The following is a 72089-nucleotide window of genomic DNA, read 5'->3' on the forward strand; positions in this document are numbered from 1 at the left end:
GGAAATGGGAGCTGTGAGTCTGCCATCTCTCAGGAAGTCTCAGGCCTCAGAGGCCCCTCAGAGCCAAACTACCTCACCTTTTGCACTTTTCAAGCAACCTTATTCCTAAGCGCGAGTCACCCTCTTCATCAGGTTCTCCAAGAAACAGCAATCTCTCCCAATGAGAGAGGAAAAATGGGCTACTTTGGCTTGCTGAGGCACAATAGGTAGTTCTCCAAAATGGTACCTGCCTGGGGCATTTTTCAAGAAAATTAAGCATCAGTGGTGATTTGTTTGTCTTCACATAACGTATGACCCAGATGTGCTGAGAAATAAGAAAAGGACGAACGAATCAAGGGCAGCTGATCCAAGGAGGCAAGGGGCAACTTCCACAGCCTACGTGGAAAGCTAGAGGGAGGGACCATCCAGCTGGTGGGAGCTGAAGACAGGGGCCAGTCCTCCTTGGGCTCGGGATGCCACCCCCTCTTCCTACGTCTTCACGCTCTCCTTCTCTTTTGGCCCCTCCCAGCCATATTAAAGAGCCACAAGGAAATGCTCTCCTCCATTCCATTCTCCTGTCCTCCTATCCACCCCTCCCTTCTTTCCCTTTGCCATCAATTTCTTGACTTGCCCCCCATTTCTCCCCTCCCATCTACACTGCGATCTGGTTTCTGCCCCACTACTCTCGTGAAACTGATCTCCTTGAAGCCCCCAATGATTTCTCCGTTGACAAGTCCAGGGGACTACTTCTCAATCCTTATCTTTGTGACCGCCAAGCCGAGTTAGATCTTAAACAACGTCTCTGTCTTGAAAATCTCTTCCCTTGGCTTCCGCGCCACCTTTCCTTTTCTTTTCATGAGACTGATCACAACCAGTGCTGCAGATTCCATCGAATTAAGGAATGCTGTTGCCTACACGTGTGAATGCGCTGTGAGTAAAGTACTGAAGTAGAGGACACCTAAAGTGAAACGTCTTCATGAATGTCCACGTGGCTGAGCAGCAAGTTAACCTTTCATACATGTGCTAAAGAAGAAGAGTTGGGTTTTACTTTATTTACTTTTCCCTGGACTGTGTTGAATGACTATCATCTACAAGTTCAGCCTACTTTTTGCTGAGGATTAATGCACTGGGAGAGCTGAGAGAAAACTGAACAATAGAGCTGTCTTTTTCTTGACCAGTTCACCTTAGTTTCCCAAACTCTAAGTCTTTCCCGAATTCTTTCTCCTTTTTATTTCAGTAAAATGAACATAACACAAAATTCACCATTTGGATCATTTTACAAGTCACTGTACCATTCAGTGGAATTTACTACTGTCACAGTGTTGTGCAACTATCACCACTGCCGAGCTGCAAAACATCTTCATCAACCAAGAGGAAACCTACACCCATTTTAAGGAGTCATTCCCTATTTCCCTCTCTTCCAAACCCCTGGCAACCACTGATGTAGAATCTTTTCTGTGTGTATGGATTTGCCACTGCTGGACATTTCATATAAATGGAACCATACAGTATGTAGCCTTTCATGCCTGACTCCTTTCACATAGTTGCATCCATCATGTAGCATGTATCAGAAATCCACTCACTGTTATGGCTGAATCCTTCATACCCTTTGAATACAAAATTAAAAATACGTTGAGAGTGAAGCTCTGTTTTAATGGCACATCTATTAGGCCAATTCATTGAAAGAGGCTGAAGATGGAGATATTGTTGTGAAATGATAATCGTTGAGAAGCCTCAGCCAATTCGATAATGAAAAGTTTGGGAAATGTTGCAAAAAATTATCTGCTTTATATTAAAAGCCTATTAAACAAGGATGCAGGAGATTGTCTTCTTCTTGCAGGTAACTTAAATGAGGCAGAAAGAAATAACTGCCCTTTAAAACACATTTTGAAAGGATTCTCTTTATTCTTAATAGACGAATGGGAGTACAGGAAGTTCACATCCAATATGGACTCCCTGTCCAAACACTGTTTATCGTTCTAGCCACCACTATCGAATTATATTTCTTGAGGGTAAGGCAGCTCAATTCCTGCATATTACTTTCTAAAATTCATCCATCAAATCCATTAATACCGTATAAACAAGAGTTGTTCATGTTTAAGTGCACTTCAAATATCAGGTATAAAGAACCCCCAGTAAGAAAAAGAATCCTATATCTCTTGCCAGAATGTGGTCAGCTCTGGGGTGCTCTGCTAGCTGAAAGACACATTCATTATTAAGAGGATAGAGGCTGTTTAAGAGGGATGAGAGCCAAAAAGTTTTAACTACATATATGTGTTAAGAACAGTGCTAGGTTATCTCATATTCTGTATCAGTCAAGGCTCACCATTTTACATACGTGAAAAGCAAAGTTAAAAGTGTATTAGTAGGGCTTCCCTGTTGGCGCAGTGGTTAAGGATCCACCTGCCAGTGCACGGGACACACGTTTGAGCCCTGGTCCGGGAAGATCCCACATGCCGCGGAGCAACTAAGACCATGTGCCACAACTACTGAGCCTGCGTGCTAGAGCCCGTGAACCACAACGACTGAAGCCCACGCACCTAGACCCCGTGCTCAGCAACAACGAGAAGCCACCACAATGAGAAGCCCGCGTACTGCAACAAAGAGTAGCCCCCGCTCACCGCAACTAGGGAAAGCCCGTGCACAGCAATGAAGAGCCTAGGCAGCCAAAGATAAATAATTAAATACGTCTATTTTAAAAAAAAGTGTTTCAGTAACTTACTAAAAGACACGCAATCAGTAAACGTGAGCAGGAATTCAATCCCAAATCTGTCACACTGAAGTTTAAGCTAATACTTGAGATTAATAAAAACAGCACTAAATTAAAAGTTCAGAGATATTTTTTATTTCATACTTTCACTAATGCTCTTTGGAGATAAATCATTTCATTTATATGGGCCTTAGTTTTCACAACTATAATAGTTGGAAGCTTGACTAGATGATCTGTATGTCATCTTCCAATTCTAAAATGTTCCACTAATTTGGATTGCTACAGTAATTGCCCTTGCAATACGTGCGTGCTGCCACCAAGTAGCAGTAGAGACTACTAGTTCCTTTTTTATCCCTAGTGGGGGTGCATTTTCACAGCACACTTATCCGTCAATAGTACAACCTGTTAGTAGAACTATAAGATAACAAAATAATCTGGTATTCTTTCCTGTAAAAGAGAAGCTTTACATTGTGTCTGTGAATCGTACCAGAATCATCTGTAGGTTTTTAAATAAGGAGGAAATCCTGAACCCATTGAATGAGAATCTTCAGAGACAGGACTTGGGCATCTGGAATTTTGGGCTCCCATCACTTGTATATTTTATTTCATTTTATTTTTGCCTATGTACAATATTTGTCACCTCCTTTTGAATCTTTAAAAGTTTCTTTTTGTTTTAAATTTTAGAATATTCCATAATCTTCACCTACTTTGCATAAGGTGTTACCTGTTATGTTTATTCGATCTTGTGCTTCTCCTGGTTAAGACTTCTTTCTTTCCTTTTTTTTTTTTCGGGGCCCTGCCTCATGTCTTGCAGGATCTTAGTTCCCTGACCTGGGATTGGACCCCAGGGCCCCAGCAGTGAAAGCGCCATGTTCTAAACACTGGACCACCAGGGAAGTCCCAAGATTTCAGTTTTAAATGACTTTTCTCCCACTCTAATTCATTCCTGGGATCAGTTTCACATTTGGACATTAAAGCAACCTTGCATTGCCAGAATAAAGCTACTTTGATTCTGATATATGATGGTTTTACATACCATGGATGTAGTTTGTGCTTCTCTTTACACATTTTACATGCATGATCAAAGGAGAAACTGGCCTGTGATTCTATTCTTGTAATATTCTTTATAGATTTTTTTTAAGATTCTATACTTTATGTTTTATTTATTTATTTTTGGCTGCATTGGGTCTTCATTGCTGCATGCGAGCTTTCTCTAGTTTCGGCGAGCGGGGGTCTATCCTCTGTTGTGGTGAGTGGGCTTCTCATTGCAGCCTTCTGACCCCATGGGCTTCTGACCCCATTCGTCGGTGCTACTTCAGTTCCTTACCCCTTCCCTTCTGACCCTGGGCGGTGAAATCCTCTTTCTGCGGCTGGCCTGCGGCAGAAAGTCAATGAGGCAAGAGTAGGCTTCGAGTATCCAAGGAGCAGAAAGGATGTCAGCGTGTGGAAAACAGAGCGAGCAAATTGGAGAGGAGAAGGAAACAGCCAGAGAGGAAACAGACACCCAGATTTCTAGGTCTGTGGAGGCACTCTGAGGACTTTGCATTTTCTGTGAAGAAGCCATGGAAGAAATTTGCGTGACATGATCTGACTTATGTTTTAACAAGATCTCTCTGGATGCCACGCTGATTAGAGACTGTAGGAGAGCAAGGACAAGCCCCAGAAGACCAACAGTTGATTCAAAGAACTGATTACTCGAACATGGTCCCCCTCCTCAGTGAAGACGCAGAGCAGGAATTGGCAAATAATGGCCACGAATCAAATCAGGCTCTCAGCCTGGATCTGGGGGACTGTGAGCTAATAATGGTTCTCACGTTTAGAAAGCTTGTTGAAGAGGAAAGAGGAGGAGAAGCTACAGAAACTGTATATGGCCCACAAAGCCTAAGATATTTAAAATCCAGAAAATGCTTTCCAACACCTGACGTAAAGCATGTGGCTGGTAGGAGGTCCTCAACCAAATTTGGAAGAGGAATACATGAGTCAGTTAGTTCCTGAAAACACTGTAAAGTGATAGGTGTCAAGAAACATTTACCCCTTCACCCTTAACCTTCACAAATGATGCCAGTTCCATTGAGCTGTTGAAAAATACATTCTGGCTTTCAAAAAAATAACCCAGAGGGCATTTTCTCACATAGGCAAGGTCATAAACAACTGTCAAGTGAAGTTGAAATAGCAACAAATCAAATAATAACAAAAAACATTTTTACAGATTTTTAAATCTTACAAAGCATTTTCATGTTCATTATCTAATTTAATCCTCAAATCAACGTCATGAGATAGTTATAATTTCCCCATTAGAAGTGACCACATAGGAAATCCTTAGTGATTGCTCAAGAAAAGCTGAAATCTTGAGTGTTACATCTATTAATGCCATGGTTGGGTGTTTTCCCATGGGAACATTGGATGCTAAAATCCACAGGGATTTTCAGCTCAAGATGGCAGACTAGGAAATATATTTACTTTCTGTTCCTCCTGAAACCATATCTAAATAAAACTGTAGAAATACCAAAATTAATCAACCAATAAAAGCCAAGATATTTTGGAAGTCATCGACCACAGAAAGATTTCAACACATTTCGAGAAGGCAAACAATGAAATGGAGGAGCCATGAATAAAATAATGAAGAAAAAAAGGCTGAGCCTAAGTAAGGTCTGCACAAAGTCACTCAGCTTTTGCTGAGCTCTGGTTATAGTCAAGGGCAGAGGAAAGAAGAGGGGCTGAAAACAAGGAGACAAACGTCATTTTAGGAAAAACACTTCATTTAATGAGCTCCAGGGAACACTCAGCCTGCTGCCATACTAACTCATGAATTACAATGGATTGTTGGTAAGCAAGACAAGAAAACAGGGAAGAAACAAAAGAAACAAAAATCAAGACACTGTTTCTAACTGAACTCTTCTCAAATGAGATCGAGCAATTATGGTTCAATGCCACAGCTGTAAATCATTTCTGCTCTTGGAGAGGTTACAAAGGGCTTATAATATTTCCCTTTTTTTCACACACAATTTAGGTCTGAGCAAAAGCTTTTGTGTCCTCCAACCCCAAAATTTATTGGGGATGGAAGCCCAGATTTGCTGGGACATACCATAAAAAGAATCTCATGAGCAGAGGGTCAAACTGATTTTGGAATATATGAATTATGCCCAGTGTGAGTTTCAACAGGTTTTTATATATATATATACATTTTTACTGATCTATATGATTTTGGGTTCTGAAACTTCTACATGTCTCATGCGTGATACATAACAGACAATGTCAGCCCCAGGAGGGAGAAAACACTCCAATGAAGCAAGCCAAAGAAACAAGTTTTAAGCAAGGTCAAGTGATGTGTGGACCAGGATTGTTCAATTCCTACCTGTCATGCTGAAGCTTCCAGCTCCTGAATAACAACACATGCTTCCCTTGTCCTAGACAGCCAAGAGTACGTCTCCTCCCTTGGGCATAAGAATCCCTAGAGTTACATATGTGTAGTAAAGAGTGGACCCAGCTGTCATACTCACAATGACCAAATTGTGTTGATCGTACTTTATACCAATACATCGCTCCACGCTGAAGTTGCAATAAATGATATATTTGCTTTCTAGACATGAATGAGACGCCTTACTGGATATACTCCAGGAAGGCTAGAGAAGCTGGCTTCTAATCCATACGGAACAATTCACTGGTGAATTTCTTTCAGGATAGCCCATGATTTATCTAGAATATCATCTTTACATATCTGGATCCTTCAAACTAGACAAAGGGAACATATGGGCTTCAAGCCTCAATTAGAAATATGGAATGGTGCCATGCTGACAACTGGTGGGCCCTGACCTGTATCTTCTGAGATTAGAACACAGTGTGGTGGATGACCAATTCAGGCGTTGAACAAAAGAAGACCTCCTACAGGGCAGTGTAGCTGTTTGTTACAGGTATGGCACTTAGGGCTAAGTACCATAAGGACTACAAGGAAAAAAAAAAACAAGTAACACATGAAGCATATACGATAAGGAGGCACCACAGTCCAGAGCACAAGCTCTGGAACCACACAGGCTTGGATCGAATCCCGGCTAAGCCACTACCATCTATATACCCTGAAGGACAGGCCAAGGTTTAAATGTTCTTTTACCAAATTGCAAAAAAGAAGGGAAGAAAGAACCTATCTGCCAGGAAGGGACATCGTGGGGTGCAGCATCCAGTCGGATCAGGGCTCTGCATCTCCTGCTCAGAAACCTTGGCCACCTGGCTCATGGTGATGCTGGCAGCTGAGCAGCCCTGGAGAAGGCGATCCTGTCTCCAGGTCTCGCAGAGGAGCTGGGGAGGTCTCCGGACGAGGTGGCCCCCACCCTGGTAAGCTCTGGCTGCCTCCTGCCCTCAGGTCTGAGCAGGCTCTGGCCTCTGGGCCCCGTGGTGGGGAAGGCCTGGCCGATACATACGCAGGGCTGAGGGGCCTGCAGAGCCAGTCCCCAGGCAGGGTGAGCTCTGGAGGAGGCTTCCACAGTCTCCAACAGTCTCCGCATGGTGGCCCAGCTGGTGCCAAACACCTGCCACCCACAGCCAGACGTCCCAGCCACTAGAAAGTCCAGAAGGGGCCCCGCCCTTTGCCTTTGGGCTGGGGTTAAGCCACCAGCTGGGCTTGCATGTGACCCCTGCCTCACCCCCTGCCCCGCCCGCTCCTTCTCTGTGACACTTACAATGGATATGTCATAAAGCCAGGCAGAGCCAGTGCTATAAATTCAGAGGAGTTAGAATCTAGGAAGAGCCTCTCCCACTTTCACTCTCTGCTCTCAGATCAGGCAGGCAGTACCTCTAATATGGAAGCTATGGACACCACACCTCCTTCACACGCTGTCCTCTTCCATTCTGCTCCTGTTTTCCCCAGCACCCCATTCACTGCTTTGGCGGGCATCGGTGCTTCAGCAGGAAGCACGTCAGACCCCGAACCTATGGACACCACACCTCCTTCACACGCTGTCATCTTCCATTCTGCTCCTGTTTTCCCCAGCACCCCATTCACTGCTTTGGCGGGCATCGGTGCTTCAGCAGGAAGCACGTCAGACCCCGAACCTATGGACACCACACCTCCTTCACACGCTGTCATCTTCCATTCTGCTCCTGTTTTCCCCAGCACCCCATTCACTGCTTTGGCGGGCATCGGTGCTTCAGCAGGAAGCACGTCAGACCCCGAACCTATGGACACCACACCTCCTTCACACGCTGTCATCTTCCATTCTGCTCCTGTTTTCCCCAACTCCAGCCTGAGAATGTGCCAAGGCCTGTAGCCTAGTTACGCCAGCTCAGAACAATGATGAGCACACCTTTTTCCAATCACCTTTCCTCACGCTCCCCATGCCTCATACTGCCCTGCTTCTTTACTCTTTATCCCACAGATACCCAAAGCCCCTTGCCTTTGGGGAGGCGCATTTGAGACCTATTGTCACGTCACGTCCTCGCTTGGCTGCCCTGTGAATAAACCTCCTCTTTGCTGCAAACCTCAGCATTTCAGTGTTTTGGCTTGCTGCGCCTCAGACAGAATGGTTGGAAGCAGTGGTACAGGTCCCTTGCATGTGAGGGAAGCTGGTTCCTAGGAGTCACGTTGCGGATGTTTTCTCCTCTCGGGCGTGGGTGCGGCAGACATCCTGCTCTTCCGGAAAGGGAGAAAAGCAGGTGCCAAACCCTTGCCCTCAGCGTCACCGTCACCTAGGAGCTTGTTAGAAGCACAGAATCCAGGCCCCACCCAGAACTACTGAATACCAGCCTGCATTTAACAAGATCCACAAGAGAAGCATACCCATATTAAAGTTGGAGAGGCACCAAGCTGTCATCGTCTTCTCCGCAGCTAATGAAAACGAAGCAAAGATTCATCCCGAGCCGACTCTGCCTCAGTCACCTGGATATCACATGAGCTCATTTAATCCTCCCCAGAACCTGCAAATGAGACTGAGGGTCAGAGTGGTCTAGCACCCAAGGTTCCATAAAAGAGCATGACCAAGGCTCACTGGAGCCCAGACTTCCAAAAAAGAAGGCCCCTGAGCACAGCATGGCACCACCGCAGCCCAAACCGTGGGCCTCGAGGGTAGGCCAGGCTCCCCACGCAGAGTTCACACCATTCGACAGATGCCCACAGCAGACCACATGGCAATATGAGAAGGAAGTTCTGATTGTGGAATCTCTGAATTTTGAGATTTAAAGAAAAAAATCTGTTTTCGCGGGATGGTTAAAACAGTTCTACCAAGGAGTAAAGAGAGGGCATCTCAAGGCCCCTTCTGGACTAAGAATTTAATGCCTACTTATTGAGAAATGCTCGTGCATTTGCTCAGCCCTACGTCAAGATGAAGTTCTCTGTGCCCTAGAAGCTTAGGTTCTAAAAAGGCCACAGAAATGGGTGAGACCTAAAAAATGCCAGAACAATGCAACGGCCTTAATCAGACTGTCTTTGCTTTGCCTTGCTTACAAGTCACTGACTTGAAACTGAATATGGTGTCATGTCTTTATGTTTCTTGAAGCTTTTTTTTTTTTTACAAAAGATCATATAAAGATTTTCTAACATGGTAAGACTTTTATATTGTATTTTTCTTAAACTGGAGTGTGGTACATTTACCCTCCATCAGATGATTGCTTATAACTCACCTTGCTTTATTAAGAATACCGCTAGAGGCTTCTATGTCCCTACTAAAAAAAAATACATTTTCAGGCCCATTCAAACCAACGAAAATCCAAGATTTCAGAGCACAAGATAATGAAAATTCTCTCTATCCGTGACTTTTACTACTTTTAATCTGTTAACAGTCCCTAAGTGTCTCAGATGAAAGGTACTGTCACGGGAATTGACATCCTTAACAGCATTCCATACAGGTAAGTCTTGATTGTTCCAATTTCTCAAAAAGTTGGACACATTTACCGCCTCTATGACATCTCTAGGGTGTGTGGAAGAAATAAAAAAGAGGCCTGTACAATGTATTTCTCAAAATATACACACAAATAGTTTGCACATACAAACAGGGAAACCTTATAAATAATGTATGGGGAGCAAAGTATCGTCGGTAACGGAACTACTCATTTCGAAAGACAACACTGTCACCAAGTGTCCCCTCACCAAAACTGACTGGGAAATTTTAGGGGCCACCAAACCAGAGGTGGAGATTTTTAGGCACATTCTTGCCAGAAAGGAGAGCCTAGGGCTTAAACCACTCAACTTGTTGGCACGAATGCCAGGGCAACCCAAGCAAGTGGATATACAAGCCTACGTAACGCTTGGAAGTAGGACGCTTTGGGGGACTACACCTGGACTGGTACTGGCCTCCCTCCCCAAAGGGACAAGGAGAGCAGAAACCTGGATGGAGTCAAGAGAGAGAAAAAAGAAAGGCAAGGCTGGGTATGGAGCAACGTGTGGATCCAGGAACATGTGTCTCAGAACTGCCGGGGCTCTGCAGACCAGCTGCATCCCCATTCTCCTTGACCCTCATTAGTATAATGAACTCAGGGTGGGCGCATCCCGGCTGCCAAGTCACTTCCACCTGTCCATGGAGTTGACAGTTACTTGCTCACAGTGAACCAACCTCTCTGGACCTAACAGCTACTGCAGGAGGCGGTAGTGGAGAACAAGGTGACGACAACGACCAGATGCGAAAGAGGAAGAGACGTCCAGTGGACCGACTGGGTGGACTGATGGTGTGGGGTTAAGTCTGCAGAGCTAAAGGGCCCAGAGGTAGAAAAGGGAAGGGGAACCATGAGGATATGGTCAAGCCCCATCGTATGGATAGTTCATCCATATGTTGTATGCAAATTCCATTCAATTTGCTCTGAGTGAACAAGAGAGAACAAAATTATCCTTTAAACCATGTCAGTGACTTTATTTACCATCTCATTTGATGAGCTCATAGCCCAGGGTCAGAGGGAAATGGGAGCTGTGAGTCTGCCATCTCTCAGGAAGTCTCAGGCCTCAGAGGCCCCTCAGAGCCAAACTACCTCACCTTTTGCACTTTTCAAGCAACCTTATTCCTAAGCGCGAGTCACCCTCTTCATCAGGTTCTCCAAGAAACAGCAATCTCTCCCAATGAGAGAGGAAAAATGGGCTACTTTGGCTTGCTGAGGCACAATAGGTAGTTCTCCAAAATGGTACCTGCCTGGGGCATTTTTCAAGAAAATTAAGCATCAGTGGTGATTTGTTTGTCTTCACATAACGTATGACCCAGATGTGCTGAGAAATAAGAAAAGGACGAACGAATCAAGGGCAGCTGATCCAAGGAGGCAAGGGGCAACTTCCACAGCCTACGTGGAAAGCTAGAGGGAGGGACCATCCAGCTGGTGGGAGCTGAAGACAGGGGCCAGTCCTCCTTGGGCTCGGGATGCCACCCCCTCTTCCTACATCTTCACGCTCTCCTTCTCTTTTGGCCCCTCCCAGCCATATTAAAGAGCCACAAGGAAATGCTCTCCTCCATTCCATTCTCCTGTCCTCCTATCCACCCCTCCCTTCTTTCCCTTTGCCATCAATTTCTTGACTTGCCCCCCATTTCTCCCCTCCCATCTACACTGCGATCTGGTTTCTGCCCCACTACTCTCGTGAAACTGATCTCCTTGAAGCCCCCAATGATTTCTCCGTTGACAAGTCCAGGGGACTACTTCTCAATCCTTATCTTTGTGACCGCCAAGCCGAGTTAGATCTTAAACAACGTCTCTGTCTTGAAAATCTCTTCCCTTGGCTTCCGCGCCACCTTTCCTTTTCTTTTCATGAGACTGATCACAACCAGTGCTGCAGATTCCATCGAATTAAGGAATGCTGTTGCCTACACGTGTGAATGCGCTGTGAGTAAAGTACTGAAGTAGAGGACACCTAAAGTGAAACGTCTTCATGAATGTCCACGTGGCTGAGCAGCAAGTTAACCTTTCATACATGTGCTAAAGAAGAAGAGTTGGGTTTTACTTTATTTACTTTTCCCTGGACTGTGTTGAATGACTATCATCTACAAGTTCAGCCTACTTTTTGCTGAGGATTAATGCACTGGGAGAGCTGAGAGAAAACTGAACAATAGAGCTGTCTTTTTCTTGACCAGTTCACCTTAGTTTCCCAAACTCTAAGTCTTTCCCGAATTCTTTCTCCTTTTTATTGTAGTAAAATGAACATAACACAAAATTCACCATTTGGATCATTTTACAAGTCACTGTACCATTCAGTGGAATTTACTACTGTCACAATGTTGTGCAACTATCACCACTGCCGAGCTGCAAAACATCTTCATCAACCAAGAGGAAACCTACACCCATTTTAAGGAGTCATTCCCTATTTCCCTCTCTTCCAAACCCCTGGCAACCACTGATGTAGAATCTTTTCTGTGTGTATGGATTTGCCACTGCTGGACATTTCATATAAATGGAACCATACAGTATGTAGCCTTTCATGCCTGACTCCTTTCACTTAGTTGCAACCATCATGTAGCATGTATCAGAAATCCACTCACTGTTATGGCTGAATCCTTCATACCCTTTGAATACAAAATTAAAAATACGTTGAGAGTGAAGCTCTGTTTTAATGGCACATCTATTAGGCCAATTCATTGAAAGAGGCTGAAGATGGAGATATTGTTGTGAAATGATAATCGTTGAGAAGCCTCAGCCAATTCGATAATGAAAAGTTTGGGAAATGTTGCAAAAAATTATCTGCTTTATATTAAAAGCCTATTAAACAAGGATGCAGGAGATTGTCTTCTTCTTGCAGGTAACTTAAATGAGGCAGAAAGAAATAACTGCCCTTTAAAACACATTTTGAAAGGATTCTCTTTATTCTTAATAGACGAATGGGAGTACAGGAAGTTCACATCCAATATGGACTCCCTGTCCAAACACTGTTTATCGTTCTAGCCACCACTATCGAATTATATTTCTTGAGGGTAAGGCAGCTCAATTCCTGCATATTACTTTCTAAAATTCATCCATCAAATCCATTAATACAGTATAAACAAGAGTTGTTCATGTTTAAGTGCACTTCAAATATCAGGTATAAAGAACCCCCAGTAAGAAAAAGAATCCTATATCTCTTGCCAGAATGTGGTCAGCTCTGGGGTGCTCTGCTAGCTGAAAGACACATTCATTATTAAGAGGATAGAGGCTGTTTAAGAGGGATGAGAGCCAAAAAGTTTTAACTACATATATGTGTTAAGAACAGTGCTAGGTTATCTCATATTCTGTATCAGTCAAGGCTCACCATTTTACATACGTGAAAAGCAAAGTTAAAAGTGTATTAGTAGGGCTTCCCTGTTGGCACAGTGGTTAAGGATCCACCTGCCAGTGCACGGGACACACGTTTGAGCCCTGGTCCGGGAAGATCCCACATGCCGCGGAGCAACTAAGACCATGTGCCACAACTACTGAGCCTGCGTGCTAGAGCCCATGAACCACAACGACTGAAGCCCACGCACCTAGACCCCGTGCTCAGCAACAACGAGAAGCCACCACAATGAGAAGCCCGCGTACTGCAACAAAGAGTAGCCCCCGCTCACCGCAACTAGGGAAAGCCCGTGCACAGCAACGAAGAGCCTAGGCAGCCAAAGATAAATAATTAAATACGTCTATTTTTAAAAAAAGTGTTTCAGTAACTTACTAAAAGACACGCAATCAGTAAACGTGAGCAGGAATTCAATCCCAAATCTGTCACACTGAAGTTTAAGCTAATACTTGAGATTAATAAAAACAGCACTAAATTAAAAGTTCAGAGATATTTTTTATTTCATACTTTCACTAATGCTCTTTGGAGATAAATCATTTCATTTATATGGGCCTTAGTTTTCACAACTATAATAGTTGGAAGCTTGACTAGATGATCTGTATGTCGTCTTCCAATTCTAAAATGTTCCACTAATTTGGATTGCTACAATAATTGCCCTTGCAATACGTGCGTGCTGCCACCAAGTAGCAGTAGAGACTACTAGTTCCTTTTTTATCCCTAGTGGGGGTGCATTTTCACAGCACACTTATCCGTCAATAGTACAACCTGTTAGTAGAACTATAAGATAACAAAATAATCTGGTATTCTTTCCTGTAAAAGAGAAGCTTTACATTGTGTCTGTGAATCGTACCAGGGTCACCTGTAGGTTTTTAAATAAGGAGGAAATCCTGAACCCATTGAATGAGAATCTTCAGAGACAGGACTTGGGCATCTGGAATTTTGGGCTCCCATCACTTGTATATTTTATTTCATTTTATTTTTGCCTATGTACAATATTTGTCACCTCCTTTTGAATCTTTAAAAGTTTCTTTTTGTTTTAAATTTTAGAATATTCCATAATCTTCACCTACTTTTCATAAGGTGTTACCTGTTATGTTTATTCGATCTTGTGCTTCTCCTGGTTAAGACTTCTTTCTTTCCTTTTTTTTTTCGGGGCCCTGCCTCATGTCTTGCAGGATCTTAGTTCCCTGACCTGGGATTGGACCCCAGGGCCCCAGCAGTGAAAGCACCATGTTCTAAACACTGGACCACCAGGGAAGTCCCAAGATTTCAGTTTTAAATGACTTTTCTCCCACTCTAATTCATTCCTGGGATCAGTTTCACATTTGGACATTAAAGCAACCTTGCATTGCCAGAATAAAGCTACTTTGATTCTGATATATGATGGTTTTACATACCATGGATGTAGTTTGTGCTTCTCTTTACACATTTTACATGCATGATCAAAGGAGAAACTGGCCTGTGATTCTATTCTTGTAATATTCTTTATAGATTTTTTTTAAGATTCTATACTTTATGTTTTATTTATTTATTTTTGGCTGCATTGGGTCTTCATTGCTGCATGCGAGCTTTCTCTAGTTTCGGCGAGCGGGGGTCTATCCTCTGTTGTGGTGAGTGGGCTTCTCATTGCAGCCTTCTGACCCCATGGGCTTCTGACCCCATTCGTCGGTGCTACTTCAGTTCCTTACCCCTTCCCTTCTGACCCTGGGCGGTGAAATCCTCTTTCTGCGGCTGGCCTGCGGCAGAAAGTCAATGAGGCAAGAGTAGGCTTGGAGTATCCAAGGAGCAGAAAGGATGTCAGCGTGTGGAAAACAGAGCGAGCAAATTGGAGAGGAGAAGGAAACAGCCAGAGAGGAAACAGACACCCAGATTTCTAGGTCTGTGGAGGCACTCTGAGGACTTTGTATTTTCTGTGAAGAAGCCATGGAAGAAATTTGCGTGACATGATCTGACTTATGTTTTAACAAGATCTCTCTGGATGCCACGCTGATTAGAGACTGTAGGAGAGCAAGGACAAGCCCCAGAAGACCAACAGTTGATTCAAAGAACTGATTACTCGAACATGGTCCCCCTCCTCAGTGAAGACGCAGAGCAGGAATTGGCAAATAATGGCCACGAATCAAATCAGGCTCTCAGCCTGGATCTGGGGGACTGTGAGCTAATAATGGTTCTCACGTTTAGAAAGCTTGTTGAAGAGGAAAGAGGAGGAGAAGCTACAGAAACTGTATATGGCCCACAAAGCCTAAGATATTTAAAATCCAGAAAATGCTTTCCAACACCTGACGTAAAGCATGTGGCTGGTAGGAGGTCCTCAACCAAATTTGGAAGAGGAATACATGAGTCAGTTAGTTCCTGAAAACACCGTAAAGTGATAGGTGTCAAGAAACATTTACCCCTTCACCCTTAACCTTCACAAATGATGCCAGTTCCATTGAGCTGTTGAAAAATACATTCTGGCTTTCAAAAAAATAACCCAGAGGGCATTTTCTCACATAGGCAAGGTCATAAACAACTGTCAAGTGAAGTTGAAATAGCAACAAATCAAATAATAACAAAAAACATTTTTACAGATTTTTAAATCTTACAAAGCATTTTCATGTTCATTATCTAATTTAATCCTCAAATCAACGTCATGAGATAGTTATAATTTCCCCATTAGAAGTGACCACATAGGAAATCCTTAGTGATTGCTCAAGAAAAGCTGAAATCTTGAGTGTTACATCTATTAATGCCATGGTTGGGTGTTTTCCCATGGGAACATTGGATGCTAAAATCCACAGGGATTTTCAGCTCAAGATGGCAGACTAGGAAATATATTTACTTTCTGTTCCTCCTGAAACCATATCTAAATAAAACTGTAGAAATACCAAAATTAATCAACCAATAAAAGCCAAGATATTTTGGAAGTCATCAACCACAGAAAGATTTCAACACATTTCGAGAAGGCAAACAATGAAATGGAGGAGCCATGAATAAAATAATGAAGAAAAAAAGGCTGAGCCTAAGTAAGGTCTGCACAAAGTCACTCAGCTTTTGCTGAGCTCTGGTTATAGTCAAGGGCAGAGGAAAGAAGAGGGGCTGAAAACAAGGAGACAAACGTCATTTTAGGAAAAACACTTCATTTAATGAGCTCCAGGGAACACTCAGCCTGCTGCCATACTAACTCATGAATTACAATGGATTGTTGGTAAGCAAGACAAGAAAACAGGGAAGAAACAAAAGAAACAAAAATCAAGACACTGTTTCTAACTGAACTCTTCTCAAATGAGATCGAGGAATTATGGTTCAATGCCACAGCTGTAAATCATTTCTGCTCTTGGAGAGGTTACAAAGGGCTTATGATATTTCCCTTTTCTTCACACAGAATTTAGGTCTGAGCAAAAGCTTTTGTGTCCTCCAACCCCAAAATTTATTGGGGATGGAAGCCCAGATTTGCTGGGACATACCATAAAAAGAATCTCATGAGCAGAGGGTCAAACTGATTTTGGAATATATGAATTATGCCCAGTGTGAGTTTCAACAGGTTTTTATATATATATATATATACATTTTTACTGATCTATATGATTTTGGGTTCTGAAACTTCTACATGTCTCATGCGTGATACATAACAGACAATGTCAGCCCCAGGAGGGAGAAAACACTCCAATGAAGCAAGCCAAAGAAACAAGTTTTAAGCAAGGTCAAGTGATGTGTGGACCAGGATTGTTCAATTCCTACCTGTCATGCTGAAGCTTCCAGCTCCTGAATAACAACACATGCTTCCCTTGTCCTAGACAGCCAAGAGTACGTCTCCTCCCTTGGGCATAAGAATCCCTAGAGTTACATATGTGTAGTAAAGAGTGGACCCAGCTGTCATACTCACAATGACCAAATTGTGTTGATCGTACTTTATACCAATACATCGCTCCACGCTGAAGTTGCAATAAATGATATATTTGCTTTCTAGACATGAATGAGACGCCTTACTGGATATACTCCAGGAAGGCCAGAGAAGCTGGCTTCTAATCCATACGGAACAATTCACTGGTGAATTTCTTTCAGGATAGCCCATGATTTATCTAGAATATCATCTTTACACATCTGGATCCTTCAAACTAGACAAAGGGAAAATATGGGCTTCAAGCCTCAATTAGAAATATGGAATGGTGCCATGCTGACAACTGGTGGGCCCTGACCTGTATCTTCTGAGATTAGAACACAGTGTGGTGGATGACCAATTCAGGCGTTGAACAAAAGAAGACCTCCTACAGGGCAGTGTAGCTGTTTGTTACAGGTATGGCACTTAGGGCTAAGTACCATAAGGACTACAAGGAAAAAAAAAAAACAAGTAACACATGAAGCATATACGATAAGGAGGCACCACAGTCCAGAGCACAAGCTCTGGAACCACACAGGCTTGGATCGAATCCCGGCTAAGCCACTACCATCTATATACCCTGAAGGACAGGCCAAGGTTTAAATGTTCTTTTACCAAATTGCAAAAAAGAAGGGAAGAAAGAACCTATCTGCCAGGAAGGGACATCGTGGGGTGCAGCATCCAGTCGGATCAGGGCTCTGCATCTCCTGCTCAGAAACCTTGGCCACCTGGCTCATGGTGATGCTGGCAGCTGAGCAGCCCTGGAGAAGGCGATCCTGTCTCCAGGTCTCGCAGAGGAGCTGGGGAGGTCTCCGGACGAGGTGGCCCACAGCCTGGTAAGCTCTGGCTGCCTCCTGCCCTCAGGTCTGAGCAGGCTCTGGCCTCTGGGCCCCGTGGTGGAGAAGGCCTGGCCGATACATACGCAGGGCTGAGGGGCCTGCAGAGCCAGTCCCCAGGCAGGGTGAGCTCTGGAGGAGGCTTCCACAGTCTCCAACAGTCTCCGCATGGTGGCCCAGCTGGTGCCAAACACCTGCCACCCACAGTCAGACGTCCCAGCCACTAGAAAGTCCAGAAGGGGCCCCGCCCTTTGCCTCTGGGCTGGGGTTAAGCCACCAGCTGGGCTTGCATGTGACCCCTGCCTCACCCCCTGCCCCGCCCGCTCCTTCTCTGTGACACTTACAATGGATATGTCATAAAGCCAGGCAGAGCCAGTGCTATAAATTCAGAGGAGTTAGAATCTAGGAAGAGCCTCTCCCACTTTCACTCTCTGCTCTCAGACCAGGCAGGCAGTACCTCTAATATGGAAGCTATGGACACCACACCTCCTTCACACGCTGTCCTCTTCCATTCTGCTCCTGTTTTCCCCAGCACCCCATTCACTGCTTTGGCGGGCATCGGTGCTTCAGCAGGAAGCACGTCAGACCCCGAACCTATGGACACCACACCTCCTTCACACGCTGTCATCTTCCATTCTGCTCCTGTTTTCCCCAGCACCCCATTCACTGCTTTGGCGGGCATCGGTGCTTCAGCAGGAAGCACGTCAGACCCCGAACCTATGGACACCACACCTCCTTCACACGCTGTCATCTTCCATTCTGCTCCTGTTTTCCCCAGCACCCCATTCACTGCTTTGGCGGGCATCGGTGCTTCAGCAGGAAGCACGTCAGACCCCGAACCTATGGACACCACACCTCCTTCACACGCTGTCATCTTCCATTCTGCTCCTGTTTTCCCCAGCACCCCATTCACTGCTTTGGCGGGCATCGGTGCTTCAGCAGGAAGCACGTCAGACCCCGAACCTATGGACACCACACCTCCTTCACACGCTGTCATCTTCCATTCTGCTCCTGTTTTCCCCAGCACCCCATTCACTGCTTTGGCGGGCATCGGTGCTTCAGCAGGAAGCACGTCAGACCCCGAACCTATGGACACCACACCTCCTTCACACGCTGTCATCTTCCATTCTGCTCCTGTTTTCCCCAACTCCAGCCTGAGAATGTGCCAAGGCCTGTAGCCTAGTTACGCCAGCTCAGAACAATGATGAGCACAGCTTTTTCCAATCACCTTTCCTCACGCTCCCCATGCCTCATACTGCCCTGCTTCTTTACTCTTTATCCCACAGATACCCAAAGCCCCTTGCCTTTGGGGAGGCGCATTTGAGACCTATTGTCACGTCACGTCCTCGCTTGGCTGCCCTGTGAATAAACCTCCTCTTTGCTGCAAACCTCAGCATTTCAGTGTTTTGGCTTGCTGCGCCTCAGACAGAATGGTTGGGAGCAGTGGTACAGGACCCTTGCATGTGAGGGAAGCTGGTTCCTAGTAGTCACGTTGCGGATGTTTTCTCCTCTCGGGTGGGGGTGCGGCAGACATCCTGCTCTTCCGGAAAGGGAGAAACGCAGGTGCCAAACCCTTGCCCTCAGCGTCACCGTCACCTAGGAGCTTGTTAGAAGCACAGAATCCAGGCCCCACCCAGAACTACTGAATACCAGCCTGCATTTAACAAGATCCATAAGAGAGGCATACCCATATTAAAGTTGGAGAGGCACCAAGCTGTCATCGTCTTCTCCACAGCTAATGAAAACGAAGCAAAGATTCATCCCGAGCCGACTCTGCCTCAGTCACCTGGATATCACATGAGCTCATTTAATCCTCCCCAGAACCTGCAAATGAGACTGAGGGTCAGAGTGGTCTAGCACCCAAGGTTCCATAAAAGAGCATGACCAAGGCTCACTGGAGCCCAGACTTCCAAAAAAGAAGGCCCCTGAGCACAGCATGGCACCACCGCAGCCCAAACCGTGGGCCTCGAGGGTAGGCCAGACTCCCCACGCAGAGTTCACACCATTCGACAGATGCCCACAGCAGACCACATGGCAATATGAGAAGGAAGTTCTGATTGTGGAATCTCTGAATTTTGAGATTTAAAGAAAAAAATCTGTTTTCGCGGGATGGTTAAAACAGTTCTACCAAGGAGTAAAGAGAGGGCATCTCAAGGCCCCTTCTGGACTAAGAATTTAATGCCTACTTATTGAGAAATGCTCGTGCATTTGCTCAGCCCTACGTCAAGATGAAGTTCTCTGTGCCCTAGAAGCTTAGGTTCTAAAAAGGCCACAGAAATGGGTGAGACCTAAAAAATGCCAGAACAATGCAACGGCCTTAATCAGACTGTCTTTGCTTTGCCTTGCTTACAAGTCACTGACTTGAAACTGAATATGGTGTCATGTCTTTATGTTTCTTGAAGCTTTTTTTTTTTTTTACAAAAGATCATATAAAGATTTTCTAACATGGTAAGACTTTTATATTGTATTTTTCTTAAACTGGAGTGTGGTACATTTACCCTCCATCAGATGATTGCTTATAACTCACCTTGCTTTATTAAGAATACCGCTATAGGCTTCTATGTCCCTACTAAAAAAAAATACATTTTCAGGCCCATTCAAACCAACGAAAATCCAAGATTTCAGAGCACAAGATAATGAAAATTCTCTCTATCCGTGTCTTTTACTACTTTTAATCTGTTAACAGTCCCTAAGTGTCTCAGATGAAAGGCACTGTCGTGGGAATTGACATCCTTAACAGCATTCCATACAGGTAAGTCTTGATTGTTCCAATTTCTCAAAAAGTTGGACACATTTACCGCCTCTATGACATCTCTAGGGTGTGTGGAAGAAATAAAAAAGAGGCCTGTACAATGTATTTCTCAAAATATACACACAAATAGTTTGCACATACAAACAGGGAAACCTTATAAATAATGTATGGGGAGCAAAGTATCGTCGGTAACGGAACTACTCATTTCGAAAGACAACACTGTCACCAAGTGTCCCCTCACCAAAACTGACTGGGAAATTTTAGGGGCCACCAAACCAGAGGTGGAGATTTTTAGGCACACTCTTGCCAGAAAGGAGAGCCTAGGGCTTAAACCACTCAACTTGTTGGCACGAATGCCAGGGCAACCCAAGCAAGTGGATATACAAGCCTACGTAACGCTTGGAAGTAGGACGCTTTGGGGGACTACACCTGGACTGGTACTGGCCTCCCTCCCCAAAGGGACAAGGAGAGCAGAAACCTGGATGGAGTCAAGAGAGAGAAAAAAGAAAGGCAAGGCTGGGTATGGAGCAACGTGTGGATCCAGGAACATGTGTCTCAGAACTGCCGGGGCTCTGCAGACCAGCTGCATCCCCATTCTCCTTGACCCTCATTGGTATAATGAACTCAGGGTGGGCGCATCCCGGCTGCCAAGTCACTTCCACCTGTCCATGGAGTTGACAGTTACTTGCTCACAGTGAACCAACCTCTCTGGACCTAACAGCTACGGCAGGAGGCGGTAGTGGAGAACAAGGTGACGACGACGACCAGATGCGAAAGAGGAAGAGACGTCCAGTGGACCGACTGGGTGGACTGATGGTGTGGGGTTAAGTCTGCAGAGCTAAAGGGCCCAGAGGTAGAAAAGGGAAGGGGAACCATGAGGATATGGTCAAGCCCCATCGTATGGATAGTTCATCCATATGTTGTATGCAAATTCCATTCAATTTGCTCTGAGTGAACAAGAGAGAACAAAATTATCCTTTAAACCATGTCAGTGACTTTATTTACCATCTCATTTGATGAGCTCATAGCCCAGGGTCAGAGGGAAATGGGAGCTGTGAGTCTGCCATCTCTCAGGAAGTCTCAGGCCTCAGAGGCCCCTCAGAGCCAAACTACCTCACCTTTTGCACTTTTCAAGCAACCTTATTCCTAAGCGCGAGTCACCCTCTTCATCAGGTTCTCCAAGAAACAGCAATCTCTCCCAATGAGAGAGGAAAAATGGGCTACTTTGGCTTGCTGAGGCACAATAGGTAGTTCTCCAAAATGGTACCTGCCTGGGGCATTTTTCAAGAAAATTAAGCATCAGTGGTGATTTGTTTGTCTTCACATAACGTATGACCCAGATGTGCTGAGAAATAAGAAAAGGACGAACGAATCAAGGGCAGCTGATCCAAGGAGGCAAGGGGCAACTTCCACAGCCTACGTGGAAAGCTAGAGGGAGGGACCATCCAGCTGGTGGGAGCTGAAGACAGGGGCCAGTCCTCCTTGGGCTCGGGATGCCACCCCCTCTTCCTACATCTTCACGCTCTCCTTCTCTTTTGGCCCCTCCCAGCCATATTAAAGAGCCACAAGGAAATGCTCTCCTCCATTCCATTCTCCTGTCCTCCTATCCACCCCTCCCTTCTTTCCCTTTGCCATCAATTTCTTGACTTGCCCCCCATTTCTCCCCTCCCATCTACACTGCGATCTGGTTTCTGCCCCACTACTCTCGTGAAACTGATCTCCTTGAAGCCCCCAATGATTTCTCCGTTGACAAGTCCAGGGGACTACTTCTCAATCCTTATCTTTGTGACCGCCAAGCCGAGTTAGATCTTAAACAACGTCTCTGTCTTGAAAATCTCTTCCCTTGGCTTCCGCGCCACCTTTCCTTTTCTTTTCATGAGACTGATCACAACCAGTGCTGCAGATTCCATCGAATTAAGGAATGCTGTTGCCTACACGTGTGAATGCGCTGTGAGTAAAGTACTGAAGTAGAGGACACCTAAAGTGAAACGTCTTCATGAATGTCCACGTGGCTGAGCAGCAAGTTAACCTTTCATACATGTGCTAAAGAAGAAGAGTTGGGTTTTACTTTATTTACTTTTCCCTGGACTGTGTTGAATGACTATCATCTACAAGTTCAGCCTACTTTTTGCTGAGGATTAATGCACTGGGAGAGCTGAGAGAAAACTGAACAATAGAGCTGTCTTTTTCTTGACCAGTTCACCTTAGTTTCCCAAACTCTAAGTCTTTCCCGAATTCTTTCTCCTTTTTATTGTAGTAAAATGAACATAACACAAAATTCACCATTTGGATCATTTTACAAGTCACTGTACCATTCAGTGGAATTTACTACTGTCACAATGTTGTGCAACTATCACCACTGCCGAGCTGCAAAACACCTTCATCAACCAAGAGGAAACCTACACCCATTTTAAGGAGTCATTCCCTATTTCCCTCTCTTCCAAACCCCTGGCAACCACTGATGTAGAATCTTTTCTGTGTGTATGGATTTGCCACTGCTGGACATTTCATATAAATGGAACCATACAGTATGTAGCCTTTCATGCCTGACTCCTTTCACTTAGTTGCATCCATCATGTAGCATGTATCAGAAATCCACTCACTGTTATGGCTGAATCCTTCATACCCTTTGAATACAAAATTAAAAATACGTTGAGAGTGAAGCTCTGTTTTAATGGCACATCTATTAGGCCAATTCATTGAAAGAGGCTGAAGATGGAGATATTGTTGTGAAATGATAATCGTTGAGAAGCCTCAGCCAATTCGATAATGAAAAGTTTGGGAAATGTTGCAAAAAATTATCTGCTTTATATTAAAAGCCTATTAAACAAGGATGCAGGAGATTGTCTTCTTCTTGCAGGTAACTTAAATGAGGCAGAAAGAAATAACTGCCCTTTAAAACACATTTTGAAAGGATTCTCTTTATTCTTAATAGACGAATGGGAGTACAGGAAGTTCACATCCAATATGGACTCCCTGTCCAAACACTGTTTATCGTTCTAGCCACCACTATCGAATTATATTTCTTGAGGGTAAGGCAGCTCAATTCCTGCATATTACTTTCTAAAATTCATCCATCAAATCCATTAATACCGTATAAACAAGAGTTGTTCATGTTTAAGTGCACTTCAAATATCAGGTATAAAGAACCCCCAGTAAGAAAAAGAATCCTATATCTCTTGCCAGAATGTGGTCAGCTCTGGGGTGCTCTGCTAGCTGAAAGACACATTCATTATTAAGAGGATAGAGGCTGTTTAAGAGGGATGAGAGCCAAAAAGTTTTAACTACATATATGTGTTAAGAACAGTGCTAGGTTATCTCATATTCTGTATCAGTCAAGGCTCACCATTTTACATACGTGAAAAGCAAAGTTAAAAGTGTATTAGTAGGGCTTCCCTGTTGGCGCAGTGGTTAAGGATCCACCTGCCAGTGCACGGGACACACGTTTGAGCCCTGGTCCGGGAAGATCCCACATGCCGCGGAGCAACTAAGACCATGTGCCACAACTACTGAGCCTGCGTGCTAGAGCCCGTGAACCACAACGACTGAAGCCCACGCACCTAGACCCCGTGCTCAGCAACAACGAGAAGCCACCACAATGAGAAGCCCGCGTACTGCAACAAAGAGTAGCCCCCGCTCACCGCAACTAGGGAAAGCCCGTGCACAGCAACGAAGAGCCTAGGCAGCCAAAGATAAATAATTAAATACGTCTATTTTTAAAAAAAGTGTTTCAGTAACTTACTAAAAGACACGCAATCAGTAAACGTGAGCAGGAATTCAATCCCAAATCTGTCACACTGAAGTTTAAGCTAATACTTGAGATTAATAAAAACAGCACTAAATTAAAAGTTCAGAGATATTTTTTATTTCATACTTTCACTAATGCTCTTTGGAGATAAATCATTTCATTTATATGGGCCTTAGTTTTCACAACTATAATAGTTGGAAGCTTGACTAGATGATCTGTATGTCGTCTTCCAATTCTAAAATGTTCCACTAATTTGGATTGCTACAATAATTGCCCTTGCAATACGTGCGTGCTGCCACCAAGTAGCAGTAGAGACTACTAGTTCCTTTTTTATCCCTAGTGGGGGTGCATTTTCACAGCACACTTATCCGTCAATAGTACAACCTGTTAGTAGAACTATAAGATAACAAAATAATCTGGTATTCTTTCCTGTAAAAGAGAAGCTTTACATTGTGTCTGTGAATCGTACCAGAATCACCTGTAGGTTTTTAAATAAGGAGGAAATCCTGAACCCATTGAATGAGAATCTTCAGAGACAGGACTTGGGCATCTGGAATTTTGGGCTCCCATCACTTGTATATTTTATTTCATTTTATTTTTGCCTATGTACAATATTTGTCACCTCCTTTTGAATCTTTAAAAGTTTCTTTTTGTTTTAAATTTTAGAATATTCCATAATCTTCACCTACTTTTCATAAGGTGTTACCTGTTATGTTTATTCGATCTTGTGCTTCTCCTGGTTAAGACTTCTTTCTTTCCTTTTTTTTTTTTCGGGGCCCTGCCTCATGTCTTGCAGGATCTTAGTTCCCTGACCTGGGATTGGACCCCAGGGCCCCAGCAGTGAAAGCACCATGTTCTAAACACTGGACCACCAGGGAAGTCCCAAGATTTCAGTTTTAAATGACTTTTCTCCCACTCTAATTCATTCCTGGGATCAGTTTCACATTTGGACATTAAAGCAACCTTGCATTGCCAGAATAAAGCTACTTTGATTCTGATATATGATGGTTTTACATACCATGGATGTAGTTTGTGCTTCTCTTTACACATTTTACATGCATGATCAAAGGAGAAACTGGCCTGTGATTCTATTCTTGTAATATTCTTTATAGATTTTTTTTAAGATTCTATACTTTATGTTTTATTTATTTATTTTTGGCTGCATTGGGTCTTCATTGCTGCATGCGAGCTTTCTCTAGTTTCGGCGAGCGGGGGTCTATCCTCTGTTGCGGTGAGTGGGCTTCTCATTGCAGCCTTCTGACCCCATGGGCTTCTGACCCCATTCGTCGGTGCTACTTCAGTTCCTTACCCCTTCCCTTCTGACCCTGGGCGGTGAAATCCTCTTTCTGCGGCTGGCCTGCGGCAGAAAGTCAATGAGGCAAGAGTAGGCTTGGAGTATCCAAGGAGCAGAAAGGATGTCAGCGTGTGGAAAACAGAGCGAGCAAATTGGAGAGGAGAAGGAAACAGTCAGAGAGGAAACAGACACCCAGATTTCTAGGTCTGTGGAGGCACTCTGAGGACTTTGCATTTTCTGTGAAGAAGCCATGGAAGAAATTTGCGTGACATGATCTGACTTATGTTTTAACAAGATCTCTCTGGATGCCACGCTGATTAGAGACTGTAGGAGAGCAAGGACAAGCCCCAGAAGACCAACAGTTGATTCAAAGAACTGATTACTCGAACATGGTCCCCCTCCTCAGTGAAGACGCAGAGCAGGAATTGGCAAATAATGGCCACGAATCAAATCAGGCTCTCAGCCTGGATCTGGGGGACTGTGAGCTAATAATGGTTCTCACGTTTAGAAAGCTTGTTGAAGAGGAAAGAGGAGGAGAAGCTACAGAAACTGTATATGGCCCACAAAGCCTAAGATATTTAAAATCCAGAAAATGCTTTCCAACACCTGACGTAAAGCATGTGGCTGGTAGGAGGTCCTCAACCAAATTTGGAAGAGGAATACATGAGTCAGTTAGTTCCTGAAAACACTGTAAAGTGATAGGTGTCAAGAAACATTTACCCCTTCACCCTTAACCTTCACAAATGATGCCAGTTCCATTGAGCTGTTGAAAAATACATTCTGGCTTTCAAAAAAATAACCCAGAGGGCATTTTCTCACATAGGCAAGGTCATAAACAACTGTCAAGTGAAGTTGAAATAGCAACAAATCAAATAATAACAAAAAACATTTTTACAGATTTTTAAATCTTACAAAGCATTTTCATGTTCATTATCTAATTTAATCCTCAAATCAACGTCATGAGATAGTTATAATTTCCCCATTAGAAGTGACCACATAGGAAATCCTTAGTGATTGCTCAAGAAAAGCTGAAATCTTGAGTGTTACATCTATTAATGCCATGGTTGGGTGTTTTCCCATGGGAACATTGGATGCTAAAATCCACAGGGATTTTCAGCTCAAGATGGCAGACTAGGAAATATATTTACTTTCTGTTCCTCCTGAAACCATATCTAAATAAAACTGTAGAAATACCAAAATTAATCAACCAATAAAAGCCAAGATATTTTGGAAGTCATCGACCACAGAAAGATTTCAACACATTTCGAGAAGGCAAACAATGAAATGGAGGAGCCATGAATAAAATAATGAAGAAAAAAAGGCTGAGCCTAAGTAAGGTCTGCACAAAGTCACTCAGCTTTTGCTGAGCTCTGGTTATAGTCAAGGGCAGAGGAAAGAAGAGGGGCTGAAAACAAGGAGACAAACGTCATTTTAGGAAAAACACTTCATTTAATGAGCTCCAGGGAACACTCAGCCTGCTGCCATACTAACTCATGAATTACAATGGATTGTTGGTAAGCAAGACAAGAAAACAGGGAAGAAACAAAAGAAACAAAAATCAAGACACTGTTTCTAACTGAACTCTTCTCAAATGAGATCGAGCAATTATGGTTCAATGCCACAGCTGTAAATCATTTCTGCTCTTGGAGAGGTTACAAAGGGCTTATAGTATTTCCCTTTTTTTCACACAGAATTTAGGTCTGAGCAAAAGCTTTTGTGTCCTCCAACCCCAAAATTTATTGGGGATGGAAGCCCAGATTTGCTGGGACATACCATAAAAAGAATCTCATGAGCAGAGGGTCAAACTGATTTTGGAATATATGAATTATGCCCAGTGTGAGTTTCAACAGGTTTTTATATATATATATACATTTTTACTGATCTATATGATTTTGGGTTCTGAAACTTCTACATGTCTCATGCGTGATACATAACAGACAATGTCAGCCCCAGGAGGGAGAAAACACTCCAATGAAGCAAGCCAAAGAAACAAGTTTTAAGCAAGGTCAAGTGATGTGTGGACCAGGATTGTTCAATTCCTACCTGTCATGCTGAAGCTTCCAGCTCCTGAATAACAACACATGCTTCCCTTGTCCTAGACAGCCAAGAGTACGTCTCCTCCCTTGGGCATAAGAATCCCTAGAGTTACATATGTGTAGTAAAGAGTGGACACAGCTGTCATACTCACAATGACCAAATTGTGTTGATCGTACTTTATACCAATACATCGCTCCACGCTGAAGTTGCAATAAATGATATATTTGCTTTCTAGACATGAATGAGACGCCTTACTGGATATACTCCAGGAAGGCTAGAGAAGCTGGCTTCTAATCCATACGGAACAATTCACTGGTGAATTTCTTTCAGGATAGCCCATGATTTATCTAGAATATCATCTTTACATATCTGGATCCTTCAAACTAGACAAAGGGAACATACGGGCTTCAAGCCTCAATTAGAAATATGGAATGGTGCCATGCTGACAACTGGTGGGCCCTGACCTGTATCTTCTGAGATTAGAACACAGTGTGGTGGATGACCAATTCAGGCGTTGAACAAAAGAAGACCTCCTACAGGGCAGTGTAGCTGTTTGTTACAGGTATGGCACTTAGGGCTAAGTACCATAAGGACTACAAGGAAAAAAAAAAACAAGTAACACATGAAGCATATACGATAAGGAGGCACCACAGTCCAGAGCACAAGCTCTGGAACCACACAGGCTTGGATCGAATCCCGGCTAAGCCACTACCATCTATATACCCTGAAGGACAGGCCAAGGTTTAAATGTTCTTTTACCAAATTGCAAAAAAGAAGGGAAGAAAGAACCTATCTGCCAGGAAGGGACATCGTGGGGTGCAGCATCCAGTCGGATCAGGGCTCTGCATCTCCTGCTCAGAAACCTTGGCCACCTGGCTCATGGTGATGCTGGCAGCTGAGCAGCCCTGGAGAAGGCGATCCTGTCTCCAGGTCTCGCAGAGGAGCTGGGGAGGTCTCCGGACGAGGTGGCCCACAGCCTGGTAAGCTCTGGCTGCCTCCTGCCCTCAGGTCTGAGCAGGCTCTGGCCTCTGGGCCCCGTGGTGGGGAAGGCCTGGCCGATACATACGCAGGGCTGAGGGGCCTGCAGAGCCAGTCCCCAGGCAGGGTGAGCTCTGGAGGAGGCTTCCACAGTCTCCAACAGTCTCCGCATGGTGGCCCAGCTGGTGCCAAACACCTGCCACCCACAGCCAGACGTCCCAGCCACTAGAAAGTCCAGAAGGGGCCCCGCCCTTTGCCTTTGGGCTGGGGTTAAGCCACCAGCTGGGCTTGCATGTGACCCCTGCCTCACCCCCTGCCCCGCCCGCTCCTTCTCTGTGACACTTACAATGGATATGTCATAAAGCCAGGCAGAGCCAGTGCTATAAATTCAGAGGAGTTAGAATCTAGGAAGAGCCTCTCCCACTTTCACTCTCTGCTCTCAGATCAGGCAGGCAGTACCTCTAATATGGAAGCTATGGACACCACACCTCCTTCACACGCTGTCCTCTTCCATTCTGCTCCTGTTTTCCCCAGCACCCCATTCACTGCTTTGGCGGGCATCGGTGCTTCAGCAGGAAGCACGTCAGACCCCGAACCTATGGACACCACACCTCCTTCACACGCTGTCATCTTCCATTCTGCTCCTGTTTTCCCCAGCACCCCATTCACTGCTTTGGCGGGCATCGGTGCTTCAGCAGGAAGCACGTCAGACCCCGAACCTATGGACACCACACCTCCTTCACACGCTGTCATCTTCCATTCTGCTCCTGTTTTCCCCAGCACCCCATTCACTGCTTTGGCGGGCATCGGTGCTTCAGCAGGAAGCACGTCAGACCCCGAACCTATGGACACCACACCTCCTTCTCACGCTGTCATCTTCCATTCTGCTCCTGTTTTCCCCAACTCCAGCCTGAGAATGTGCCAAGGCCTGTAGCCTAGTTACGCCAGCTCAGAACAATGATGAGCACACCTTTTTCCAATCACCTTTCCTCACGCTCCCCATGCCTCATACTGCCCTGCTTCTTGGCTCTTTATCCCACAGATACCCAAAGCCCCTTGCCTTTGGGGAGGCGCATTTGAGACCTATTGTCACGTCACGTCCTCGCTTGGCTGCCCTGTGAATAAACCTCCTCTTTGCTGCAAACCTCAGCATTTCAGTGTTTTGGCTTGCTGCGCCTCAGACAGAATGGTTGGAAGCAGTGGTACAGGTCCCTTGCATGTGAGGGAAGCTGGTTCCTAGGAGTCACGTTGCGGATGTTTTCTCCTCTCGGGCGTGGGTGCGGCAGACATCCTGCTCTTCCGGAAAGGGAGAAAAGCAGGTGCCAAACCCTTGCCCTCAGCGTCACCGTCACCTAGGAGCTTGTTAGAAGCACAGAATCCAGGCCCCACCCAGAACTACTGAATACCAGCCTGCATTTAACAAGATCCACAAGAGAAGCATACCCATATTAAAGTTGGAGAGGCACCAAGCTGTCATCGTCTTCTCCGCAGCTAATGAAAACGAAGCAAAGATTCATCCCGAGCCGACTCTGCCTCAGTCACCTGGATATCACATGAGCTCATTTAATCCTCCCCAGAACCTGCAAATGAGACTGAGGGTCAGAGTGGTCTAGCACCCAAGGTTCCATAAAAGAGCATGACCAAGGCTCACTGGAGCCCAGACTTCCAAAAAAGAAGGCCCCTGAGCACAGCATGGCACCACCGCAGCCCAAACCGTGGGCCTCGAGGGTAGGCCAGGCTCCCCACGCAGAGTTCACACCATTCGACAGATGCCCACAGCAGACCACATGGCAATATGAGAAGGAAGTTCTGATTGTGGAATCTCTGAATTTTGAGATTTAAAGAAAAAAATCTGTTTTCGCGGGATGGTTAAAACAGTTCTACCAAGGAGTAAAGAGAGGGCATCTCAAGGCCCCTTCTGGACTAAGAATTTAATGCCTACTTATTGAGAAATGCTCGTGCATTTGCTCAGCCCTACGTCAAGATGAAGTTCTCTGTGCCCTAGAAGCTTAGGTTCTAAAAAGGCCACAGAAATGGGTGAGACCTAAAAAATGCCAGAACAATGCAACGGCCTTAATCAGACTGTCTTTGCTTTGCCTTGCTTACAAGTCACTGACTTGAAACTGAATATGGTGTCATGTCTTTATGTTTCTTGAAGCTTTTTTTTTTTTTTACAAAAGATCATATAAAGATTTTCTAACATGGTAAGACTTTTATATTGTATTTTTCTTAAACTGGAGTGTGGTACATTTACCCTCCATCAGATGATTGCTTATAACTCACCTTGCTTTATTAAGAATACCGCTAGAGGCTTCTATGTCCCTACTAAAAAAAAATACATTTTCAGGCCCATTCAAACCAACGAAAATCCAAGATTTCAGAGCACAAGATAATGAAAATTCTCTCTATCCGTGACTTTTACTACTTTTAATCTGTTAACAGTCCCTAAGTGTCTCAGATGAAAGGTACTGTCACGGGAATTGACATCCTTAACAGCATTCCATACAGGTAAGTCTTGATTGTTCCAATTTCTCAAAAAGTTGGACACATTTACCGCCTCTATGACATCTCTAGGGTGTGTGGAAGAAATAAAAAAGAGGCCTGTACAATGTATTTCTCAAAATATACACACAAATAGTTTGCACATACAAACAGGGAAACCTTATAAATAATGTATGGGGAGCAAAGTATCGTCGGTAACGGAACTACTCATTTCGAAAGACAACACTGTCACCAAGTGTCCCCTCACCAAAACTGACTGGGAAATTTTAGGGGCCACCAAACCAGAGGTGGAGATTTTTAGGCACATTCTTGCCAGAAAGGAGAGCCTAGGGCTTAAACCACTCAACTTGTTGGCACGAATGCCAGGGCAACCCAAGCAAGTGGATATACAAGCCTACGTAACGCTTGGAAGTAGGACGCTTTGGGGGACTACACCTGGACTGGTACTGGCCTCCCTCCCCAAAGGGACAAGGAGAGCAGAAACCTGGATGGAGTCAAGAGAGAGAAAAAAGAAAGGCAAGGCTGGGTATGGAGCAACGTGTGGATCCAGGAACATGTGTCTCAGAACTGCCGGGGCTCTGCAGACCAGCTGCATCCCCATTCTCCTTGACCCTCATTGGTATAATGAACTCAGGGTGGGCGCATCCCGGCTGCCAAGTCACTTCCACCTGTCCATGGAGTTGACAGTTACTTGCTCACAGTGAACCAACCTCTCTGGACCTAACAGCTACTGCAGGAGGCGGTAGTGGAGAACAAGGTGACGACAACGACCAGATGCGAAAGAGGAAGAGACGTCCAGTGGACCGACTGGGTGGACTGATGGTGTGGGGTTAAGTCTGCAGAGCTAAAGGGCCCAGAGGTAGAAAAGGGAAGGGGAACCATGAGGATATGGTCAAGCCCCATCGTATGGATAGTTCATCCATATGTTGTATGCAAATTCCATTCAATTTGCTCTGAGTGAACAAGAGAGAACAAAATTATCCTTTAAACCATGTCAGTGACTTTATTTACCATCTCATTTGATGAGCTCATAGCCCAGGGTCAGAGGGAAATGGGAGCTGTGAGTCTGCCATCTCTCAGGAAGTCTCAGGCCTCAGAGGCCCCTCAGAGCCAAACTACCTCACCTTTTGCACTTTTCAAGCAACCTTATTCCTAAGCGCGAGTCACCCTCTTCATCAGGTTCTCCAAGAAACAGCAATCTCTCCCAATGAGAGAGGAAAAATGGGCTACTTTGGCTTGCTGAGGCACAATAGGTAGTTCTCCAAAATGGTACCTGCCTGGGGCATTTTTCAAGAAAATTAAGCATCAGTGGTGATTTGTTTGTCTTCACATAACGTATGACCCAGATGTGCTGAGAAATAAGAAAAGGACGAACGAATCAAGGGCAGCTGATCCAAGGAGGCAAGGGGCAACTTCCACAGCCTACGTGGAAAGCTAGAGGGAGGGACCATCCAGCTGGTGGGAGCTGAAGACAGGGGCCAGTCCTCCTTGGGCTCGGGATGCCACCCGCTCTTCCTACGTCTTCACGCTCTCCTTCTCTTTTGGCCCCTCCCAGCCATATTAAAGAGCCACAAGGAAATGCTCTCCTCCATTCCATTCTCCTGTCCTCCTATCCACCCCTCTCTTCTTTCCCTTTGCCATCAATTTCTTGACTTGCCCCCCATTTCTCCCCTCCCATCTACACTGCGATCTGGTTTCTGCCCCACTACTCTCGTGAAACTGATCTCCTTGAAGCCCCCAATGATTTCTCCGTTGACAAGTCCAGGGGACTACTTCTCAATCCTTATCTTTGTGACCGCCAAGCCGAGTTAGATCTTAAACAACGTCTCTGTCTTGAAAATCTCTTCCCTTGGCTTCCGCGCCACCTTTCCTTTTCTTTTCATGAGACTGATCACAACCAGTGCTGCAGATTCCATCGAATTAAGGAATGCTGTTGCCTACATGTGTGAATGCGCTGTGAGTAAAGTACTGAAGTAGAGGACACCTAAAGTGAAACGTCTTCATGAATGTCCACGTGGCTGAGCAGCAAGTTAACCTTTCATACATGTGCTAAAGAAGAAGAGTTGGGTTTTACTTTATTTACTTTTCCCTGGACTGTGTTGAATGACTATCATCTACAAGTTCAGCCTACTTTTTGCTGAGGATTAATGCACTGGGAGAGCTGAGAGAAAACTGAACAATAGAGCTGTCTTTTTCTTGACCAGTTCACCTTAGTTTCCCAAACTCTAAGTCTTTCCCGAATTCTTTCTCCTTTTTATTTCAGTAAAATGAACATAACACAAAATTCACCATTTGGATCATTTTACAAGTCACTGTACCATTCAGTGGAATTTACTACTGTCACAGTGTTGTGCAACTATCACCACTGCCGAGCTGCAAAACATCTTCATCAACCAAGAGGAAACCTACACCCATTTTAAGGAGTCATTCCCTATTTCCCTCTCTTCCAAACCCCTGGCAACCACTGATGTAGAATCTTTTCTGTGTGTATGGATTTGCCACTGCTGGACATTTCATATAAATGGAACCATACAGTATGTAGCCTTTCATGCCTGACTCCTTTCACATAGTTGCATCCATCATGTAGCATGTATCAGAAATCCACTCACTGTTATGGCTGAATCCTTCATACCCTTTGAATACAAAATTAAAAATACGTTGAGAGTGAAGCTCTGTTTTAATGGCACATCTATTAGGCCAATTCATTGAAAGAGGCTGAAGATGGAGATATTGTTGTGAAATGATAATCGTTGAGAAGCCTCAGCCAATTCGATAATGAAAAGTTTGGGAAATGTTGCAAAAAATTATGTGCTTTATATTAAAAGCCTATTAAACAAGGATGCAGGAGATTGTCTTTTTCTTGCAGGTAACTTAAATGAGGCAGAAAGAAATAACTGCCCTTTAAAACACATTTTGAAAGGATTCTCTTTATTCTTAATAGACGAATGGGAGTACAGGAAGTTCACATCCAATATGGACTCCCTGTCCAAACACTGTTTATCGTTCTAGCCACCACTATCGAATTATATTTCTTGAGGGTAAGGCAGCTCAATTCCTGCATATTACTTTCTAAAATTCATCCATCAAATCCATTAATACAGTATAAACAAGAGTTGTTCATGTTTAAGTGCACTTCAGATATCAGGTATAAAGAACCCCCAGTAAGAAAAAGAATCCTATATCTCTTGCCAGAATATGGTCAGCTCTGGGGTGCTCTGCCAGCTGAAAGACACATTCATTATTAAGAGGATAGAGGCTGTTTAAGAGGGATGAGAGCCAAAAAGTTTTAACTACATATATGTGTTAAGAACAGTGCTAGGTTATCTCATATTCTGTATCAGTCAAGGCTCACCATTTTACATACGTGAAAAGCAAAGTTAAAAGTGTATTAGTAGGGCTTCCCTGTTGGCGCAGTGGTTAAGGATCCACCTGCCAGTGCACGGGACACACGTTTGAGCCCTGGTCCGGGAAGATCCCACATGCCGCGGAGCAACTAAGACCATGTGCCACAACTACTGAGCCTGCGTGCTAGAGCCCGTGAACCACAACGACTGAAGCCCACGCACCTAGACCCCGTGCTCAGCAACAACGAGAAGCCACCACAATGAGAAGCCCGCGTACTGCAACAAAGAGTAGCCCCCGCTCACCGCAACTAGGGAAAGCCCGTGCACAGCAACGAAGAGCCTAGGCAGCCAAAGATAAATAATTAAATACATCTATTTTTAAAAAAAGTGTTTCAGTAACTTACTAAAAGACACGCAATCAGTAAACGTGAGCAGGAATTCAATCCCAAATCTGTCACACTGAAGTTTAAGCTAATACTTGAGATTAATAAAAACAGCACTAAATTAAAAGTTCAGAGATATTTTTTATTTCATACTTTCACTAATGCTCTTTGGAGATAAATCATTTCATTTATATGGGCCTTAGTTTTCACAACTATAATAGTTGGAAGCTTGACTAGATGATCTGTATGTCGTCTTCCAATTCTAAAATGTTCCACTAATTCGGATTGCTACAGTAATTGCCCTTGCAATAAGAGCGTGCTGCCACCAAGTAGCAGTAGAGACTACTAGTTCCTTTTTTATCCCTAGTGGGGGGGCATTTTCACAGCACACTTATCCGTCAATAGTACAACCTGTTAGTAGAACTATAAGATAACAAAATAATCTGGTATTCTTTCCTGTAAAAGAGAAGCTTTACATTGTGTCTGTGAATTGTACCAGAGTCACCTGTAGGTTTTTAAATAAGGAGGAAATCCTGAACCCATTGAATGAGAATCTTCAGAGACAGGACTTGGGCATCTGGAATTTTGGGCTCCCATCACTTGTATATTTTATTTCATTTTATTTTTGCCTATGTACAATATTTGTCACCTCCTTTTGAATCTTTAAAAGTTTCTGTTTGTTTTAAATTTTAGAATATTCCATAATCTTCACCTACTTTTCATAAGGTGTTACCTGTTATGTTTATTCGATCTTGTGCTTCTCCTGGTTAAGACTTCTTTCTTTCCTTTTTTTTTTTTCGGGGCCCTGCCTCATGTCTTGCAGGATCTTAGTTCCCTGACCTGGGATTGGACACCAGGGCCCCAGCAGTGAAAGCGCCATGTTCTAAACACTGGACCACCAGGGAAGTCCCAAGATTTCAGTTTTAAATGACTTTTCTCCCACTCTAATTCATTCCTGGGATCAGTTTCACATTTGGACATTAAAGCAACCTTGCATTGCCAGAATAAAGCTACTTTGATTCTGATATATGATGGTTTTACATACCATGGATGTAGTTTGTGCTTCTCTTTACACATTTTACATGCATGATCAAAGGAGAAACTGGCCTGTGATTCTATTCTTGTAATATTCTTTATAGATTTTTTTTAAGATTCTATACTTTATGTTTTATTTATTTATTTTTGGCTGCATTGGGTCTTCATTGCTGCATGCGAGCTTTCTCTAGTTTCGGCGAGCGGGGGTCTATCCTCTGTTGCGGTGAGTGGGCTTCTCATTGCAGCCTTCTGACCCCATGGGCTTCTGACCCCATTCGTCGGTGCTACTTCAGTTCCTTACCCCTTCCCTTCTGACCCTGGGCGGTGAAATCCTCTTTCTGCGGCTGGCCTGCGGCAGAAAGTCAATGAGGCAAGAGTAGGCTTGGAGTATCCAAGGAGCAGAAAGGATGTCAGCGTGTGGAAAACAGAGCGAGCAAATTGGAGAGGAGAAGGAAACAGTCAGAGAGGAAACAGACACCCAGATTTCTAGGTCTGTGGAGGCACTCTGAGGACTTTGCATTTTCTGTGAAGAAGCCATGGAAGAAATTTGCGTGACATGATCTGACTTATGTTTTAACAAGATCTCTCTGGATGCCACGCTGATTAGAGACTGTAGGAGAGCAAGGACAAGCCCCAGAAGACCAACAGTTGATTCAAAGAACTGATTACTCGAACATGGTCCCCCTCCTCAGTGAAGACGCAGAGCAGGAATTGGCAAATAATGGCCACGAATCAAATCAGGCTCTCAGCCTGGATCTGGGGGACTGTGAGCTAATAATGGTTCTCACGTTTAGAAAGCTTGTTGAAGAGGAAAGAGGAGGAGAAGCTACAGAAACTGTATATGGCCCACAAAGCCTAAGATATTTAAAATCCAGAAAATGCTTTCCAACACCTGACGTAAAGCATGTGGCTGGTAGGAGGTCCTCAACCAAATTTGGAAGAGGAATACATGAGTCAGTTAGTTCCTGAAAACACTGTAAAGTGATAGGTGTCAAGAAACATTTACCCCTTCACCCTTAACCTTCACAAATGATGCCAGTTCCATTGAGCTGTTGAAAAATACATTCTGGCTTTCAAAAAAATAACCCAGAGGGCATTTTCTCACATAGGCAAGGTCATAAACAACTGTCAAGTGAAGTTGAAATAGCAACAAATCAAATAATAACAAAAAACATTTTTACAGATTTTTAAATCTTACAAAGCATTTTCATGTTCATTATCTAATTTAATCCTCAAATCAACGTCATGAGATAGTTATAATTTCCCCATTAGAAGTGACCACATAGGAAATCCTTAGTGATTGCTCAAGAAAAGCTGAAATCTTGAGTGTTACATCTATTAATGCCATGGTTGGGTGTTTTCCCATGGGAACATTGGATGCTAAAATCCACAGGGATTTTCAGCTCAAGATGGCAGACTAGGAAATATATTTACTTTCTGTTCCTCCTGAAACCATATCTAAATAAAACTGTAGAAATACCAAAATTAATCAACCAATAAAAGCCAAGATATTTTGGAAGTCATCGACCACAGAAAGATTTCAACACATTTCGAGAAGGCAAACAATGAAATGGAGGAGCCATGAATAAAATAATGAAGAAAAAAAGGCTGAGCCTAAGTAAGGTCTGCACAAAGTCACTCAGCTTTTGCTGAGCTCTGGTTATAGTCAAGGGCAGAGGAAAGAAGAGGGGCTGAAAACAAGGAGACAAACGTCATTTTAGGAAAAACACTTCATTTAATGAGCTCCAGGGAACACTCAGCCTGCTGCCATACTAACTCATGAATTACAATGGATTGTTGGTAAGCAAGACAAGAAAACAGGGAAGAAACAAAAGAAACAAAAATCAAGACACTGTTTCTAACTGAACTCTTCTCAAATGAGATCGAGCAATTATGGTTCAATGCCACAGCTGTAAATCATTTCTGCTCTTGGAGAGGTTACAAAGGGCTTATAATATTTCCCTTTTTTTCACACAGAATTTAGGTCTGAGCAAAAGCTTTTGTGTCCTCCAACCCCAAAATTTATTGGGGATGGAAGCCCAGATTTGCTGGGACATACCATAAAAAGAATCTCATGAGCAGAGGGTCAAACTGATTTTGGAATATATGAATTATGCCCAGTGTGAGTTTCAACAGGTTTTTATATATATATATACATTTTTACTGATCTATATGATTTTGGGTTCTGAAACTTCTACATGTCTCATGTGTGATACATAACAGACCATGTCAGCCCCAGGAGGGAGAAAACACTCCAATGAAGCAAGCCAAAGAAACAAGTTTTAAGCAAGGTCAAGTGATGTGTGGACCAGGATTGTTCAGTTCCTACCTGTCATGCTGAAGCTTCCAGCTCCTGAATAACAACACATGCTTCCCTTGTCCTAGACAGCCAAGAGTACGTCTCCTCCCTTGGGCGTAAGAATCCCTAGAGTTACATATGTGTAGTAAAGAGTGGACCCAGCTGTCATACTCACAATGACCAAATTGTGTTGATCGTACTTTATACCAATACATCGCTCCACGCTGAAGTTGCAATAAATGATATATTTGCTTTCTAGACATGAATGAGACGCCTTACTGGATATACTCCAGGAAGGCCAGAGAAGCTGGCTTCTAATCCATACGGAACAATTCACTGGTGAATTTCTTTCAGGATAGCCCATGATTTATCTAGAATATCATCTTTACATATCTGGATCCTTCAAACTAGACAAAGGGAAAATACGGGCTTCAAGCCTCAATTAGAAATATGGAATGGTGCCATGCTGACAACTGGTGGGCCCTGACCTGTATCTTCTGAGATTAGAACACAGTGTGGTGGATGACCAATTCAGGCGTTGAACAAAAGAAGACCTCCTACAGGGCAGTGTAGCTGTTTGTTACAGGTATGGCACTTAGAGCTAAGTACCATAAGGACTACAAGGAAAAAAAAAAAACAAGTAACACATGAAGCATATACGATAAGGAGGCACCACAGTCCAGAGCACAAGCTCTGGAACCACACAGGCTTGGATCGAATCCCGGCTAAGCCACTACCATCTATATACCCTGAAGGACAGGCCAAGGTTTAAATGTTCTTTTACCAAATTGCAAAAAAGAAGGGAAGAAAGAACCTATCTGCCAGGAAGGGACATCGTGGGGTGCAGCATCCAGTCGGATCAGGGCTCTGCATCTCCTGCTCAGAAACCTTGGCCACCTGGCTCATGGTGATGCTGGCAGCTGAGCAGCCCTGGAGAAGGCGATCCTGTCTCCAGATCTCGCAGAGGAGCTGGGGAGGTCTCCGGACGAGGTGGCCCACAGCCTGGTAAGCTCTGGCTGCCTCCTGCCCTCAGGTCTGAGCAGGCTCTGGCCTCTGGGCCCCGTGGTGGGGAAGGCCTGGCCGATACATACGCAGGGCTGAGGGGCCTGCAGAGCCAGTCCCCAGGCAGGGTGAGCTCTGGAGGAGGCTTCCACAGTCTCCAACAGTCTCCGCATGGTGGCCCAGCTGGTGCCAAACACCTGCCACCCACAGCCAGACGTCCCAGCCACTAGAAAGTCCAGAAGGGGCCCCGCCCTTTGCCTTTGGGCTGGGGTTAAGCCACCAGCTGGGCTTGCATGTGACCCCTGCCTCACCCCCTGCCCCGCCCGCTCCTTCTCTGTGACACTTACAATGGATATGTCATAAAGCCAGGCAGAGCCAGTGCTATAAATTCAGAGGAGTTAGAATCTAGGAAGAGCCTCTCCCACTTTCACTCTCTGCTCTCAGATCAGGCAGGCAGTACCTCTAATATGGAAGCTATGGACACCACACCTCCTTCACACGCTGTCCTCTTCCATTCTGCTCCTGTTTTCCCCAGCACCCCATTCACTGCTTTGGCGGGCATCGGTGCTTCAGCAGGAAGCACGTCAGACCCCGAACCTATGGACACCACACCTCCTTCACACGCTGTCCTCTTCCATTCTGCTCCTGTTTTCCCCAGCACCCCATTCACTGCTTTGGCGGGCATCGGTGCTTCAGCAGGAAGCACGTCAGACCCCGAACCTATGGACACCACACCTCCTTCACACGCTGTCATCTTCCATTCTGCTCCTGTTTTCCCCAGCACCCCATTCACTGCTTTGGCGGGCATCGGTGCTTCAGCAGGAAGCACGTCAGACCCCGAACCTATGGACACCACACCTCCTTCACACGCTGTCATCTTCCATTCTGCTCCTGTTTTCCCCAGCACCCCATTCACTGCTTTGGCGGGCATCGGTGCTTCAGCAGGAAGCACGTCAGACCCCGAACCTATGGACACCACACCTCCTTCACACGCTGTCATCTTCCATTCTGCTCCTGTTTTCCCCAGCACCCCATTCACTGCTTTGGCGGGCATCGGTGCTTCAGCAGGAAGCACGTCAGACCCCGAACCTATGGACACCACACCTCCTTCACACGCTGTCATCTTCCATTCTGCTCCTGTTTTCCCCAACTCCAGCCTGAGAATGTGCCAAGGCCTGTAGCCTAGTTACGCCAGCTCAGAACAATGATGAGCACACCTTTTTCCAATCACCTTTCCTCACGCTCCCCATGCCTCATACTGCCCTGCTTCTTTACTCTTTATCCCACAGATACCCAAAGCCCCTTGCCTTTGGGGAGGCGGATTTGAGACCTATTGTCATGTCACGTCCTCGCTTGGCTGCCCTGTGAATAAACCTCCTCTTTGCTGCAAACCTCAGCATTTCAGTGTTTTGGCTTGCTGCGCCTCAGACAGAATGGTTGGAAGCAGTGGTACAGGACCCTTGCATGTGAGGGAAGCTGGTTCCTAGGAGTCACGTTGCGGATGTTTTCTCCTCTCGGGCGTGGGTGCGGCAGACATCCTGCTCTTCCGGAAAGGGAGAAAAGCAGGTGCCAAACCCTTGCCCTCAGCGTCACCGTCACCTAGGAGCTTGTTAGAAGCACAGAATCCAGGCCCCACCCAGAACTACTGAATACCAGCCTGCATTTAACAAGATCCACAAGAGAGGCATACTCATATTAAAGTTGGAGAGGCACCAAGCTGTCATCGTCTTCTCCGCAGCTAATGAAAACGAAGCAAAGATTCATCCCGAGCCGACTCTGCCTCAGTCACCTGGATATCACATGAGCTCATTTAATCCTCCCCAGAACCTGCAAATGAGACTGAGGGTCAGAGTGGTCTAGCACCCAAGGTTCCATAAAAGAGCATGACCAAGGCTCACTGGAGCCCAGACTTCCAAAAAAGAAGGCCCCTGAGCACAGCATGGCACCACCGCAGCCCAAACCGTGGGCCTCGAGGGTAGGCCAGGCTCCCCACGCAGAGTTCACACCATTCGACAGATGCCCACAGCAGACCACATGGCAATATGAGAAGGAAGTTCTGATTGTGGAATCTCTGAATTTTGAGATTTAAAGAAAAAAATCTGTTTTCGCGGGATGGTTAAAACAGTTCTACCAAGGAGTAAAGAGAGGGCATCTCAAGGCCCCTTCTGGACTAAGAATTTAATGCCTACTTATTGAGAAATGCTCGTGCATTTGCTCAGCCCTACGTCAAGATGAAGTTCTCTGTGCCCTAGAAGCTTAGGTTCTAAAAAGGCCACAGAAATGGGTGAGACCTAAAAAATGCCAGAACAATGCAACGGCCTTAATCAGACTGTCTTTGCTTTGCCTTGCTTACAAGTCACTGACTTGAAACTGAATATGGTGTCATGTCTTTATGTTTCTTGAAGCTTTTTTTTTTTTTACAAAAGATCATATAAAGATTTTCTAACATGGTAAGACTTTTATATTGTATTTTTCTTAAACTGGAGTGTGGTACATTTACCCTCCATCAGATGATTGCTTATAACTCACCTTGCTTTATTAAGAATACCGCTAGAGGCTTCTATGTCCCTACTAAAAAAAAATACATTTTCAGGCCCATTCAAACCAACGAAAATCCAAGATTTCAGAGCACAAGATAATGAAAATTCTCTCTATCCGTGACTTTTACTACTTTTAATCTGTTAACAGTCCCTAAGTGTCTCAGATGAAAGGTACTGTCACGGGAATTGACATCCTTAACAGCATTCCATACAGGTAAGTCTTGATTGTTCCAATTTCTCAAAAAGTTGGACACATTTACCGCCTCTATGACATCTCTAGGGTGTGTGGAAGAAATAAAAAAGAGGCCTGTACAATGTATTTCTCAAAATATACACACAAATAGTTTGCACATACAAACAGGGAAACCTTATAAATAATGTATGGGGAGCAAAGTATCGTCGGTAACGGAACTACTCATTTCGAAAGACAACACTGTCACCAAGTGTCCCCTCACCAAAACTGACTGGGAAATTTTAGGGGCCACCAAACCAGAGGTGGAGATTTTTAGGCACACTCTTGCCAGAAAGGAGAGCCTAGGGCTTAAACCACTCAACTTGTTGGCACGAATGCCAGGGCAACCCAAGCAAGTGGATATACAAGCCTACGTAACGCTTGGAAGTAGGACGCTTTGGGGGACTACACCTGGACTGGTACTGGCCTCCCTCCCCAAAGGGACAAGGAGAGCAGAAACCTGGATGGAGTCAAGAGAGAGAAAAAAGAAAGGCAAGGCTGGGTATGGAGCAACGTGTGGATCCAGGAACATGTGTCTCAGAACTGCCGGGGCTCTGCAGACCAGCTGCATCCCCATTCTCCTTGACCCTCATTGGTATAATGAACTCAGGGTGGGCGCATCCCGGCTGCCAAGTCACTTCCACCTGTCCATGGAGTTGACAGTTACTTGCTCACAGTGAACCAACCTCTCTGGACCTAACAGCTACTGCAGGAGGTGGTAGTGGAGAACAAGGTGACGACAACGACCAGATGCGAAAGAGGAAGAGACGTCCAGTGGACCGACTGGGTGGACTGATGGTGTGGGGTTAAGTCTGCAGAGCTAAAGGGCCCAGAGGTAGAAAAGGGAAGGGGAACCATGAGGATATGGTCAAGCCCCATCGTATGGATAGTTCATCCATATGTTGTATGCAAATTCCATTCAATTTGCTCTGAGTGAACAAGAGAGAACAAAATTATCCTTTAAACCATGTCAGTGACTTTATTTACCATCTCATTTGATGAGCTCATAGCCCAGGGTCAGAGGGAAATGGGAGCTGTGAGTCTGCCATCTCTCAGGAAGTCTCAGGCCTCAGAGGCCCCTCAGAGCCAAACTACCTCACCTTTTGCACTTTTCAAGCAACCTTATTCCTAAGCGCGAGTCACCCTCTTCATCAGGTTCTCCAAGAAACAGCAATCTCTCCCAATGAGAGAGGAAAAATGGGCTACTTTGGCTTGCTGAGGCACAATAGGTAGTTCTCCAAAATGGTACCTGCCTGGGGCATTTTTCAAGAAAATTAAGCATCAGTGGTGATTTGTTTGTCTTCACATAACGTATGACCCAGATGTGCTGAGAAATAAGAAAAGGACGAACGAATCAAGGGCAGCTGATCCAAGGAGGCAAGGGGCAACTTCCACAGCCTACGTGGAAAGCTAGAGGGAGGGACCATCCAGCTGGTGGGAGCTGAAGACAGGGGCCAGTCCTCCTTGGGCTCGGGATGCCACCCGCTCTTCCTACATCTTCACGCTCTCCTTCTCTTTTGGCCCCTCCCAGCCATATTAAAGAGCCACAAGGAAATGCTCTCCTCCATTCCATTCTCCTGTCCTCCTATCCACCCCTCCCTTCTTTCCCTTTGCCATCAATTTCTTGACTTGCCCCCCATTTCTCCCCTCCCATCTACACTGCGATCTGGTTTCTGCCCCACTACTCTCGTGAAACTGATCTCCTTGAAGCCCCCAATGATTTCTCCGTTGACAAGTCCAGGGGACTACTTCTCAATCCTTATCTTTGTGACTGCCAAGCCGAGTTAGATCTTAAACAACGTCTCTGTCTTGAAAATCTCTTCCCTTGGCTTCCGCGCCACCTTTCCTTTTCTTTTCATGAGACTGATCACAACCAGTGCTGCAGATTCCATCGAATTAAGGAATGTTGTTGCCTACATGTGTGAATGCGCTGTGAGTAAAGTACTGAAGTAGAGGACACCTAAAGTGAAACGTCTTCATGAATGTCCACGTGGCTGAGCAGCAAGTTAACCTTTCATACATGTGCTAAAGAAGAAGAGTTGGGTTTTACTTTATTTACTTTTCCCTGGACTGTGTTGAATGACTATCATCTACAAGTTCAGCCTACTTTTTGCTGAGGATTAATGCACTGGGAGAGCTGAGAGAAAACTGAACAATAGAGCTGTCTTTTTCTTGACCAGTTCACCTTAGTTTCCCAAACTCTAAGTCTTTCCCGAATTCTTTCTCCTTTTTATTGTAGTAAAATGAACATAACACAAAATTCACCATTTGGATCATTTTACAAGTCACTGTACCATTCAGTGGAATTTACTACTGTCACAATGTTGTGCAACTATCACCACTGCCGAGCTGCAAAACATCTTCATCAACCAAGAGGAAACCTACACCCATTTTAAGGAGTCATTCCCTATTTCCCTCTCTTCCAAACCCCTGGCAACCACTGATGTAGAATCTTTTCTGTGTGTATGGATTTGCCACTGCTGGACATTTCATATAAATGGAACCATACAGTATGTAGCCTTTCATGCCTGACTCCTTTCACTTAGTTGCATCCATCATGTAGCATGTATCAGAAATCCACTCACTGTTATGGCTGAATCCTTCATACCCTTTGAATACAAAATTAAAAATACGTTGAGAGTGAAGCTCTGTTTTAATGGCACATCTATTAGGCCAATTCATTGAAAGAGGATGAAGATGGAGATATTGTTGTGAAATGATAATCGTTGAGAAGCCTCAGCCAATTCGATAATGAAAAGTTTGGGAAATGTTGCAAAAAATTATCTGCTTTATATTAAAAGCCTATTAAACAAGGATGCAGGAGATTGTCTTCTTCTTGCAGGTAACTTAAATGAGGCAGAAAGAAATAACTGCCCTTTAAAACACATTTTGAAAGGATTCTCTTTATTCTTAATAGACGAATGGGAGTACAGGAAGTTCACATCCAATATGGACTCCCTGTCCAAACACTGTTTATCGTTCTAGCCACCACTATCGAATTATATTTCTTGAGGGTAAGGCAGCTCAATTCCTGCATATTACTTTCTAAAATTCATCCATCAAATCCATTAATACAGTATAAACAAGAGTTGTTCATGTTTAAGTGCACTTCAAATATCAGGTATAAAGAACCCCCAGTAAGAAAAAGAATCCTATATCTCTTGCCAGAATATGGTCAGCTCTGGGGTGCTCTGCTAGCTGAAAGACACATTCATTATTAAGAGGATAGAGGCTGTTTAAGAGGGATGAGAGCCAAAAAGTTTTAACTACATATATGTGTTAAGAACAGTGCTAGGTTATCTCATATTCTGTATCAGTCAAGGCTCACCATTTTACATACGTGAAAAGCAAAGTTAAAAGTGTATTAGTAGGGCTTCCCTGTTGGCGCAGTGGTTAAGGATCCACCTGCCAGTGCACGGGACACACGTTTGAGCCCTGGTCCGGGAAGATCCCACATGCCGCGGAGCAACTAAGACCATGTGCCACAACTACTGAGCCTGCGTGCTAGAGCCCGTGAACCACAACGACTGAAGCCCACGCACCTAGACCCCGTGCTCAGCAACAACGAGAAGCCACCACAATGAGAAGCCCGCATACTGCAACAAAGAGTAGCCCCCGCTCACCGCAACTAGGGAAAGCCCGTGCACAGCAACGAAGAGCCTAGGCAGCCAAAGATAAATAATTAAATACGTCTATTTTAAAAAAAAGTGTTTCAGTAACTTACTAAAAGACACGCAATCAGTAAACGTGAGCAGGAATTCAATCCCAAATCTGTCACACTGAAGTTTAAGCTAATACTTGAGATTAATAAAAACAGCACTAAATTAAAAGTTCAGAGATATTTTTTATTTCATACTTTCACTAATGCTCTTTGGAGATAAATCATTTCATTTATATGGGCCTTAGTTTTCACAACTATAATAGTTGGAAGCTTGACTAGATGATCTGTATGTCGTCTTCCAATTCTAAAATGTTCCACTAATTTGGATTACTACAATAATTGCCCTTGCAATACGTGCGTGCTGCCACCAAGTAGCAGTAGAGACTACTAGTTCCTTTTTTATCCCTAGTGGGGGTGCATTTTCACAGCACACTTATCCGTCAATAGTACAACCTGTTAGTAGAACTATAAGATAACAAAATAATCTGGTATTCTTTCCTGTAAAAGAGAAGCTTTACATTGTGTCTGTGAATCGTACCAGAATCACCTGTAGGTTTATAAATAAGGAGGAAATCCTGAACCCATTGAATGAGAATCTTCAGAGACAGGACTTGGGCATCTGGAATTTTGGGCTCCCATCACTTGTATATTTTATTTCATTTTATTTTTGCCTATGTACAATATTTGTCACCTCCTTTTGAATCTTTAAAAGTTTCTTTTTGTTTTAAATTTTAGAATATTCCATAATCTTCACCTACTTTTCATAAGGTGTTACCTGTTATGTTTATTCGATCTTGTGCTTCTCCTGGTTAAGACTTCTTTCTTTCCTTTTTTTTTTTTCGGGGCCCTGCCTCATGTCTTGCAGGATCTTAGTTCCCTGACCTGGGATTGGACCCCAGGGCCCCAGCAGTGAAAGCACCATGTTCTAAACACTGGACCACCAGGGAAGTCCCAAGATTTCAGTTTTAAATGACTTTTCTCCCACTCTAATTCATTCCTGGGATCAGTTTCACATTTGGACATTAAAGCAACCTTGCATTGCCAGAATAAAGCTACTTTGATTCTGATATATGATGGTTTTACATACCATGGATGTAGTTTGTGCTTCTCTTTACACATTTTACATGCATGATCAAAGGAGAAACTGGCCTGTGATTCTATTCTTGTAATATTCTTTATAGATTTTTTTTAAGATTCTATACTTTATGTTTTATTTATTTATTTTTGGCTGCATTGGGTCTTCATTGCTGCATGCGAGCTTTCTCTAGTTTCGGCGAGCGGGGGTCTATCCTCTGCTGCGGTGAGTGGGCTTCTCATTGCAGCCTTCTGACCCCACGGGCTTCTGACCCCATTCGTCGGTGCTACTTCAGTTCCTTACCCCTTCCCTTCTGACCCTGGGCGGTGAAATCCTCTTTCTGCGGCTGGCCTGCGGCAGAAAGTCAATGAGGCAAGAGTAGGCTTGGAGTATCCAAGGAGCAGAAAGGATGTCAGCGTGTGGAAAACAGAGCGAGCAAATTGGAGAGGAGAAGGAAACAGTCAGAGAGGAAACAGACACCCAGATTTCTAGGTCTGTGGAGGCACTCTGAGGACTTTGCATTTTCTGTGAAGAAGCCATGGAAGAAATTTGCGTGACATGATCTGACTTATGTTTTAACAAGATCTCTCTGGATGCCACGCTGATTAGAGACTGTAGGAGAGCAAGGACAAGCCCCAGAAGACCAACAGTTGATTCAAAGAACTGATTACTCGAACATGGTCCCCCTCCTCAGTGAAGATGCAGAGCAGGAATTGGCAAATAATGGCCACGAATCAAATCAGGCTCTCAGCCTGGATCTGGGGGACTGTGAGCTAATAATGGTTCTCACGTTTAGAAAGCTTGTTGAAGAGGAAAGAGGAGGAGAAGCTACAGAAACTGTATATGGCCCACAAAGCCTAAGATATTTAAAATCCAGAAAATGCTTTCCAACACCTGACGTAAAGCATGTGGCTGGTAGGAGGTCCTCAACCAAATTTGGAAGAGGAATACATGAGTCAGTTAGTTCCTGAAAACACTGTAAAGTGATAGGTGTCAAGAAACATTTACCCCTTCACCCTTAACCTTCACAAATGATGCCAGTTCCATTGAGCTGTTGAAAAATACATTCTGGCTTTCAAAAAAATAACCCAGAGGGCATTTTCTCACATAGGCAAGGTCATAAACAACTGTCAAGTGAAGTTGAAATAGCAACAAATCAAATAATAACAAAAAACATTTTTACAGATTTTTAAATCTTACAAAGCATTTTCATGTTCATTATCTAATTTAATCCTCAAATCAACGTCATGAGATAGTTATAATTTCCCCATTAGAAGTGACCACATAGGAAATCCTTAGTGATTGCTCAAGAAAAGCTGAAATCTTGAGTGTTACATCTATTAATGCCATGGTTGGGTGTTTTCCCATGGGAACATTGGATGCTAAAATCCACAGGGATTTTCAGCTCAAGATGGCAGACTAGGAAATATATTTACTTTCTGTTCCTCCTGAAACCATATCTAAATAAAACTGTAGAAATACCAAAATTAATCAACCAATAAAAGCCAAGATATTTTGGAAGTCATCGACCACAGAAAGATTTCAACACATTTCGAGAAGGCAAACAATGAAATGGAGGAGCCATGAATAAAATAATGAAGAAAAAAAGGCTGAGCCTAAGTAAGGTCTGCACAAAGTCACTCAGCTTTTGCTGAGCTCTGGTTATAGTCAAGGGCAGAGGAAAGAAGAGGGGCTGAAAACAAGGAGACAAACGTCATTTTAGGAAAAACACTTCATTTAATGAGCTCCAGGGAACACTCAGCCTGCTGCCATACTAACTCATGAATTACAATGGATTGTTGGTAAGCAAGACAAGAAAACAGGGAAGAAACAAAAGAAACAAAAATCAAGACACTGTTTCTAACTGAACTCTTCTCAAATGAGATCGAGCAATTATGGTTCAATGCCACAGCTGTAAATCATTTCTGCTCTTGGAGAGGTTACAAAGGGCTTATAATATTTCCCTTTTTTTCACACAGAATTTAGGTCTGAGCAAAAGCTTTTGTGTCCTCCAACCCCAAAATTTATTGGGGATGGAAGCCCAGATTTGCTGGGACATACCATAAAAAGAATCTCATGAGCAGAGGGTCAAACTGATTTTGGAATATATGAATTATGCCCAGTGTGAGTTTCAACAGGTTTTTATATATATATATACATTTTTACTGATCTATATGATTTTGGGTTCTGAAACTTCTACATGTCTCATGCGTGATACATAACAGACAATGTCAGCCCCAGGAGGGAGAAAACACTCCAATGAAGCAAGCCAAAGAAACAAGTTTTAAGCAAGGTCAAGTGATGTGTGGACCAGGATTGTTCAATTCCTACCTGTCATGCTGAAGCTTCCAGCTCCTGAATAACAACACATGCTTCCCTTGTCCTAGACAGCCAAGAGTACGTCTCCTCCCTTGGGCATAAGAATCCCTAGAGTTACATATGTGTAGTAAAGAGTGGACCCAGCTGTCATACTCACAATGACCAAATTGTGTTGATCGTACTTTATACCAATACATCGCTCCACGCTGAAGTTGCAATAAATGATATATTTGCTTTCTAGACATGAATGAGACGCCTTACTGGATATACTCCAGGAAGGCCAGAGAAGCTGGCTTCTAATCCATACGGAACAATTCACTGGTGAATTTCTTTCAGGATAGCCCATGATTTATCTAGAATATCATCTTTACATATCTGGATCCTTCAAACTAGACAAAGGGAAAATACGGGCTTCAAGCCTCAATTAGAAATATGGAATGGTGCCATGCTGACAACTGGTGGTCCCTGACATGTATCTTCTGAGATTAGAACACAGTGTGGTGGATGACCAATTCAGGCGTTGAACAAAAGAAGACCTCCTACAGGGCAGTGTAGCTGTTTGTTACAGGTATGGCACTTAGGGCTAAGTACCATAAGGACTACAAGGAAAAAAAAAAACAAGTAACACATGAAGCATATATGATAAGGAGGCACCACAGTCCAGAGCACAAGCTCTGGAACCACACAGGCTTGGATCGAATCCCGGCTAAGCCACTACCATCTATATACCCTGAAGGACAGGCCAAGGTTTAAATGTTCTTTTACCAAATTGCAAAAAAGAAGGGAAGAAAGAACCTATCTGCCAGGAAGGGACATCGTGGGGTGCAGCATCCAGTCGGATCAGGGCTCTGCATCTCCTGCTCAGAAACCTTGGCCACCTGGCTCATGGTGATGCTGGCAGCTGAGCAGCCCTGGAGAAGGCAATCCTGTCTCCAGGTCTTGCAGAGGAGCTGGGGAGGTCTCCGGAAGAGGTGGCCCACAGCCTGGTAAGCTCTGGCTGCCTCCTGCCCTCAGGTCTGAGCAGGCTCTGGCCTCTGGGCCCCGTGGTGGGGAAGGCCTGGCCGATACATACGCAGGGCTGAGGGGCCTGCAGAGCCAGTCCCCAGGCAGGGTGAGCTCTGGAGGAGGCTTCCACAGTCTCCAACAGTCTCCGCATGGTGGCCCAGCTGGTGCCAAACACCTGCCACCCACAGCCAGACGTCCCAGCCACTAGAAAGTCCAGAAGGGGCCCCGCCCTTTGCCTTTGGGCTGGGGTTAAGCCACCAGCTGGGCTTGCATGTGACCCCTGCCTCACCCCCTGCCCCGCCCGCTCCTTCTCTGTGACACTTACAATGGATATGTCATAAAGCCAGGCAGAGCCAGTGCTATAAATTCAGAGGAGTTAGAATCTAGGAAGAGCCTCTCCCACTTTCACTCTCTGCTCTCAGATCAGGCAGGCAGTACCTCTAATATGGAAGCTATGGACACCACACCTCCTTCACACGCTGTCCTCTTCCATTCTGCTCCTGTTTTCCCCAGCACCCCATTCACTGCTTTGGCGGGCATCGGTGCTTCAGCAGGAAGCACGTCAGACCCCGAACCTATGGACACCACACCTCCTTCACACGCTGTCATCTTCCATTCTGCTCCTGTTTTCCCCAACTCCAGCCTGAGAATGTGCCAAGGCCTGTAGCCTAGTTACGCCAGCTCAGAACAATGATGAGCACACCTTTTTCCAATCACCTTTCCTCACGCTCCCCATGCCTCATACTGCCCTGCTTCTTTACTCTTTATCCCACAGATACCCAAAGCCCCTTGCCTTTGGGGAGGCGGATTTGAGACCTATTGTCACGTCACGTCCTCGCTTGGCTGCCCTGTGAATAAACCTCTTTGCTGCAAACCTCAGCATTTCAGTGTTTTGGCTTGCTGCGCCTCAGACAGAATGGTTGGAATCAGTGGTACAGGACCCTTGCATGTGAGGGAAGCTGGTTCCTAGGAGTCACGTTGCGGATGTTTTCTCCTCTCGGGCGTGGGTGCGGCAGACATCCTGCTCTTCCGGAAAGGGAGAAAAGCAGGTGCCAAACCCTTGCCCTCAGCGTCACCGTCACCTAGGAGCTTGTTAGAAGCACAGAATCCAGGCCCCACCCAGAACTACTGAATACCAGCCTGCATTTAACAAGATCCACAAGAGAGGCATACCCATATTAAAGTTGGAGAGGCACCAAGCTGTCATCGTCTTCTCCGCAGCTAATGAAAACGAAGCAAAGATTCATCCCGAGCCGACTCTGCCTCAGTCACCTGGATATCACATGAGCTCATTTAATCCTCCCCAGAACCTGCAAATGAGACTGAGGGTCAGAGTGGTCTAGCACCCAAGGTTCCATAAAAGAGCATGACCAAGGCTCACTGGAGCCCAGACTTCCAAAAAAGAAGGCCCCTGAGCACAGCATGGCACCACCGCAGCCCAAACCGTGGGCCTCGAGGGTAGGCCAGGCTCCCCACGCAGAGTTCACACCATTCGACAGATGCCCACAGCAGACCACATGGCAATATGAGAAGGAAGTTCTGATTGTGGAATCTCTGAATTTTGAGATTTAAAGAAAAAAATCTGTTTTCGCGGGATGGTTAAAACAGTTCTACCAAGGAGTAAAGAGAGGGCATCTCAAGGCCCCTTCTGGACTAAGAATTTAATGCCTACTTATTGAGAAATGCTCGTGCATTTGCTCAGCCCTACGTCAAGATGAAGTTCTCTGTGCCCTAGAAGCTTAGGTTCTAAAAAGGCCACAGAAATGGGTGAGACCTAAAAAATGCCAGAACAATGCAACGGCCTTAATCAGACTGTCTTTGCTTTGCCTTGCTTACAAGTCACTGACTTGAAACTGAATATGGTGTCATGTCTTTATGTTTCTTGAAGCTTTTTTTTTTTTTTACAAAAGATCATATAAAGATTTTCTAACATGGTAAGACTTTTATATTGTATTTTTCTTAAACTGGAGTGTGGTACATTTACCCTCCATCAGATGATTGCTTATAACTCACCTTGCTTTATTAAGAATACCGCTAGAGGCTTCTATGTCCCTACTAAAAAAAAATACATTTTCAGGCCCATTCAAACCAACGAAAATCCAAGATTTCAGAGCACAAGATAATGAAAATTCTCTCTATCCGTGACTTTTACTACTTTTAATCTGTTAACAGTCCCTAAGTGTCTCAGATGAAAGGTACTGTCACGGGAATTGACATCCTTAACAGCATTCCATACAGGTAAGTCTTGATTGTTCCAATTTCTCAAAAAGTTGGACACATTTACCGCCTCTATGACATCTCTAGGGTGTGTGGAAGAAATAAAAAAGAGGCCTGTACAATGTATTTCTCAAAATATACACACAAATAGTTTGCACATACAAACAGGGAAACCTTATAAATAATGTATGGGGAGCAAAGTATCGTCGGTAACGGAACTACTCATTTCGAAAGACAACACTGTCACCAAGTGTCCCCTCACCAAAACTGACTGGGAAATTTTAGGGGCCACCAAACCAGAGGTGGAGATTTTTAGGCACACTCTTGCCAGAAAGGAGAGCCTAGGGCTTAAACCACTCAACTTGTTGGCACGAATGCCAGGGCAACCCAAGCAAGTGGATATACAAGCCTACGTAACGCTTGGAAGTAGGACGCTTTGGGGGACTACACCTGGACTGGTACTGGCCTCCCTCCCCAAAGGGACAAGGAGAGCAGAAACCTGGATGGAGTCAAGAGAGAGAAAAAAGAAAGGCAAGGCTGGGTATGGAGCAACGTGTGGATCCAGGAACATGTGTCTCAGAACTGCCGGGGCTCTGCAGACCAGCTGCATCCCCATTCTCCTTGACCCTCATTGGTATAATGAACTCAGGGTGGGCGCATCCCGGCTGCCAAGTCACTTCCACCTGTCCATGGAGTTGACAGTTACTTGCTCACAGTGAACCAACCTCTCTGGACCTAACAGCTACGGCAGGAGGCGGTAGTGGAGAACAAGGTGACGACGACGACCAGATGCGAAAGAGGAAGAGACGTCCAGTGGACCGACTGGGTGGACTGATGGTGTGGGGTTAAGTCTGCAGAGCTAAAGGGCCCAGAGGTAGAAAAGGGAAGGGGAACCATGAGGATATGGTCAAGCCCCATCGTATGGATAGTTCATCCATATGTTGTATGCAAATTCCATTCAATTTGCTCTGAGTGAACAAGAGAGAACAAAATTATCCTTTAAACCATGTCAGTGACTTTATTTACCATCTCATTTGATGAGCTCATAGCCCAGGGTCAGAGGGAAATGGGAGCTGTGAGTCTGCCATCTCTCAGGAAGTCTCAGGCCTCAGAGGCCCCTCAGAGCCAAACTACCTCACCTTTTGCACTTTTCAAGCAACCTTATTCCTAAGCGCGAGTCACCCTCTTCATCAGGTTCTCCAAGAAACAGCAATCTCTCCCAATGAGAGAGGAAAAATGGGCTACTTTGGCTTGCTGAGGCACAATAGGTAGTTCTCCAAAATGGTACCTGCCTGGGGCATTTTTCAAGAAAATTAAGCATCAGTGGTGATTTGTTTGTCTTCACATAACGTATGACCCAGATGTGCTGAGAAATAAGAAAAGGACGAACGAATCAAGGGCAGCTGATCCAAGGAGGCAAGGGGCAACTTCCACAGCCTACGTGGAAAGCTAGAGGGAGGGACCATCCAGCTGGTGGGAGCTGAAGACAGGGGCCAGTCCTCCTTGGGCTCGGGATGCCACCCCCTCTTCCTACATCTTCACGCTCTCCTTCTCTTTTGGCCCCTCCCAGCCATATTAAAGAGCCACAAGGAAATGCTCTCCTCCATTCCATTCTCCTGTCCTCCTATCCACCCCTCCCTTCTTTCCCTTTGCCATCAATTTCTTGACTTGCCCCCCATTTCTCCCCTCCCATCTACACTGCGATCTGGTTTCTGCCCCACTACTCTCGTGAAACTGATCTCCTTGAAGCCCCCAATGATTTCTCCGTTGACAAGTCCAGGGGACTACTTCTCAATCCTTATCTTTGTGACCGCCAAGCCGAGTTAGATCTTAAACAACGTCTCTGTCTTGAAAATCTCTTCCCTTGGCTTCCGCGCCACCTTTCCTTTTCTTTTCATGAGACTGATCACAACCAGTGCTGCAGATTCCATCGAATTAAGGAATGCTGTTGCCTACACGTGTGAATGCGCTGTGAGTAAAGTACTGAAGTAGAGGACACCTAAAGTGAAACGTCTTCATGAATGTCCACGTGGCTGAGCAGCAAGTTAACCTTTCATACATGTGCTAAAGAAGAAGAGTTGGGTTTTACTTTATTTACTTTTCCCTGGACTGTGTTGAATGACTATCATCTACAAGTTCAGCCTACTTTTTGCTGAGGATTAATGCACTGGGAGAGCTGAGAGAAAACTGAACAATAGAGCTGTCTTTTTCTTGACCAGTTCACCTTAGTTTCCCAAACTCTAAGTCTTTCCCGAATTCTTTCTCCTTTTTATTGTAGTAAAATGAACATAACACAAAATTCACCATTTGGATCATTTTACAAGTCACTGTACCATTCAGTGGAATTTACTACTGTCACAATGTTGTGCAACTATCACCACTGCCGAGCTGCAAAACATCTTCATCAACCAAGAGGAAACCTACACCCATTTTAAGGAGTCATTCCCTATTTCCCTCTCTTCCAAACCCCTGGCAACCACTGATGTAGAATCTTTTCTGTGTGTATGGATTTGCCACTGCTGGACATTTCATATAAATGGAACCATACAGTATGTAGCCTTTCATGCCTGACTCCTTTCACTTAGTTGCAACCATCATGTAGCATGTATCAGAAATCCACTCACTGTTATGGCTGAATCCTTCATACCCTTTGAATACAAAATTAAAAATACGTTGAGAGTGAAGCTCTGTTTTAATGGCACATCTATTAGGCCAATTCATTGAAAGAGGCTGAAGATGGAGATATTGTTGTGAAATGATAATCGTTGAGAAGCCTCAGCCAATTCGATAATGAAAAGTTTGGGAAATGTTGCAAAAAATTATCTGCTTTATATTAAAAGCCTATTAAACAAGGATGCAGGAGATTGTCTTCTTCTTGCAGGTAACTTAAATGAGGCAGAAAGAAATAACTGCCCTTTAAAACACATTTTGAAAGGATTCTCTTTATTCTTAATAGACGAATGGGAGTACAGGAAGTTCACATCCAATATGGACTCCCTGTCCAAACACTGTTTATCGTTCTAGCCACCACTATCGAATTATATTTCTTGAGGGTAAGGCAGCTCAATTCCTGCATATTACTTTCTAAAATTCATCCATCAAATCCATTAATACAGTATAAACAAGAGTTGTTCATGTTTAAGTGCACTTCAAATATCAGGTATAAAGAACCCCCAGTAAGAAAAAGAATCCTATATCTCTTGCCAGAATGTGGTCAGCTCTGGGGTGCTCTGCTAGCTGAAAGACACATTCATTATTAAGAGGATAGAGGCTGTTTAAGAGGGATGAGAGCCAAAAAGTTTTAACTACATATATGTGTTAAGAACAGTGCTAGGTTATCTCATATTCTGTATCAGTCAAGGCTCACCATTTTACATACGTGAAAAGCAAAGTTAAAAGTGTATTAGTAGGGCTTCCCTGTTGGCACAGTGGTTAAGGATCCACCTGCCAGTGCACGGGACACACGTTTGAGCCCTGGTCCGGGAAGATCCCACATGCCGCGGAGCAACTAAGACCATGTGCCACAACTACTGAGCCTGCGTGCTAGAGCCCGTGAACCACAACGACTGAAGCCCACGCACCTAGACCCCGTGCTCAGCAACAACGAGAAGCCACCACAATGAGAAGCCCGCGTACTGCAACAAAGAGTAGCCCCCGCTCACCGCAACTAGGGAAAGCCCGTGCACAGCAACGAAGAGCCTAAGCAGCCAAAGATAAATAATTAAATACGTCTATTTTAAAAAAAAGTGTTTCAGTAACTTACTAAAAGACACGCAATCAGTAAACGTGAGCAGGAATTCAATCCCAAATCTGTCACACTGAAGTTTAAGCTAATACTTGAGATTAATAAAAACAGCACTAAATTAAAAGTTCAGAGATATTTTTTATTTCATACTTTCACTAATGCTCTTTGGAGATAAATCATTTCATTTATATGGGCCTTAGTTTTCACAACTATAATAGTTGGAAGCTTGACTAGATGATCTGTATGTCGTCTTCCAATTCTAAAATGTTCCACTAATTTGGATTGCTACAATAATTGCCCTTGCAATACGTGCGTGCTGCCACCAAGTAGCAGTAGAGACTACTAGTTCCTTTTTTATCCCTAGTGGGGGTGCATTTTCACAGCACACTTATCCGTCAATAGTACAACCTGTTAGTAGAACTATAAGATAACAAAATAATCTGGTATTCTTTCCTGTAAAAGAGAAGCTTTACATTGTGTCTGTGAATCGTACCAGAATCACCTGTAGGTTTTTAAATAAGGAGGAAATCCTGAACCCATTGAATGAGAATCTTCAGAGACAGGACTTGGGCATCTGGAATTTTGGGCTCCCATCACTTGTATATTTTATTTCATTTTATTTTTGCCTATGTACAATATTTGTCACCTCCTTTTGAATCTTTAAAAGTTTCTTTTTGTTTTAAATTTTAGAATATTCCATAATCTTCACCTACTTTTCATAAGGTGTTACCTGTTATGTTTATTCGATCTTGTGCTTCTCCTGGTTAAGACTTCTTTCTTTCCTTTTTTTTTTCGGGGCCCTGCCTCATGTCTTGCAGGATCTTAGTTCCCTGACCTGGGATTGGACCCCAGGGCCCCAGCAGTGAAAGCACCATGTTCTAAACACTGGACCACCAGGGAAGTCCCAAGATTTCAGTTTTAAATGACTTTTCTCCCACTCTAATTCATTCCTGGGATCAGTTTCACATTTGGACATTAAAGCAACCTTGCATTGCCAGAATAAAGCTACTTTGATTCTGATATATGATGGTTTTACATACCATGGATGTAGTTTGTGCTTCTCTTTACACATTTTACATGCATGATCAAAGGAGAAACTGGCCTGTGATTCTATTCTTGTAATATTCTTTATAGATTTTTTTTAAGATTCTATACTTTATGTTTTATTTATTTATTTTTGGCTGCATTGGGTCTTCATTGCTGCATGCGAGCTTTCTCTAGTTTCGGCGAGCGGGGGTCTATCCTCTGTTGTGGTGAGTGGGCTTCTCATTGCAGCCTTCTGACCCCATGGGCTTCTGACCCCATTCGTCGGTGCTACTTCAGTTCCTTACCCCTTCCCTTCTGACCCTGGGCGGTGAAATCCTCTTTCTGCGGCTGGCCTGCGGCAGAAAGTCAATGAGGCAAGAGTAGGCTTGGAGTATCCAAGGAGCAGAAAGGATGTCAGCGTGTGGAAAACAGAGCGAGCAAATTGGAGAGGAGAAGGAAACAGCCAGAGAGGAAACAGACACCCAGATTTCTAGGTCTGTGGAGGCACTCTGAGGACTTTGTATTTTCTGTGAAGAAGCCATGGAAGAAATTTGCGTGACATGATCTGACTTATGTTTTAACAAGATCTCTCTGGATGCCACGCTGATTAGAGACTGTAGGAGAGCAAGGACAAGCCCCAGAAGACCAACAGTTGATTCAAAGAACTGATTACTCGAACATGGTCACCCTCCTCAGTGAAGACGCAGAGCAGGAATTGGCAAATAATGGCCACGAATCAAATCAGGCTCTCAGCCTGGATCTGGGGGACTGTGAGCTAATAATGGTTCTCACGTTTAGAAAGCTTGTTGAAGAGGAAAGAGGAGGAGAAGCTACAGAAACTGTATATGGCCCACAAAGCCTAAGATATTTAAAATCCAGAAAATGCTTTCCAACACCTGACGTAAAGCATGTGGCTGGTAGGAGGTCCTCAACCAAATTTGGAAGAGGAATACATGAGTCAGTTAGTTCCTGAAAACACTGTAAAGTGATAGGTGTCAAGAAACATTTACCCCTTCACCCTTAACCTTCACAAATGATGCCAGTTCCATTGAGCTGTTGAAAAATACATTCTGGCTTTCAAAAAAATAACCCAGAGGGCATTTTCTCACATAGGCAAGGTCATAAACAACTGTCAAGTGAAGTTGAAATAGCAACAAATCAAATAATAACAAAAAACATTTTTACAGATTTTTAAATCTTACAAAGCATTTTCATGTTCATTATCTAATTTAATCCTCAAATCAACGTCATGAGATAGTTATAATTTCCCCATTAGAAGTGACCACATAGGAAATCCTTAGTGATTGCTCAAGAAAAGCTGAAATCTTGAGTGTTACATCTATTAATGCCATGGTTGGGTGTTTTCCCATGGGAACATTGGATGCTAAAATCCACAGGGATTTTCAGCTCAAGATGGCAGACTAGGAAATATATTTACTTTCTGTTCCTCCTGAAACCATATCTAAATAAAACTGTAGAAATACCAAAATTAATCAACCAATAAAAGCCAAGATATTTTGGAAGTCATCAACCACAGAAAGATTTCAACACATTTCGAGAAGGCAAACAATGAAATGGAGGAGCCATGAATAAAATAATGAAGAAAAAAAGGCTGAGCCTAAGTAAGGTCTGCACAAAGTCACTCAGCTTTTGCTGAGCTCTGGTTATAGTCAAGGGCAGAGGAAAGAAGAGGGGCTGAAAACAAGGAGACAAACGTCATTTTAGGAAAAACACTTCATTTAATGAGCTCCAGGGAACACTCAGCCTGCTGCCATACTAACTCATGAATTACAATGGATTGTTGGTAAGCAAGACAAGAAAACAGGGAAGAAACAAAAGAAACAAAAATCAAGACACTGTTTCTAACTGAACTCTTCTCAAATGAGATCGAGGAATTATGGTTCAATGCCACAGCTGTAAATCATTTCTGCTCTTGGAGAGGTTACAAAGGGCTTATGATATTTCCCTTTTCTTCACACAGAATTTAGGTCTGAGCAAAAGCTTTTGTGTCCTCCAACCCCAAAATTTATTGGGGATGGAAGCCCAGATTTGCTGGGACATACCATAAAAAGAATCTCATGAGCAGAGGGTCAAACTGATTTTGGAATATATGAATTATGCCCAGTGTGAGTTTCAACAGGTTTTTATATATATATATATATATACATTTTTACTGATCTATATGATTTTGGGTTCTGAAACTTCTACATGTCTCATGCGTGATACATAACAGACAATGTCAGCCCCAGGAGGGAGAAAACACTCCAATGAAGCAAGCCAAAGAAACAAGTTTTAAGCAAGGTCAAGTGATGTGTGGACCAGGATTGTTCAATTCCTACCTGTCATGCTGAAGCTTCCAGCTCCTGAATAACAACACATGCTTCCCTTGTCCTAGACAGCCAAGAGTACGTCTCCTCCCTTGGGCATAAGAATCCCTAGAGTTACATATGTGTAGTAAAGAGTGGACCCAGCTGTCATACTCACAATGACCAAATTGTGTTGATCGTACTTTATACCAATACATCGCTCCACGCTGAAGTTGCAATAAATGATATATTTGCTTTCTAGACATGAATGAGACGCCTTACTGGATATACTCCAGGAAGGCCAGAGAAGCTGGCTTCTAATCCATACGGAACAATTCACTGGTGAATTTCTTTCAGGATAGCCCATGATTTATCTAGAATATCATCTTTACACATCTGGATCCTTCAAACTAGACAAAGGGAAAATATGGGCTTCAAGCCTCAATTAGAAATATGGAATGGTGCCATGCTGACAACTGGTGGTCCCTGACCTGTATCTTCTGAGATTAGAACACAGTGTGGTGGATGACCAATTCAGGCGTTGAACAAAAGAAGACCTCCTACAGGGCAGTGTAGCTGTTTGTTACAGGTATGGCACTTAGGGCTAAGTACCATAAGGACTACAAGGAAAAAAAAAAAACAAGTAACACATGAAGCATATACGATAAGGAGGCACCACAGTCCAGAGCACAAGCTCTGGAACCACACAGGCTTGGATCGAATCCCGGCTAAGCCACTACCATCTATATACCCTGAAGGACAGGCCAAGGTTTAAATGTTCTTTTACCAAATTGCAAAAAAGAAGGGAAGAAAGAACCTATCTGCCAGGAAGGGACATCGTGGGGTGCAGCATCCAGTCGGATCAGGGCTCTGCATCTCCTGCTCAGAAACCTTGGCCACCTGGCTCATGGTGATGCTGGCAGCTGAGCAGCCCTGGAGAAGGCGATCCTGTCTCCAGGTCTCGCAGAGGAGCTGGGGAGGTCTCCGGACGAGGTGGCCCACAGCCTGGTAAGCTCTGGCTGCCTCCTGCCCTCAGGTCTGAGCAGGCTCTGGCCTCTGGGCCCCGTGGTGGGGAAGGCCTGGCCGATACATACGCAGGGCTGAGGGGCCTGCAGAGCCAGTCCCCAGGCAGGGTGAGCTCTGGAGGAGGCTTCCACAGTCTCCAACAGTCTCCGCATGGTGGCCCAGCTGGTGCCAAACACCTGCCACCCACAGTCAGACGTCCCAGCCACTAGAAAGTCCAGAAGGGGCCCCGCCCTTTGCCTCTGGGCTGGGGTTAAGCCACCAGCTGGGCTTGCATGTGACCCCTGCCTCACCCCCTGCCCCGCCCGCTCCTTCTCTGTGACACTTACAATGGATATGTCATAAAGCCAGGCAGAGCCAGTGCTATAAATTCAGAGGAGTTAGAATCTAGGAAGAGCCTCTCCCACTTTCACTCTCTGCTCTCAGACCAGGCAGGCAGTACCTCTAATATGGAAGCTATGGACACCACACCTCCTTCACACGCTGTCCTCTTCCATTCTGCTCCTGTTTTCCCCAGCACCCCATTCACTGCTTTGGCGGGCATCGGTGCTTCAGCAGGAAGCACGTCAGACCCCGAACCTATGGACACCACACCTCCTTCACACGCTGTCATCTTCCATTCTGCTCCTGTTTTCCCCAGCACCCCATTCACTGCTTTGGCGGGCATCGGTGCTTCAGCAGGAAGCACGTCAGACCCCGAACCTATGGACACCACACCTCCTTCACACGCTGTCATCTTCCATTCTGCTCCTGTTTTCCCCAGCACCCCATTCACTGCTTTGGCGGGCATCGGTGCTTCAGCAGGAAGCACGTCAGACCCCGAACCTATGGACACCACACCTCCTTCACACGCTGTCATCTTCCATTCTGCTCCTGTTTTCCCCAGCACCCCATTCACTGCTTTGGCGGGCATCGGTGCTTCAGCAGGAAGCACGTCAGACCCCGAACCTATGGACACCACACCTCCTTCACACGCTGTCATCTTCCATTCTGCTCCTGTTTTCCCCAGCACCCCATTCACTGCTTTGGCGGGCATCGGTGCTTCAGCAGGAAGCACGTCAGACCCCGAACCTATGGACACCACACCTCCTTCACACGCTGTCATCTTCCATTCTGCTCCTGTTTTCCCCAACTCCAGCCTGAGAATGTGCCAAGGCCTGTAGCCTAGTTACGCCAGCTCAGAACAATGATGAGCACAGCTTTTTCCAATCACCTTTCCTCACGCTCCCCATGCCTCATACTGCCCTGCTTCTTTACTCTTTATCCCACAGATACCCAAAGCCCCTTGCCTTTGGGGAGGCGCATTTGAGACCTATTGTCACGTCACGTCCTCGCTTGGCTGCCCTGTGAATAAACCTCCTCTTTGCTGCAAACCTCAGCATTTCAGTGTTTTGGCTTGCTGCGCCTCAGACAGAATGGTTGGGAGCAGTGGTACAGGACCCTTGCATGTGAGGGAAGCTGGTTCCTAGTAGTCACGTTGCGGATGTTTTCTCCTCTCGGGTGGGGGTGCGGCAGACATCCTGCTCTTCCGGAAAGGGAGAAACGCAGGTGCCAAACCCTTGCCCTCAGCGTCACCGTCACCTAGGAGCTTGTTAGAAGCACAGAATCCAGGCCCCACCCAGAACTACTGAATACCAGCCTGCATTTAACAAGATCCATAAGAGAGGCATACCCATATTAAAGTTGGAGAGGCACCAAGCTGTCATCGTCTTCTCCACAGCTAATGAAAACGAAGCAAAGATTCATCCCGAGCCGACTCTGCCTCAGTCACCTGGATATCACATGAGCTCATTTAATCCTCCCCAGAACCTGCAAATGAGACTGAGGGTCAGAGTGGTCTAGCACCCAAGGTTCCATAAAAGAGCATGACCAAGGCTCACTGGAGCCCAGACTTCCAAAAAAGAAGGCCCCTGAGCACAGCATGGCACCACCGCAGCCCAAACCGTGGGCCTCGAGGGTAGGCCAGACTCCCCACGCAGAGTTCACACCATTCGACAGATGCCCACAGCAGACCACATGGCAATATGAGAAGGAAGTTCTGATTGTGGAATCTCTGAATTTTGAGATTTAAAGAAAAAAATCTGTTTTCGCGGGATGGTTAAAACAGTTCTACCAAGGAGTAAAGAGAGGGCATCTCAAGGCCCCTTCTGGACTAAGAATTTAATGCCTACTTATTGAGAAATGCTCGTGCATTTGCTCAGCCCTACGTCAAGATGAAGTTCTCTGTGCCCTAGAAGCTTAGGTTCTAAAAAGGCCACAGAAATGGGTGAGACCTAAAAAATGCCAGAACAATGCAACGGCCTTAATCAGACTGTCTTTGCTTTGCCTTGCTTACAAGTCACTGACTTGAAACTGAATATGGTGTCATGTCTTTATGTTTCTTGAAGCTTTTTTTTTTTTTTACAAAAGATCATATAAAGATTTTCTAACATGGTAAGACTTTTATATTGTATTTTTCTTAAACTGGAGTGTGGTACATTTACCCTCCATCAGATGATTGCTTATAACTCACCTTGCTTTATTAAGAATACCGCTATAGGCTTCTATGTCCCTACTAAAAAAAAATACATTTTCAGGCCCATTCAAACCAACGAAAATCCAAGATTTCAGAGCACAAGATAATGAAAATTCTCTCTATCCGTGTCTTTTACTACTTTTAATCTGTTAACAGTCCCTAAGTGTCTCAGATGAAAGGCACTGTCGTGGGAATTGACATCCTTAACAGCATTCCATACAGGTAAGTCTTGATTGTTCCAATTTCTCAAAAAGTTGGACACATTTACCGCCTCTATGACATCTCTAGGGTGTGTGGAAGAAATAAAAAAGAGGCCTGTACAATGTATTTCTCAAAATATACACACAAATAGTTTGCACATACAAACAGGGAAACCTTATAAATAATGTATGGGGAGCAAAGTATCGTCGGTAACGGAACTACTCATTTCGAAAGACAACACTGTCACCAAGTGTCCCCTCACCAAAACTGACTGGGAAATTTTAGGGGCCACCAAACCAGAGGTGGAGATTTTTAGGCACACTCTTGCCAGAAAGGAGAGCCTAGGGCTTAAACCACTCAACTTGTTGGCACGAATGCCAGGGCAACCCAAGCAAGTGGATATACAAGCCTACGTAACGCTTGGAAGTAGGACGCTTTGGGGGACTACACCTGGACTGGTACTGGCCTCCCTCCCCAAAGGGACAAGGAGAGCAGAAACCTGGATGGAGTCAAGAGAGAGAAAAAAGAAAGGCAAGGCTGGGTATGGAGCAACGTGTGGATCCAGGAACATGTGTCTCAGAACTGCCGGGGCTCTGCAGACCAGCTGCATCCCCATTCTCCTTGACCCTCATTGGTATAATGAACTCAGGGTGGGCGCATCCCGGCTGCCAAGTCACTTCCACCTGTCCATGGAGTTGACAGTTACTTGCTCACAGTGAACCAACCTCTCTGGACCTAACAGCTACGGCAGGAGGCGGTAGTGGAGAACAAGGTGACGACGACGACCAGATGCGAAAGAGGAAGAGACGTCCAGTGGACCGACTGGGTGGACTGATGGTGTGGGGTTAAGTCTGCAGAGCTAAAGGGCCCAGAGGTAGAAAAGGGAAGGGGAACCATGAGGATATGGTCAAGCCCCATCGTATGGATAGTTCATCCATATGTTGTATGCAAATTCCATTCAATTTGCTCTGAGTGAACAAGAGAGAACAAAATTATCCTTTAAACCATGTCAGTGACTTTATTTACCATCTCATTTGATGAGCTCATAGCCCAGGGTCAGAGGGAAATGGGAGCTGTGAGTCTGCCATCTCTCAGGAAGTCTCAGGCCTCAGAGGCCCCTCAGAGCCAAACTACCTCACCTTTTGCACTTTTCAAGCAACCTTATTCCTAAGCGCGAGTCACCCTCTTCATCAGGTTCTCCAAGAAACAGCAATCTCTCCCAATGAGAGAGGAAAAATGGGCTACTTTGGCTTGCTGAGGCACAATAGGTAGTTCTCCAAAATGGTACCTGCCTGGGGCATTTTTCAAGAAAATTAAGCATCAGTGGTGATTTGTTTGTCTTCACATAACGTATGACCCAGATGTGCTGAGAAATAAGAAAAGGACGAACGAATCAAGGGCAGCTGATCCAAGGAGGCAAGGGGCAACTTCCACAGCCTACGTGGAAAGCTAGAGGGAGGGACCATCCAGCTGGTGGGAGCTGAAGACAGGGGCCAGTCCTCCTTGGGCTCGGGATGCCACCCCCTCTTCCTACATCTTCACGCTCTCCTTCTCTTTTGGCCCCTCCCAGCCATATTAAAGAGCCACAAGGAAATGCTCTCCTCCATTCCATTCTCCTGTCCTCCTATCCACCCCTCCCTTCTTTCCCTTTGCCATCAATTTCTTGACTTGCCCCCCATTTCTCCCCTCCCATCTACACTGCGATCTGGTTTCTGCCCCACTACTCTCGTGAAACTGATCTCCTTGAAGCCCCCAATGATTTCTCCGTTGACAAGTCCAGGGGACTACTTCTCAATCCTTATCTTTGTGACCGCCAAGCCGAGTTAGATCTTAAACAACGTCTCTGTCTTGAAAATCTCTTCCCTTGGCTTCCGCGCCACCTTTCCTTTTCTTTTCATGAGACTGATCACAACCAGTGCTGCAGATTCCATCGAATTAAGGAATGCTGTTGCCTACACGTGTGAATGCGCTGTGAGTAAAGTACTGAAGTAGAGGACACCTAAAGTGAAACGTCTTCATGAATGTCCACGTGGCTGAGCAGCAAGTTAACCTTTCATACATGTGCTAAAGAAGAAGAGTTGGGTTTTACTTTATTTACTTTTCCCTGGACTGTGTTGAATGACTATCATCTACAAGTTCAGCCTACTTTTTGCTGAGGATTAATGCACTGGGAGAGCTGAGAGAAAACTGAACAATAGAGCTGTCTTTTTCTTGACCAGTTCACCTTAGTTTCCCAAACTCTAAGTCTTTCCCGAATTCTTTCTCCTTTTTATTGTAGTAAAATGAACATAACACAAAATTCACCATTTGGATCATTTTACAAGTCACTGTACCATTCAGTGGAATTTACTACTGTCACAATGTTGTGCAACTATCACCACTGCCGAGCTGCAAAACACCTTCATCAACCAAGAGGAAACCTACACCCATTTTAAGGAGTCATTCCCTATTTCCCTCTCTTCCAAACCCCTGGCAACCACTGATGTAGAATCTTTTCTGTGTGTATGGATTTGCCACTGCTGGACATTTCATATAAATGGAACCATACAGTATGTAGCCTTTCATGCCTGACTCCTTTCACTTAGTTGCATCCATCATGTAGCATGTATCAGAAATCCACTCACTGTTATGGCTGAATCCTTCATACCCTTTGAATACAAAATTAAAAATACGTTGAGAGTGAAGCTCTGTTTTAATGGCACATCTATTAGGCCAATTCATTGAAAGAGGCTGAAGATGGAGATATTGTTGTGAAATGATAATCGTTGAGAAGCCTCAGCCAATTCGATAATGAAAAGTTTGGGAAATGTTGCAAAAAATTATCTGCTTTATATTAAAAGCCTATTAAACAAGGATGCAGGAGATTGTCTTCTTCTTGCAGGTAACTTAAATGAGGCAGAAAGAAATAACTGCCCTTTAAAACACATTTTGAAAGGATTCTCTTTATTCTTAATAGACGAATGGGAGTACAGGAAGTTCACATCCAATATGGACTCCCTGTCCAAACACTGTTTATCGTTCTAGCCACCACTATCGAATTATATTTCTTGAGGGTAAGGCAGCTCAATTCCTGCATATTACTTTCTAAAATTCATCCATCAAATCCATTAATACCGTATAAACAAGAGTTGTTCATGTTTAAGTGCACTTCAAATATCAGGTATAAAGAACCCCCAGTAAGAAAAAGAATCCTATATCTCTTGCCAGAATGTGGTCAGCTCTGGGGTGCTCTGCTAGCTGAAAGACACATTCATTATTAAGAGGATAGAGGCTGTTTAAGAGGGATGAGAGCCAAAAAGTTTTAACTACATATATGTGTTAAGAACAGTGCTAGGTTATCTCATATTCTGTATCAGTCAAGGCTCACCATTTTACATACGTGAAAAGCAAAGTTAAAAGTGTATTAGTAGGGCTTCCCTGTTGGCGCAGTGGTTAAGGATCCACCTGCCAGTGCACGGGACACACGTTTGAGCCCTGGTCCGGGAAGATCCCACATGCCGCGGAGCAACTAAGACCATGTGCCACAACTACTGAGCCTGCGTGCTAGAGCCCGTGAACCACAACGACTGAAGCCCACGCACCTAGACCCCGTGCTCAGCAACAACGAGAAGCCACCACAATGAGAAGCCCGCGTACTGCAACAAAGAGTAGCCCCCGCTCACCGCAACTAGGGAAAGCCCGTGCACAGCAACGAAGAGCCTAGGCAGCCAAAGATAAATAATTAAATACGTCTATTTTTAAAAAAAGTGTTTCAGTAACTTACTAAAAGACACGCAATCAGTAAACGTGAGCAGGAATTCAATCCCAAATCTGTCACACTGAAGTTTAAGCTAATACTTGAGATTAATAAAAACAGCACTAAATTAAAAGTTCAGAGATATTTTTTATTTCATACTTTCACTAATGCTCTTTGGAGATAAATCATTTCATTTATATGGGCCTTAGTTTTCACAACTATAATAGTTGGAAGCTTGACTAGATGATCTGTATGTCGTCTTCCAATTCTAAAATGTTCCACTAATTTGGATTGCTACAATAATTGCCCTTGCAATACGTGCGTGCTGCCACCAAGTAGCAGTAGAGACTACTAGTTCCTTTTTTATCCCTAGTGGGGGTGCATTTTCACAGCACACTTATCCGTCAATAGTACAACCTGTTACTAGAACTATAAGATAACAAAATAATCTGGTATTCTTTCCTGTAAAAGAGAAGCTTTACATTGTGTCTGTGAATCGTACCAGGGTCACCTGTAGGTTTTTAAATAAGGAGGAAATCCTGAACCCATTGAATGAGAATCTTCAGAGACAGGACTTGGGCATCTGGAATTTTGGGCTCCCATCACTTGTATATTTTATTTCATTTTATTTTTGCCTATGTACAATATTTGTCACCTCCTTTTGAATCTTTAAAAGTTTCTTTTTGTTTTAAATTTTAGAATATTCCATAATCTTCACCTACTTTTCATAAGGTGTTACCTGTTATGTTTATTCGATCTTGTGCTTCTCCTGGTTAAGACTTCTTTCTTTCCTTTTTTTTTTCGGGGCCCTGCCTCATGTCTTGCAGGATCTTAGTTCCCTGACCTGGGATTGGACCCCAGGGCCCCAGCAGTGAAAGCACCATGTTCTAAACACTGGACCACCAGGGAAGTCCCAAGATTTCAGTTTTAAATGACTTTTCTCCCACTCTAATTCATTCCTGGGATCAGTTTCACATTTGGACATTAAAGCAACCTTGCATTGCCAGAATAAAGCTACTTTGATTCTGATATATGATGGTTTTACATACCATGGATGTAGTTTGTGCTTCTCTTTACACATTTTACATGCATGATCAAAGGAGAAACTGGCCTGTGATTCTATTCTTGTAATATTCTTTATAGATTTTTTTTAAGATTCTATACTTTATGTTTTATTTATTTATTTTTGGCTGCATTGGGTCTTCATTGCTGCATGCGAGCTTTCTCTAGTTTCGGCGAGCGGGGGTCTATCCTCTGTTGTGGTGAGTGGGCTTCTCATTGCAGCCTTCTGACCCCATGGGCTTCTGACCCCATTCGTCGGTGCTACTTCAGTTCCTTACCCCTTCCCTTCTGACCCTGGGCGGTGAAATCCTCTTTCTGCGGCTGGCCTGCGGCAGAAAGTCAATGAGGCAAGAGTAGGCTTGGAGTATCCAAGGAGCAGAAAGGATGTCAGCGTGTGGAAAACAGAGCGAGCAAATTGGAGAGGAGAAGGAAACAGCCAGAGAGGAAACAGACACCCAGATTTCTAGGTCTGTGGAGGCACTCTGAGGACTTTGTATTTTCTGTGAAGAAGCCATGGAAGAAATTTGCGTGACATGATCTGACTTATGTTTTAACAAGATCTCTCTGGATGCCACGCTGATTAGAGACTGTAGGAGAGCAAGGACAAGCCCCAGAAGACCAACAGTTGATTCAAAGAACTGATTACTCGAACATGGTCCCCCTCCTCAGTGAAGACGCAGAGCAGGAATTGGCAAATAATGGCCACGAATCAAATCAGGCTCTCAGCCTGGATCTGGGGGACTGTGAGCTAATAATGGTTCTCACGTTTAGAAAGCTTGTTGAAGAGGAAAGAGGAGGAGAAGCTACAGAAACTGTATATGGCCCACAAAGCCTAAGATATTTAAAATCCAGAAAATGCTTTCCAACACCTGACCTAAAGCATGTGGCTGGTAGGAGGTCCTCAACCAAATTTGGAAGAGGAATACATGAGTCAGTTAGTTCCTGAAAACACTGTAAAGTGATAGGTGTCAAGAAACATTTACCCCTTCACCCTTAACCTTCACAAATGATGCCAGTTCCATTGAGCTGTTGAAAAATACATTCTGGCTTTCAAAAAAATAACCCAGAGGGCATTTTCTCACATAGGCAAGGTCATAAACAACTGTCAAGTGAAGTTGAAATAGCAACAAATCAAATAATAACAAAAAACATTTTTACAGATTTTTAAATCTTACAAAGCATTTTCATGTTCATTATCTAATTTAATCCTCAAATCAACGTCATGAGATAGTTATAATTTCCCCATTAGAAGTGACCACATAGGAAATCCTTAGTGATTGCTCAAGAAAAGCTGAAATCTTGAGTGTTACATCTATTAATGCCATGGTTGGGTGTTTTCCCATGGGAACATTGGATGCTAAAATCCACAGGGATTTTCAGCTCAAGATGGCAGACTAGGAAATATATTTACTTTCTGTTCCTCCTGAAACCATATCTAAATAAAACTGTAGAAATACCAAAATTAATCAACCAATAAAAGCCAAGATATTTTGGAAGTCATCAACCACAGAAAGATTTCAACACATTTCGAGAAGGCAAACAATGAAATGGAGGAGCCATGAATAAAATAATGAAGAAAAAAAGGCTGAGCCTAAGTAAGGTCTGCACAAAGTCACTCAGCTTTTGCTGAGCTCTGGTTATAGTCAAGGGCAGAGGAAAGAAGAGGGGCTGAAAACAAGGAGACAAACGTCATTTTAGGAAAAACACTTCATTTAATGAGCTCCAGGGAACACTCAGCCTGCTGCCATACTAACTCATGAATTACAATGGATTGTTGGTAAGCAAGACAAGAAAACAGGGAAGAAACAAAAGAAACAAAAATCAAGACACTGTTTCTAACTGAACTCTTCTCAAATGAGATCGAGGAATTATGGTTCAATGCCACAGCTGTAAATCATTTCTGCTCTTGGAGAGGTTACAAAGGGCTTATGATATTTCCCTTTTCTTCACACAGAATTTAGGTCTGAGCAAAAGCTTTTGTGTCCTCCAACCCCAAAATTTATTGGGGATGGAAGCCCAGATTTGCTGGGACATACCATAAAAAGAATCTCATGAGCAGAGGGTCAAACTGATTTTGGAATATATGAATTATGCCCAGTGTGAGTTTCAACAGGTTTTTATATATATATATATATATACATTTTTACTGATCTATATGATTTTGGGTTCTGAAACTTCTACATGTCTCATGCGTGATACATAACAGACAATGTCAGCCCCAGGAGGGAGAAAACACTCCAATGAAGCAAGCCAAAGAAACAAGTTTTAAGCAAGGTCAAGTGATGTGTGGACCAGGATTGTTCAATTCCTACCTGTCATGCTGAAGCTTCCAGCTCCTGAATAACAACACATGCTTCCCTTGTCCTAGACAGCCAAGAGTACGTCTCCTCCCTTGGGCATAAGAATCCCTAGAGTTACATATGTGTAGTAAAGAGTGGACCCAGCTGTCATACTCACAATGACCAAATTGTGTTGATCGTACTTTATACCAATACATCGCTCCACGCTGAAGTTGCAATAAATGATATATTTGCTTTCTAGACATGAATGAGACGCCTTACTGGATATACTCCAGGAAGGCCAGAGAAGCTGGCTTCTAATCCATACGGAACAATTCACTGGTGAATTTCTTTCAGGATAGCCCATGATTTATCTAGAATATCATCTTTACACATCTGGATCCTTCAAACTAGACAAAGGGAAAATATGGGCTTCAAGCCTCAATTAGAAATATGGAATGGTGCCATGCTGACAACTGGTGGTCCCTGACCTGTATCTTCTGAGATTAGAACACAGTGTGGTGGATGACCAATTCAGGCGTTGAACAAAAGAAGACCTCCTACAGGGCAGTGTAGCTGTTTGTTACAGGTATGGCACTTAGGGCTAAGTACCATAAGGACTACAAGGAAAAAAAAAAAACAAGTAACACATGAAGCATATACGATAAGGAGGCACCACAGTCCAGAGCACAAGCTCTGGAACCACACAGGCTTGGATCGAATCCCGGCTAAGCCACTACCATCTATATACCCTGAAGGACAGGCCAAGGTTTAAATGTTCTTTTACCAAATTGCAAAAAAGAAGGGAAGAAAGAACCTATCTGCCAGGAAGGGACATCGTGGGGTGCAGCATCCAGTCGGATCAGGGCTCTGCATCTCCTGCTCAGAAACCTTGGCCACCTGGCTCATGGTGATGCTGGCAGCTGAGCAGCCCTGGAGAAGGCGATCCTGTCTCCAGGTCTCGCAGAGGAGCTGGGGAGGTCTCCGGACGAGGTGGCCCACAGCCTGGTAAGCTCTGGCTGCCTCCTGCCCTCAGGTCTGAGCAGGCTCTGGCCTCTGGGCCCCGTGGTGGGGAAGGCCTGGCCGATACATACGCAGGGCTGAGGGGCCTGCAGAGCCAGTCCCCAGGCAGGGTGAGCTCTGGAGGAGGCTTCCACAGTCTCCAACAGTCTCCGCATGGTGGCCCAGCTGGTGCCAAACACCTGCCACCCACAGTCAGACGTCCCAGCCACTAGAAAGTCCAGAAGGGGCCCCGCCCTTTGCCTCTGGGCTGGGGTTAAGCCACCAGCTGGGCTTGCATGTGACCCCTGCCTCACCCCCTGCCCCGCCCGCTCCTTCTCTGTGACACTTACAATGGATATGTCATAAAGCCAGGCAGAGCCAGTGCTATAAATTCAGAGGAGTTAGAATCTAGGAAGAGCCTCTCCCACTTTCACTCTCTGCTCTCAGACCAGGCAGGCAGTACCTCTAATATGGAAGCTATGGACACCACACCTCCTTCACACGCTGTCCTCTTCCATTCTGCTCCTGTTTTCCCCAGCACCCCATTCACTGCTTTGGCGGGCATCGGTGCTTCAGCAGGAAGCACGTCAGACCCCGAACCTATGGACACCACACCTCCTTCACACGCTGTCATCTTCCATTCTGCTCCTGTTTTCCCCAGCACCCCATTCACTGCTTTGGCGGGCATCGGTGCTTCAGCAGGAAGCACGTCAGACCCCGAACCTATGGACACCACACCTCCTTCACACGCTGTCATCTTCCATTCTGCTCCTGTTTTCCCCAGCACCCCATTCACTGCTTTGGCGGGCATCGGTGCTTCAGCAGGAAGCACGTCAGACCCCGAACCTATGGACACCACACCTCCTTCACACGCTGTCATCTTCCATTCTGCTCCTGTTTTCCCCAACTCCAGCCTGAGAATGTGCCAAGGCCTGTAGCCTAGTTATGCCAGCTCAGAACAATGATGAGCACAGCTTTTTCCAATCACCTTTCCTCACGCTCCCCATGCCTCATACTGCCCTGCTTCTTTACTCTTTATCCCACAGATACCCAAAGCCCCTTGCCTTTGGGGAGGCGCATTTGAGACCTATTGTCACGTCACGTCCTCGCTTGGCTGCCCTGTGAATAAACCTCCTCTTTGCTGCAAACCTCAGCATTTCAGTGTTTTGGCTTGCTGCGCCTCAGA

Source organism: Grampus griseus (assembly GCF_964374135.1).
Source record: "Grampus griseus genome assembly, chromosome: 13".
Lineage (NCBI taxonomy): Eukaryota > Metazoa > Chordata > Mammalia > Artiodactyla > Delphinidae > Grampus > Grampus griseus.